The sequence below is a fragment of the Phyllostomus discolor genome, chromosome 13, assembly GCF_004126475.2.
Source record: "Phyllostomus discolor isolate MPI-MPIP mPhyDis1 chromosome 13, mPhyDis1.pri.v3, whole genome shotgun sequence".
Taxonomy (NCBI): Eukaryota; Metazoa; Chordata; class Mammalia; order Chiroptera; family Phyllostomidae; genus Phyllostomus; species Phyllostomus discolor.
The window spans coordinates 49,443,628-49,508,902 of NC_040915.2; the positions used below are offsets into that span (position 1 = coordinate 49,443,628).

At 59.8% G+C, this 65,275-nt stretch overlaps 1 protein-coding gene across 1 annotated transcript; it reads right to left on the reverse strand.

Annotated features, from left to right (window-relative positions):
- Positions 1–221: 221 nt before the first annotated feature.
- Positions 222–44,409, reverse strand: TESC (tescalcin). The gene is made up of 9 exons (XM_036013803.1): positions 44,264–44,409; positions 41,520–41,915; positions 19,803–19,872; positions 9,712–9,792; positions 7,022–7,161; positions 5,360–5,421; positions 5,149–5,256; positions 1,605–1,652; positions 222–495 (listed from the first exon to the last, which is right to left on the reverse strand). Exons 2-9 carry the CDS (start codon positions 41,575–41,577, stop codon positions 418–420), a joined length of 645 nt encoding a protein of 214 aa, XP_035869696.1. The 5' UTR covers positions 41,578–41,915; positions 44,264–44,409; the 3' UTR covers positions 222–417.
- Between the last annotated feature and the right edge of the window lie 20,866 nt (positions 44,410–65,275).

Sequence of the window (65,275 nt, forward strand, 5' to 3'; positions counted from 1 at the left end):
GGGTCGGGTCAGGTTGGGAAGGCAGGAGACTTCATTCCCAGCCCTTCCTCAGGGAGAGCAGACGCTTGACCGAAATAAACCCGAAAAGGAGACCAAAAATCTCCTCTTCCAGGCCGGCCTCCCAACAGCAGTCGGCAGCCGCTTGTCTCTCAGACTGGGCTCGCGCCACCAAGCGGCCAGGCCATGTGTGCGGCCACAAGGGACAGACAGGAGCCACGTTAGTTAAGAAACCCTGTTCCTTTTTTATTGGCGATAAAAACCGTAAAAGCCCACACACCATGCCCTGTACTGGGGAGCGGGAAGCGCGGGGCCCGGGGTTCACTATGTACAAGCCGCAGCCCCAGGCCCCAGCAGCGCTCGCTGCCGGCCCCGCGGGGAGGCGGCTGGGGCCGGGGGCGCGCTCCGCGGGGGCGGCGGTCAGTGGCAGAGGGCCATGGTCTCCATGTTAAGGAAGCGGACGTGCATCTTGGTCTCGATGTCGATCCCCTGCCAGATCTGAAACGGACGGACGGGGCGGCGTGAGAGGGCCTCCCGCCGCCCACCCCAGGCAAGTCCAGAACCGTCTCCCCACCCCCATCTTCTGCCCCCGACAGAGACCGGCCCATCGCGGAACACCCGCCGAGCGAGGCAGGGGACGGTCCACCTGCTGTCCTGCCAGCGGGTGTGGCTCTGACGTCAGGACCCTGAGACTGTCACCCAAGTTTTTTCCAAGCACCGATTCCAAGCTCTGGCACAAAGTCACCCGAGTCCCACCCACCACCACGTCAGGGCCCGTGAGTCTCATGCAAACTCCTCCGCCCCATCACGCCGCCTCCTTTGACAGGTGAAATGCCAGGATATTGGGCGGGGGGGCGGGGGGGGGGTGGTTCAAACAGAGCCGTCCTCAGAAGCATTCTGTAGACTGTTAAGGGCTGTGCAATTGTGAGGTTCCGCGTGCTGGGGCCTGGTGCGGGCGGGGCGGAGGGCCCCGCTGAGCCATCCCTCCACTGCGTGGGGCTTGGGGGCACCAGTGTTGGGGTGCTCGGGGCCAGAAAGCCAGGAAGTGGGTAGGGGACCCCATTTCCCTGTAGCAGGGTATCTGCCTATCAGAGCAAAGAGGGATCCCAATTTCCCAAGCCAGGAGCTCACTAGTGACAGTGAATGCCCACTAGTGGGGGCTAGAGAGCCCGCATGGGGAGGCGGGGCTGGGAGAGTGGGAAGCCTCCGAGAGGGCACCTTGGGAGAAGAGCAAGGGCCGGGACTGCACTCAGTGGGCTTTTGGGTGTGCATCTGAGAAAAGCCGGTGCTCGTCCAGGCATAGAACTTTCCGGAGCCCAGGTTCCAGCTGTGAACCGGGGCTGCTTCTGAGAAGGGGGCCTAGGGACTCTCGCACGGGAGAGATGGTGTTGCCACCGTACACCTTTTGTACCGCTTCGACTGTTCTGACCACATGTGAATATTACTTTTGATAAAAAAGTAAACAAAGTCAGTTTAAACTGTTTTTAAAGGGCACACCCAGGCTCGACCCCGTTCCACCGAGGTGCCAGTCTCCTGACCAGCTGGCCCCCCCTGAGGTCCCCACTGCAGCTGCACCCACGGCATGCCCTCCCTCCCCAGACACCCACCTTCAGGAAGTCGTCGAAGGTGATGCCCTCGTACACCTGATCGGGCTCCTGGGGACAGAGCACAGGGCAGGGTGAGTGGCTTCCACCAGGACACTTAGCCCTGCCCCGCCCCCACACGTGGTTGGCCTGCTTCGGTCCAGGCACAAGAAGGGACGGTTCTGTGGATTGTTCGCCATCAGCTTGAGGCCAGTGCCCCCCAAACTCCCAACTCCAGCGTCCCCTTCACAGGCCAGAGGGTGGGAGGGCGAGGTGGTTTCGGGACACAGGCGCCCCCGAGTCCCCAGGGAGGACCCCCTGGACAAGCGCAGAGAAGGAAGCGGGGTGGGGGCAGAGACACGAGGCTCTCCTTCCCCACACGGCCGCCTCCCTGCCGGGCCCCAGCAGCACAGCTGCCAGCAGACACTTCCTGCGACGCCCCGCCCGCCTCATCACACCAGCGCCAGGGGCGAGAGCCAGTTCCAGGCTCGTGCGCACGCACAGACGCCTGGGGGAAGGGGCGAGGGGACCAAGGGCTGGCCTGTGCGCCCAGGGAGGCTCGGTGGTGATGCCTGGCCCCAGGGCCCTCGCCTGCCCGGAGTCACTGGCAGTGCTGGGCTCCCTCTGGGACCCCTGCTGTGGGCACACAGGGGCCCTTGGGCTGCAGCTCTCAGTTCCAGCCCCCCGCCCACCTCACAGCACCCTCTGTGACGGCCACAGCCTGGCCGGTGCCCCAGGGCCCGTCCACAGAAGCCCGGCTCCACAGGCCCCACGGGTCTGCGGTATCGATCATCAGCACACAGCCATTAAGAAAAGGGCGATCTTAGAGAAGAGGTGCCAAGACACATACGTGGTGGAGAAAAACACAAACAAGGAGCAGAGAGATGTCTGCAGACCCCCCTGCCCAGCGAGCCAGACCCCCACTGTCGGCCACGGGGGTGGGTCAGCACGGAGGACAGGGAAGACCAGGGCAGTCCAGCTCCATTTTGTGGAAATAAAACCCAAAAATACGCAGGTGTGCATGAGCATGCATGCCGGTCTTTTATTTTGTAGTTACCAGGAGAGGAAACGATCAAAGGGAGTTCCCTCATTTAAGGGGGCAGGCCTGGGGTGGAGGGGGAAGGTCAAGGAGAGGCCCTTCCTTCTCTCTCGGTGCCTCCCCGGAAGCTGCTCCCCGTGGCCTTTAAGGAAACAGCGGTGGGTGCACTCTGAGGGCTGGCTGTGTGCCAGGGGCTGTCCCTGGCGCCTTGCAAACGTCACACACGGTAACCTGGACCGGCGCAGACCTCTCAGCAGCCTCCACGGTGGGCTCTGCTCCTGCCCCCAGTTTACAGGGAGGGCCACCAAGGGCCACGGAGGGCTGGGGGTGGGGCTTCCCCCTGCCTGATTGGGCTCTCCACCCTTTGGTTCCTCCATTGTATTTTTTTTTTAAATGCAGGAGACAAATCAATAATTTTTAAATGTTGTAAATGCAGCCAGTTCTCAGACGCCCGGGCCAGCCCCATCCTGAGGGCTCCCTGCCCGTGGGCACAGGGAGAAGTGGCTGTCCTCTCCCTGCGGCGACCCCGGGTCCCCAGGGCGCAAGGAGGGCTAACTGCAGACAAGGCCCCAGGGCTGGAGGGTGGCGCCCTTAGAAGGAAGGAGGGCGGAGGGGCTTGGGGAAACACTCCAGGGGGTGGTGGCCGAGGGCCCAGCCACGTGACACCCCCTCCCAAGCCACTAGAAGCCTCTCTGGAGAGTACTGTGCAAAGAAATCGCCGGCCCAGTCAATAACGGGCGTGGAAGCCCGTGAGAGTGGGTGTGGGGGCTCCTCTGTCTGGGGGGCGGGCAGGGCAGGCGGAGACGTGTGCACCCCCGGAGGCCCACAGCCCACGAGGACGACGCGAGAAGGCGTTTTCAGCGTGCAGAGGGGTCCATGAGTGCAGACGGCCGCTTGGGGTGCTCGGCCAGGAGGCCACCAGGTCACCCGATGTGCCTCCACCTCAGGGGTGGGGAGGCAGCGGCAGGTGCAGTGTTGGTGCCGTCACTGTCGCCACTGCCAGCTGCCCACAAACCCACTCCAGCAAATGAAGAAAACGGCTGCCAGCTGATGCTGCAGCGAGACAGGGAGCAAATCAAAGGTGAGTGTAATTAAGTCGAATGGGCATTTGGCTCCACCAGCCGGTGGGGATCCCCGCTCTCCCCGCCGAGGTCAGCAGCCCTGTCTGCCGCGGTTCACGTGCTGAGTGCGGCCCCCACCCTGGGGCAGGCCTGGGCCTGCGGTGGCCCTGGTGACAGGCGTGGGATGCAGACAGCAGGCTCCAGCAGGAACCCCCGCCCCCGCCCTGACTCAGGCTGTGGTCACCCGCAGCCACAGAGTGGCGAGAGCAGCGGCTACTTTAAATGCACAGGAGCAGTGAGGGAGTGGTTCCCAGCGGGACCACCCGAAGCCCAGGGAACTCAGTCCATCGCGACAGCCCCCTGCCTGCCAACAGGCCCCTGGGGGCTCAGAGCCGCTGACCCGGCCCCACAGGAGTGAGCGCGACAAAGACCACTGTCCCTGAGCCTCGGTTTCCCCACCAGTAAAATCGAGGCTACAAGTCGATTCAATGGTGCCTGTGAGCGCCAGCACAGGGGCTGTCCAGCCTGTGTGGTCGCCCTGCAGGGCAGGGGCCTGTGAGTGCCTGCCGGGCCCGTGGCAGGACCCAAGGGTGTCTCCACACATCTGACCACAGCGCTGGTGGCGACAGCTCCCCCGGTCGAAGTGCCAGTCACCGCTTCACCCATCTTTGCCTCCCGGACCCTCTGCTCCACTGTGCTTCCCCGGAGACGGTTCGACCCCTCCCCCCAGGGACAGCTGGAGACGCTTTTGGGGGTCACAGCCTGGAAGGCGTGGCTGGCGTCCAGTGGGCGGAGGCCAGGCTGCCACTCAGCAGCGCCCACCCAGCGCCCGGGCCGCCCCAGCAGGCAGCGCCCTGAGCAGCACGGTTCTAAGAAAGGACTGGCCATTTCTATAGCAGAGTGACCCTGACAAGCCTCAGGGAGTGTCCAGCCCTGCGCTTCTGCCCTCAGGGTCCTGCCTGCCTTCCCCCCGCACCCCCAGTTGGGCCGGGCCCTGGCCCGAGCAGGGGGGGCGGCCAGGTGACTGCCTCTGCGTCTCTTCCGGGGCAGCGGGGCCCCCACCCTGCACACCCCACAAGCACTGAAGGCTGAGCCCCCTCCTCTGGTTCAGGCACACGACCCCCCACCCCGCCCTAGCTCCTCAGGACCCCAGACCGGGTGGCCCACGAGAGAGCTCCCTGTGGACCCCCGCCTCAAGGCCGCACAGCCCCTCCGAGCCACTCACTGGCAAACACACCCACGGAAGCGAGTCTGTACTCTTCGCTGACCAGCCACGGGGCTGCCCGCCTGCAGGCACCCTCGCCCGGCACTGCCTGCCTGGCCCAGCTCCCCGGGGTTTGGGGGAGCCTCCCTCCGGTGGGCCCCCCCGAGGTCGGAAAAGCCCCATGCGGCTCCGAGAGAGGGGTGAGCAGGACAGCCGCACCCTCCAGGGCTAGACGGGGGCCAGCGGGGGCAGGAGGGCACTCACCATCTGCCCCACGCAGACGCTGGCCGCCTCCATCATGGCCCCGTCGGCGATGGAGCGGGCCGACTCCTTCTCAATGTGCGGGTTTCCTGACAGCAGCTCCTCCACCACCTGCCGGCCGGGCAGAGACGGGGGACCGTGGGCCTCCATCCGGGCTGCGGGGCGGGGGGGCTGGGGCGCCGGGAGCCCTGGCCGGGCGAGGGGCATACTTTACATTTCGATATTCTTCCAGGGTGATGCGGCCGTCACTGTCCGAGTCGTACATGTGGAACAGAACTGGGGGGCGGTGGGGGGAGGGGCTCATTCAGTGGGGCTGGAGGGGAGCCAGCTCCCCCCGCTCCCCGAACCTTCCCGGCTCCTACGTCTACCATAAACGGAGCAAAAGACCACAATAATGAAACCTACATGCCAAAGCCATAGTGGTCAAGGGCACAGGCTAGGGGGCAGACCAGCCACTTCCTGGTGGGTGACCTTGGGCAAGTGACCCCACTTCTCTGAGCCCCGTCTCCCTGGCACAGCACTGCAGAGACCTGGTGAGCGACACTCGGGTCAGCGCCCAGGAAGGCCTGGCGCATCGAGCGTGGGCCACGCGGCTGTGCTGCCGACCTGAAGACGAATCGGGGCGTCGTCCCCGATGGAGCCCAGAGGGCGGCCATCACCTTGGCCCTGGCAGGGCTGAGCTGCCCCCTATGGGCATGGGGGGGGGGTGCGGGGCCTCCTCCTGGTGACACCCGCTCTGTTGCTTGGCTGCCAGGACTCGGCACCCTGCAGCCCACAGGGGCCAGGAGCTAAAGGGCAGGGCACCTCCCGGCCCCCTGGGCTCAGCCTCCAGGAGCCTCAGGCCCACCACGAAGGCCTCTGCGCTGGCAGTTGCCCAGCGCCGACCAGAGGCCCTGGTCAGACACCCGTTCCTCTCGTCCTCACACCAGCCCCGGAGGCCAGGGCTGCCCGAGCCCATTCCTCAGACTGGGCTGCCGAAGCTCATGGGAGTTAAGGTGTCTGCCCAGGACCACCGCGTTAAGGGAGGGGAGACCAGGGGCTTGGGCCTGAGTCCATTTGATTGCATGGCCCCCACGCCCCCAGGCCTGGCTGCACCCCCCGCTTTGTCTGGGGGCCACAGAAGGGCCTCGCAACACCCAATGCAAAGTTCCCACCAGCCCTCACTACCCGACCCCGAGCTAAACCCAGCCCAGCCCCCACATTTCCATTCCCCACTGGCCAGTCTGCCTCAGGGTGGGGCAGAGAGGGGTGTCTGAGTCATGAGAGAGTCCACAAGGGAGGGACATGTGATGCAGGCCACCCAGGTCCCTGCACTCCTGGCCGGCCTGGACTGCAGCCAAGCACACCCCACAGCCGGGGGCCAGTGGAGGCCCCCCCGGGCTGGTCACCTGAGGCCCCGCAGGGGCCCATCCTGTGAGCTGAGCACCACTCTTGGGTAGGGAAGAGACTGGCTCTCAGGGGGCACCTCCTGTGGGCCAAGGACTCTGCCTGTGTCGTCTCATTGAGCCTCTGACCGGCCCGGCTTCACAATAAGATCCCCATGTTCAGGTTCAAGGTCACACAGCTACACAGCTGCCCAGCTGCCCAGCTGCCCAGTGGAAAGGCCGGATTGGAACCCCGGTCCGTTTAAACCTTGCTCTTTTCTCATCACTCACCACCCCTTCTGTTCCCAGGAACCTCCAGCTGCTGAGGGGAGGTGTTCACGAGGCTGCCCCACCGGGCAACTCCGGAGGACAGAGAGACACCCGGCACCCTTCGCAGGTGGGGCGGTTTGGACCGACCTCCCACAGGCTGGCATCCCCTATCTCCCCCCCCGCTGGCCGCAGCCCCCACACTCCCCCACCCCACCCCCCGCAGATCGGGGAGGGACACGCACATCGCAGCTTCTCCTTCCGGCACAGCTGCACCTGCTCCTCGTCCATGGCGATGTCGATGGGCCGGAAGTACGCCATGATGGTCAGAAAGTCCTCGAAGCTGATCTCGTCGGCCAGGCCACTGGGCCCCTTGCGCAGGTTCCTGTGGGAGCAGCGAGGGCGCGTTGGAAATGAGCGAACGGCGGCCGACGGCTCAGAGAACGCGGCTCTTGGGGATGACACTCCCCTGCACCGATGGCTGTCCTGGCCTTGCATTCTGTGTCCCAACAACCTGCTTGTGGGGGGGCCGGGGGTACAGCCGAGCCCTTGTGAGGTCCCCCCAGAGCTCACCGCCCGGGGGCTGGGAGGCAGGGCCGCCTGGCTGCACTGAGGTGCATGCTCCCACATGGGGAAACCGAGGCACAGGGCCAGCCAGTGACTCCCCTGGGTCACCTCCTGACCCTTTCCCTTTAGACCAGGGATCGGCAAACTGCAGCCCACTCGGGCCACCTGTCCTGATGCGTCCCGACAACCAAGAAGGGTTTTCACGTTTTGAAAAATGGCTGAAAGAGTATTTGGGGAAAAAAAAATCCAAAAGAATAGCAGCCTTTCACGACGAGCGAAAATCACATGAAATTCAGATGTCAGTGTCCATAAATAAAGTTTTATTGGCACACGGCCATGCCCGCTCGTTTGCATGTCGTCTGTTCCCCGCTCGTGCTAGGAAGGCTCAGCGGAGCAGCTGTGACGGCGGAGCCCGGAATGTTTGTGCCCCAGCCTTTCACAGAGAGCGCTTGCCCGCTCCCGCTCTCTGGCAGCCGGCCAAAGCCCCGCTGCAGCGAGCAGCCGCCGGCAGCTCCGGGGTGCCTGTTCACCACCTGAGTGCAACGTTCGATCTCAGGTTTTTAAAGTAAATCGGGGCGGGTTGGAGGTTATCCCTGTGGATGTGCTTTTCTCAAGGGTCCAGAAAGGGCTGGCACTCTGGGCGGGGCTCAGGACACACGCAGCGCTGGGTCTGACGCCCAGCGGGTGGGTGCTCTGCAATCCAGCGTGACGGCCCCCAGATGGAGCTGCTCTTGAGACAGCAGCCCTGGAGTCGGCCTCCACCGGACTCGGGCTCCTGGCCCCTCACCACCCACCGACTTCAAGAGCCACAGCCCGATGGCTCCCGGAGGGAGCTGCCGCCCACCAGAAGGGTGGGGCAGGCGTCCCCTACCCTTCCTGACTGTGCGTCCGTGCAAAGGGGCGCTTCTCCGGCTGGCCCAGGACGATGAACAGTTAAGAGGGTTAGTGCTTGAAATGTGGGTGGGATACTTGAACAACAATTAAAATTTTTTAAAAATGTAGAAAATAAAAAAAAATTGTGCATGGGATCCACCGGGTCATGACCATCCCTCGGTTTAAAGGGAAGCATCTGTGGTTCTCTCTCGAGGGCCCATCTGTCCCCTCCCAGACACCGACTGACCCTGCCTGGGGCGCCACCCTGCACAGGCCACGCATCTCGCCGGTCCTGACCGTGCGTGCCAGGAGATTTTCCAGAACGAGGCGGGTCAGGGCCCAGCTGGGAACTCACGAGGTGGGTCGGGAAAACCACAAACGTGACACGAGACGAGGAGGTCTTCCTCCAAACGCAGGGAGCCCCGTCTTAGGGAGTTTTTCTTGGTCTCCCCTGAGGTCTATCGTCTTACAAGGCTTCCCCCTGCTCCTCCACACGGATCCTCAGTAATTTCCAAGTTCCTGCCGTCAGGGGCCCGGACCCAACTCACAGGGTATAAAAAGCCCCTGGAATTACTGGGCTCCCCTGAGGCCCCTCTCACTGTCGCGGCTCACACGACCTTCCCGAGTGGTTTTGGCTGCTGCAGTAGCTGCTACAATTAAGATTAGCTCCCGGGAACGGCAGGCCACGTGTCCTTCTCGGGGAAGGTCAGAGGCAGACTGCTTTGCCATCCTAGTGTCCCTGGGAGGTCCACATGGGCCAGGGTCATGGTCTCCAAAGGCAACGAGAGTGCAGAGGGCAGGGAACCCAGACCCAGCACCTGGAACCAGCCACACCTGCTCTCCACTCCTGTGTCCTAAATGGGGTACCCTCAGCCAGGGCCCTGGAGGAAGGCCTTTGCATCTTCTGGGGCCACCTGAGGATTCCCCACTCCCCTGCATTATGAACAGGTGAGGCTCAGAGAGGCTCAGCATCTTGCTCAGGCCTCACAGCCCCAGCACAACCAGAGCTGAGCTGCTCAGGCTCACATAACTTGTACCGGTCGGGGAAGTCCTCCCCCATCATATGGCCCGTTCCCTTCCTTCCTCTTTCTGCTGGTTCTCCCTGTGTGTCAGCAATCTCTGCAGCCCCAGCTGACCCCTCCCTGAGAACGCAGCTGGTTTGTACCCAGATCCCCGACCCACCAAAACGGTGAGCTGTTAATATGGTTGTAAACTGCTAGGCTTGGGGGTAATTTGTTACGCAGCCATAGCTGACTAATAGGGAGGAGGCCCAGAGGGACCGAGTGAGCTGCCCAAAGTCACCCAGCGAGGAACCCGGAACTGCCTGGCCCAGCCCCGGGCTCGGAGCCCCCACCCAGCGCGGCTGCCCCTCCCTCTCCATGTCAGCACTCGAGCCGGCGCTGAGCGCACGGGGGCTGTGAGATGAGGCACGAGCAAGACGCTCCCCCGAGGACGGCGCCGTCCGCCGGCGGGCAGCTCGGAGAACGAGGCCCACCTGTTGTCGAAGAAGGCACGGACGATTTTGGATCGGATCGGGTTGAGCTCCAGGTCGGGGACATTGTTGAAGTTCTCCTTGCTGGGCCCGGGACGGACAGGCACCGGGAAAAGAGGGAGAAAAGAAAGCAACGTCATACGGCGGCATGTCACCGTGTAGCAGGGCCCGCGGGGACAGGGCGGGGACAGGACTGGAAGGCACCGCACTGGCCTATCTCTTCCTCTAACGTCTGGGCCGGCGGGAGCAGGGGGGAGCTGGGCACCCACAAAATGCTTCGGGGAATCCGATAAACATCCCGGCCATTCACCTCCAGGAAAGCAGAGGGGGGTAAGAACGGCACCCCTTTCCGAGAGATCGGAGGCCACTTGTGGCCCACCGTACCCCCAGGGAGAGAGACCCTCCGTGGGCGAGAGCGGTAGGGGTGCCACCCGACCCAGCGGTTTCGCTCCTTGGCGTGTACCCAAGAGAGGGGGGGGAAGCCCGTGTCCACGTGAAAACACGTGCCCGGGTGCTCGCAGCAGTGGCAGCAGGGTTCCAACAGCCGTAACGACGGGACACCCCAGACGTCTGACGCCCACAGACACCCGGGCAAATAAAACTCGGTCCATCCACACGATGGAAAGTCGTTTGGCCGTGACAAGGAATGAAACGTGGCTCCCTTCTGCAACACCAATGGCACTTGAACATAGGATGCTACGTGAGAAAATCCAGACACAAAAGACCAGGAAGGGTCCGACTCTACAACATGTCCAGGACAGGCGAACCCGTGGACACAGACGGCAGACCGCTGGTCTTTGGGGGCCAGGGGGTTGGGGGCAGTGGGGCGTGGTGGGGCAGGACACGCTTGCTTTGGGGGCTGAGGGGGATGTCTGACCACACAGCTCCGTGGACACACGGGAGCCAGCGGACTGTGCGCTTTCCTGGGTGGCTCGAAGGCTACGGGCACTGTATTTCGGTGAAGCTGGTAGGAGACAAAAAGGATGCTGACTTGGGACCGGAGAGGGTGAGTCAGCCCAACACAGTGGCCCCGTCGGTGGGCACAGGTGTCACAGGCCCCTCAAGCGTCCGATCTGGGGGTGCGGCAGTGGCGGCAGTAAGCCCCTCGCCTCCCTGACCTTCCCACCCCAGGCCGCCCTTTGCTCCTGGAATCTGCCTCCTGTTCGCTCTATTCTTTTCCCTGCTCCGTGGATTTTAATGGGCAGCGGCCTTGGAAGGGACCCAGCGCACGGGCTGGTGCTCCCGGGGAGCGGGGAGGCGCGCCCGGGTGGGGAGGAGGAGGAGGACGGATGTCAGCCACTTAGAACCAGAGTGGCCAGGGGAAGACAAGACTGGAAACCAGAGGGAAGCCCGGCTGGGGAGGAGGAGGGGCCACTCCCACAGAGGGTCACCCACTGCTGTGGTCGAGAGGCCCCCCAAACACGTGCTGCCCCCTCTCTGCAGAGAGGACCCGGCCCCGGGCCCGGAAAACCTCAGCTCTCTGCCCCCTGCACCGCTCCTGTCCCCTCCCCAGTGCTCCCGGCGTGGCCCACGTTCAGCGTTTGGGCAAATTCAGGAGGCGGTGTCAGTGGACACCCCAGCGATTCAGGTTCACGGGCACCCAGTTCTGAAGAAGGGAGACGCAGAGCCTGGAGGGAGGGAATACTACTCAGCCATGAAAAAGGACTCGGCACCGACACGCGCTGCCCTGCAGGGGAACCTCGCACACCCGATGCGGAGTGAGAGAGGCCAGACTCAGAAGGACGCGGCTGCGTGACCCCATTCAGAGGCCACGGCCACGGCCGGGAGACCCGCAGAGAGAGAGAGAGAGAGACAGCAGATCGGGGGCTGCCGGGGGCAGGGGGTGGACGGCGGGTGACGTCATAGGGGCGATGGGCGAGTAACAGATTTGCACGTGAGAGGTGTGAAGCTCACTCATGGTCCCACACACACGGTGAGCTCTTAGTTATTATTTTTAAATAATAATGATAGTAATGATAATAATAACAACAACAATAACAACCATAATGACAGCAGCTAACCTCCTACTCTCTCCCCAAGTGTCAGGGACATTTCCCAGAGCTTCACGTTATTACCTTACAAGGGAGGAACTTCTCTCCATCTCCAAGATGGGGAAACTGAGGCAGAGAGGCACAAGAACTCCCGACTGCTGAGAATGACACCGACCACTGACCCGTGGCCGCCCACAGAAGCCCTGGTGGGTGCAGCCCCCCCAGGAGGTCCGGGCTGGGGGGGCCTGGTCCTCGGGGACCCTCCCCACCCATCCTTTGCCAGCCCCCATTTTTGACAAGTTGGGCGCAGGCCTGGAGCCCAGAACCTGGGGAAGGCTGACAGGAGCCCCACGCCCCGTGAAGGCTGGGTTCCGTCTCATGTCCCTCCCTCCCCACTCGCCCCCGGGTGCCCACGGGGCCGGCTGGACCAGCTTGGCCGAGTCACGAAACAGGCTCCGCTTCACACCTGGGGACAGGCCACGGCTCTCGGCCAGAGCTGGCGTGGTGGCAGGTGGTCCCACGATGCCGCCCCAGTGACCAGCAGGGGCGGCCTGCCCGCGAGGGCACCAGGGGCACAGGGCCTTGCGCCGCCCTCCAGGGGCTGGAGCCAGGGGTTGAACTCCCACCGGCGCCCCGAGAACTTTCGCTGTGTCTGGCCCTGCTACATGCCTCCCCAGTTACAGGCGAGCACACGAGGCCCCAAGGGGCTAGCGGAAAAGCTTCAAATCCGGCTCCAGCCGCCTCGTGCCTTCCCGCACTCGCTACGTCCTTTGGGTCTCACGTTCTACTTTAGGGAGAGAGAACAGCACAAACATTCACAGGGCACCTGCTCCCATCCAGCCCCAGAGGCCCCAGCCGTGGCCCAGAAAGAGGGTCTGGCCCACGAGGGAAGGAAGGACATGCTGAGAAAAACCACCGAGGGCGGGCGGATGCCGCTCAGGCCCCGTGGTGCGCCTCGGTTTCCGGTGGCTCCGGGGCTCAGCTCAACTGCCAAGCTGTCCCTGCGGGTTTGAGGTCTGGGGTGGCCCCGGCCACCCCAGGGCTGGCTGGCTCCCGCACTCCTCTGTGCGTCTGCCGTGGGCGGGAGGCGAGAACAGAAGCGGGGGGCCCGGGGTAGGGAGGTTGCGCCAACACCCAGGGGCCTGAGTGGGACTTCTGGGAGGACGCGGAGCGGCTTGCCTGGGGACACATGGAGGGTGAGATGGGGCGTCCAGTGGATGAGCCATCGCTACCTGAGTCTGGCACCCAGAGGTGCCCCAGCCGAAGGCACAAGCCAGGAATGAGTTGGGTCCTCGCCACGGCCAAGACAACCCTCTGTGACCTGCCCCCAACCCGCCAGTTGTCCCCTCCCTGCTCAGGCTGACAAAGCTCGGCCCTGCCTCCCTGCCTTTGAACTTGAGGTCCCCTCTGCCGAGAGCTCCACCCGCTCCACACCCAGCTCCTTCTCTCCACCCTGCTCCCAGCCCCGAGCTGCACCCACCTCCCAGGCTCCTTCTCGACCACCCCCTCCGCCCCGGGGGTCTCCCTCCTTTATCACGAAGTAGAATGGACTCCCCTCTGCGGGAGTCACTCATGGCTCTGGGCCACCCACAGCCCCGCACCCCTAACAGGAGCCCCCCAGGGGTGGAGGGAGCCCCACTTTCACTTGCCACAGCACCCCCTGGGCTAGGCCAGCCACGGAAGGCCCACAGGGCCTGCTCTGGGGAACCAGACCTGCGTCAGGATGAATCCTGGGAAAAGAACCCCTGTGAAAAAAAACACGTGTATGCACGTTCCTGCTAACAGATCTACGGCCGTTTAGAAAGCGTCTTCCTGCTCGAGGACACCTGGGCGCCCTGTCCCACCGCACTGACTGGTGGCTGTGGTGCATACCACACCTGCCCTCCCGCCAGCCCCGAGCGGCTGTGAGCAACCCGGCCGTCCGCTGCGTCCGTCCCGGGCAGCTTTACAAGGGGCGGTGGGTTTCCTTCTCCAATAAATGGGCGTCGTCCTAGCTGAGGCTTTAGAGGGAGGCCCGGGAACCCTTGGGATACACATTCAGTGCAGGCCGGGAAACAGCCTCGACCCTTTCGCTGCTGTGATTCTGAGAAAACAGTCAATTTCTGGCTGCTTGACAGGTGAACAGCCAAGTGACTCAGTTAAAAAGTGACTTCATCTGGAGAAAAGTGGGGTGATCACATGGATTGGAGCTCCGGTTCTTCTGTCAATCAGCCGGCTCTGCTGGGCGACCTTAGCCTCTTTGTCCTCAGTCCTTCCTTCCTTCTTTCCCTCCCTCCCTCCTTCCCTCCCTCCCTCCTTCCTCCCTTCCTTCCCTCCTCCCTTCCCTCCCTCCCTCCTTCCTCCCTTCCTTCCTTCCTTCCCTCCTCCCTTCCTTCCTTCCTTCCTTCCCTTCCTTCCTTCCTAAGGTTTTATTTACTGACTTTTTAGAGAGAGGAGAGGGGAAGGAGAAAGAAACATCAATTGCCTGCCTCTCATACATGCCCCCAACAGGGGACCTGGCCAGCAACCCAGGCTTGTGCCCTGACCAGGAATCGAACTGGTGACTTTTCAGCGTGTGGGACAACACCCACAAACCCACTGAACCACACTGGTCAGGGCTGGCCTCAGTTTCTTAATCTGGAACATGGGGAGATGACGGGAACTTCGAGGGTTCCCACGCCAGTAGGCATTCGGCCCCGAGCCCGGCACACACACACCTGAGCACTCAGGTAGCAGCAGCCGGGGCTCCCATTCATGGGGTTCGTCCTGGGCGAGCCTCTCGCTCCATAAAGTAAGCTGAGCGGGGCCGAGGGGCGCCACACAGGCCTCAGGCGCAGGGACGACCTCTGCTGGCGCCCTGGCGTGGGCCCCTGGGGGCGCCGCTCTGCACGGGATGCCCTCCTGCCAGAACACCTCCGTGTCCTCGTCCTTCCCCACGCGTCTGGCTGCCTCCGTCCCAGGGAGCACTCCATGTTCGGCGGCTTAGCGAATCTAAAAATACGTTCGGCGCACAGCTCTATCTAATCAGGCCTCTCCTGGCCTCCACCCCTCGGCGGGAGGACTCGGCCGAGCCTATTTCTGGGTGTGGGTGAGCCTGTCAGGGCGCCATCAGGAAGTAAAAAGTTGCTGCTTCAGACTGTGGCCAGTTAAAGGGCCCGAAGAAAAGGAAGAAAAGGCGCAAGAGGCCGTTGCTGCGTGCTCTTCACCGTCTACAGTTCATGTCTATTCGAGGGTTATGCGGGGAAGGTCTTCCTTGCCAGGAAGCAGGCTTTTCAGGACGGGACAGGGGTCTCTGCAGAGCAGGTGCTCAGTGAATGCACCTGATGGCCTTTTCCTACGCAAGCATTCCGCCGAGGGGCCCCAGGAGTCAGTGGCGTGTGGTCAGGGTGCATCCAGATTTGGGGGGCGGGGGGCCCTCTTAAGGAAATTAAGAATGCACCATTCTGAAATTTTTAAAAATTAGGTGCTAGGCTGTGAAAGGAACCCAGAGTGGGACCCCCCAATGCCCTGGCTTTAACAGCCTCAGGGTAACCTGCCCCCTGCCCTCAAAAAATCATGTCCTGCCCTGGCTGGTGTAGCTCAGTGGATTGAGCGCGGGCTGTGAACCAAAGCATCGCATGTTCGATTCCCAGTCAGGGCACATGCCTGGGTTGCAGGCCACGGCCCCCAGCAACCACACATTGATGTTTCTCTCTATCTCCCTCCCTTCCCTCTCTAAAAATAAATAAAATTTTTACAAAATCATGTCCTTACATTATTTTTAGAAAGCTACCCCACCGAACACAGGTAGGAAACAGTAGGTTTGAATGAAAATCAACTTTGGGCAGTTTTACCTCGTTTGACTTCTTTTAAAGCCATATTCAATTTATTAAAATCCCGAATCCCAAAACCCAATTTCTCATTAAGCCTTTAAGTTCGACTTGCAAACCTTACTCGTGTGTGTACGAAGCCTGCAGGTTAGAATGGTCACTTTTAAGGGACCTTTTGCCCCCCAGGTTCTCAGATACCCCCCATGGGAGGGTGCAAGGAACTGCTCCCCACGCGCCTCACAGACGGGGGTGCAGGGGCTCCGCCAGGGGACCACAGTCAGCACCGTTGTCGTGGGGCGGAGTGTCCCAGCCTGGTCGGCTTTCCCCGACGGGTTTCCAAACACTGAAGACAAGTCCTCTGTCCCTGCTCCGACACCCCGGCACAGCCCAGGCCCCCGGATGCGCCCAGGGCTCAGGGAGGCCGAAGGCCCAGCCCGAGGTCCCCTAGGAGACCCTTGGCGAGCAGGGACAGGCTGGCTCATCCCTCTGCCCTGGGGAGACGGACGGGAAAGCCCAGGAAACCGAAAGGCTGCCCCACGTCCCTGCTCCGGGGCAGAGGCGGCCTGGGAGGAGGCCCTTCCTGCAGGCCTGTTTGCATAAGACGCTGTGGTCAGCCCACCCCCTTCCTGCAGGCCGTCGCCGGGGCAACTGACACGCGCCTCCCAGCACAGCCAGCCAGACACGGAGCAGGGGCTGCCACCGTGACAACCACACACCTCTCGCCCCGGGACACTAAGGGCAGAGTGTCCCCGGTGGCAGAGCAGGGAGACCCAGGTCCTCAGAAGTCACTCACCAAGTCACAGCTTCCTCATGACAGCAAGACCTCAGCCCTGGGTTCAAATCCCCACGCTACCAACTTTCGAGCTGTGTGACCCAGGCCTGACATGTGGGCTCTCTGAGCCACCTGTCCCGTGAGGCGAACAGGTCTCCCCACCACTACTTCCTGCGGGGGGTTACAGGGCAGGCATAACAGGCTCCAGCCAGACAGCACGTAAACATGCTCGAATAACCGTAGCTGACACGTGTGAACACGTGTGGGCCTTTGTGCCCAGCCCCAGATCAGCACTTTCACTGGGAGCCGGGCAAACCCTCTGAGGGCAACACCATCGATAAGGGGCCTCGTCCACCCCATGCTGCGTAGATTATGAGGGACTTTCTGTTCCTTACACTCACTCGTCTCTCACTTCTGTGCTCACTCACTCATTCACTCATTCACTCATTCATTCACGCACTCCCTCCTTCAGACAGACGCTCCCCGAGCACCTGCACCCGCAGTGGAGCGCTGGGGCCAGGGAAGAAGACTTAGCTGCTGCCCCCAAAGGGCCGACAGTCTGTTAGGGATGGCAGCCGGCGTTCTGAGCTCAAACGTCGGGATGGGGCACCCCCAGGGGGGTGTGGGGGTGGCTGGGGTATCTGGAGGAGGTGGTGTCCACACTGAGACCTGTGCAGAGCGGAAGCCCGTATCTGGAGTCCCTAGTAGGACACAGCTCAAGAATAGGGACAGGACCTTGGGGGCTCCCCCTGGCAGACACAGTTGGGGCCTGCGCACATTTGGGCCGGTGCAAACGGGCAGATGAGGATGGCGGCCCTTGGGGGTGGGAATGCAGGGGAGGGGCAAACAGGGCCCGGGAGGGGGGGCGGCCTGGCTGCAGGGAGGGGGGAGCGGGAGGTACGATGGGTGCCTCAGTGCCTGAGGGCACACAGCCTCCACCCATCCACGCCTGCGGAGCCCCCTGGGCACGGGCCTTGGTGCCAGGTGAGGCCGACCTGACCAGAGCCCTCTCGCGCTCGTTAGCAGTGCAGAGCCCCAGGTCCCATTCCAGACCGAATCGAAACCTGCTTTTCAACAAGGTCCCCAGGTGACCTGCGAACACATGTGTGCTCGCCGTCCGGCCGGGGAGGCGGCAACACACGTTTACAAACACACGTTTACGGCGCCTGACGCGACAACAGTGCTGGGACTGCTGCAGAGAGAAGGGGCGGGGGGCCGGGGAGCCTGCCCGGGGGCTGATGAGGCCCCGGGGGTTGGGGAGTCAGCACAGACCTTCCTGCTGGGACCTAACGGCAGTGCTCGGTTTATCAGAGACATGGAACGCCGGACAGACAGACAGACAGTCAGACAGCCGGCTGAGGCCGGGCGGCGGGGGAGCGGGTGGCGTTCGGACTGGCTGGCGGGGGACAGAGAGGAAGATGCGTTTGCCCAGCTCTGACCGCGCTCCAGGCACTGAGCTCGCCACCCCAGGCTTCGCGACTCGGCGCAGTGGGGGGCCTGTGGCAGGTGTGCTTGTGGGAAATGCAGAGCCCCGGGCCCCACCCCAGACCTGCTGACGTCACACCTGCATTTCAGCAAGCTCCTGGGCGCTCGGCAGACGCACCCATTGGAACAAACTGGCGCAGAAGGTAAGGGTTCAGCAAGTCTTTGCAAAGGCCCGAGAGGCCGCTGGGCAACGCAGTCAGGACTCGGCCGCTGGACACTGGAAGTGGGAGGGGCCGCCAATGGCGTGGCAGCGTCTGCATTCCCCCCTCCACTCCCACCCCGGCCACGGATGACCGCTGCGTGGGGCTCTCAAGGTGGACCCTCACGGCCTCACAAGCAGGCGGGACAATGACAGCGCCGGCTGCCTGACGCCGGTGCACCCAGGTCAGAGCGGCACCGTCCCTCACGCGTCCGCTCATCCTTGACGCTCAGCCCCGACCCCGGGGAGCGTGCTCGCTGCACAGCCGAGACAGGCGCTGAGGAACAAAGCGACCGATCCACGGTCACAGGGCCCGCGGCACGGCAGAGTCAGACGCACCCCCGCTGGGAGCCCCCCGGGGTCCCCCAGCACAGGCACGGACCGTCTGCACAACAACGTGCCCGTGAACTTCTGAAGGAGCGAAGGAGGCCTTGACACTCCCATGTCCCAACAGGCAGCAGGCGAAAGGGTCGCATCTGCTTAGACCTCAAGGTGACCAGCAGAGGTGTTCCCACCCCGCACCCACCCCTCAGCCCCTGGCCACAGGAGGCCGGCCCTGCCCTGGGTAACCACATCGCAGCTCCCCCTGCTCCCCAATCTCTCCCCACCACCAGCCCTGCCCTTGGCTGAGGACCCAGCCCCGCCCCCTCACAGCTCTGAGAAAAAAAACAATTTGCAATTTTGGCCCAAGCCATGGTGGTTGGCTCAGACTTAGTCATGTGACCCCACCAGAGCCAATGAGAAACAGGTGACCTTTGGCTGGGCTCTGGGCTCCCTTTCACTGGGCTTAGACAGTAAGACGTAGAATTAAAGGTGTAAGTCCTGATTGTCTTTAAATCCGCCTTGGACACAATCAGACTGAGACCACGTGATGCTTGAGACCCCCAGAGTCTCAGCTCTGGGGATGGGGCTTTGCGCTGGATTAACAAAACAAGAGAATTTAGCTATTTATGTATCAATTTCCACAAAGCTTAGTGAAACTTAAGTCCGAGGCCTAAGAAGGAGGAAGCTTTCCTGGATTACTAAAAGGCATGTCCTAAAAGTTCCAACACTGCAACCTTAGAACCCCGAGTGTTTGCTTTAGGAAACGCGGCCTGCTAGAGAGTTTCTGGAAGAACAGCACTCGCAGCACCCTGGAAACTCTGGCGGCTGTGGTTCACCTCAAAGCTTCCTCGCCGACCGGATCCGCTGGTCGACTGGGCCCGACCACTGGCCTCACCCCAAACAGCTCAACCACCTTCGAAGACTAAGCTCCCTGTCTCAGAAGACGACACAGCGCAATGCGTGGGTCCTCCTAAACAACGTAACCTGCAGAGCTCTGAAAAGATGAACGCTAAAATCGCCACGTGGGATGGCGATTTCCCTAGTCAGAGATCAGAGGCTGCCGCCCACCACCTTAACGGAGGTTAGAACTAACCGCCCGGAGGAAGCAGAGGCAAGGGATGGGGCCTCTTGGTGACCCCTGAGCCCCGGCCCTGGGCCACACTCGGCAGGGGGCGGGGTCCTGGCATTTCCCAGGCCCTTGGTGGGTCTGGGAGCCCAAGCATGGGAGTCAGGGGTGGGGCAGGGGCAGGGCACGGGAGGGCAGCTGGCTACTCCTCCACCCTCCTCCCTCCCCTCCCCTCCCCTCATGGTATACTTTTCTGATTCCAAAAGGAACAGGTGTGTCTCTTTCCCTCCCAGTGGAGAGAGCACCTTCTCCAGAAGGGACCAAGCGAATGAAAACAACTGCAGGAAACAGGCATCCCTAGGGCTCTCCCAGAGTCCTCCGGCGCCCCGGGAAACAGAGAAATGGAAAGAGAAATTCCCGGAGAGCCAGGGCCCACGCAATGCGCAAACCCCACTGCAGCCGGCCTTACCGAATGGTGGGCTGGTCCCCGCTCAGCTGCTTAAACCTCCGGTGGAGCTGCTCGATCTGGTCCGACGAGACTGCGAAGGGAGAGAAAAGAAAATGAGAGAGAGACAGTGCTGACCACTGGACGCGTAGCGGCCAGAGGGAGGCTGGGGCCGTTCTTCTGCCTCCTCCCTGCCCTCCTCTTCCATCCGCTCTCAGGCTGCCTCCCCCCAGTGCGAACCCCAGTGGCAGACGAGTGTGTCAGCAGAGGGCTCCCCTCCTGCCCGGCGGTGCCGCCCCGGGGGCACCAGTTCTGGCCCCCTCAGCAGCAATACAGTGACTCCTGATAGCAGCTGCTCCTGGGACAGGACAGTGGTGACCCAGGCCACGTTCTCCTTCTCCGTCTCCTGCGAGGTCCTGACCCCTCCCACCCCTGCAGACGGGCCTCTCCTTGCTGAGAAAGGTGCTTCGTGTAGTCACATACCGAGAGAAATACATCGGCCAAAGACAAATACCACAGGATGTCACTTAGGGGTGGAATCTAAAAAAAAAAAACAAAATCCAACAAACAAAACAGAAACAGACTCGCAGATACAGGGAACAGAGCGATGGTGGCCATACAGGAGGGGATGGGGTGCAGGGGCGGCGGCCAGGTGAAGCAGGTGAAGGGGTGACATACAAACGCCCAGGTATAAACACAGTCACAGGGATGCGAAGCCCAGCCCAGGGAACACAACCAGGACTATCCTAATAACTGTGTGTGGTATCAGGTGGGCACTGGACTTGTCAGGGGGATCGTTTTGTAAGTCAGGCAAATGTCTGACTACCCTGCCGCACACCTGAAACTCATGCAATACTGAACGTCAACTGTCATTGAAAAATTAAAAAAAAATTCTTTTAAAGAGAAGAGCAGGGAGGGGAGGAGTGGTTCGGGCCGGTGCCAGAAGTTGCTGGGGAGGCCCGGGAGAGGCACACACAGGTGCGGGCCAGCACCAGCTGACGTCTGTGCTCCGTGTGGGGCCGCCCGGCGAGTGCTGGAATGCGGTCTCAAGTCGGTCGCCACCTGAGCTGGTTGGTGGTGCTTGGGAGAAGCTAAGCTGTGCATGGAGGCTGGCTGCCACCAGTGCAAGGCTGGGGACCCTTCAGTGGACACCGTGATGTGCACTGAGGCCGGCCACCCTCGTGCCCAGCTGGTGGCCGCTTAGTGGGAGCTGTGCACTGAGCCAGCACCAGCGACAGCTCAGGTCAGGCTTGGGCCACTCATGGAAGTCACAGTGCCAGGTGCGACGAGTCGCCACCTGTGCCAGGCTGGGGGCTTCTTAGCAAGAGGTACAGGGCACGTGGAAGCCAGCCATCGCCTGTTGGGGGTTTGTGGACTTTTGAGAGCTTTTAGGGAAGTCCACGGCATGCACTGAGGGGGGCTGCTGGTGAGGAAAAGCTGCTCGAAGCGGCTGGGGCCAAGGGCTTGCATCGGGTGCAGCAGGGTCTCAGGGAATCAGGGGGGTGGGCGGCGGTGGTTGAAGGCGTTAGCCAGGTCAGTGGAGACTCAGGTACGGCATCTGCCTGAGCCTGCCCTGGGGGGGTGGGGCTGCCCCTGCAGCCCTCACCCTGAGTCGGGTTGATTCAGCCCCGCCCCTGTCCCCCCACCCCGTCCCCCCACCCTACGCCGCATGTTCCTGGTGCTCACACTGCGCCCAGCGCTGGAGCCCAGAGTACGTGTCCGTCAGGGACCCCAGCAGCCCTCTGCACCCAGCCCCTGCTGGTTTTCACGGCCAGGCGCTACAGAGACTCTTCTCCCCTTGGGCCTGGGCTGGGGGGCCAGTGTGGACCCCTCACCCCTCAGTGGGGACCCCCGCAGCTGAGATAGCCCTCCTGGTTCTCCACTGCCACACGGGGGCGTGGGACCAGCCTATTTCACCTCTCTGTGGCCCCCGCTGTGCTCCACGTGGCTCCTCCCGTGTGTCCGCAGGTACAGGACCTCTTCGGCCGGTCTGAGCGGTGCTCAGGGCGGTTGTCCTGTTTGCTGTGGTTCTGATGTAGGTTCTGATGTAGTTCCAATGTGGTTCCAATGTAGTTCCGATGTAGGTTCTGATGCAAATCTGATGTAGGTCTAATGCAGGTCTGATGTAGGTTCTGATGTGTTTCCGACGTGGTTCTGATGTAGGTTCTGATGTAGGTTCTAAGGTAGGTTCTGACATAAGTTCTGATGTGGTTCCGATGTAGGTCTGATGTAGGTTCTGGTGTAGTTCTGATGTAGTTCTGATGCGGGTCTAATATAGGTTCTGATGTAGGTTCTGACATAGGTTCCGATGTAGGTCTGATGTAGTTCTGATGCAGGTCTGATGTAGGTTCTGATGTGGTTCCGATGTAGTTCTCATAGTTCTGATATAGGTTCTGACATAAGTTCTGATGTAGGTTCTGATATAGTTCCGATATGGTTCTGGTGTAGGTTCTGATGCAGGTTCTGATGTAGGTTCTGACATAAGTTCTGATGTAGGTTCTGATGTAGTTCTGATGCAGGTCTGATGTAGGTTCCGATGTGGTTCTGACATAAGTTCTGACGTAGGTTCTAATGTAGGTTCTGACATAAGTTCTGATGTAGTTCCGATGTAGTTCTGATGTGGTTCCAATGTGGTTTCAATGTGGGTCTGATGTAGGTTCTGGTGTAGTTCTGATGTAGTTCTGATGTGGATCTAATGTAGGTTCTGACATAGGTTCTGATGTAGGTCTGATCTAGGTTCTGATGTAGTTCTGATGCGGGTCTAATGTAGGTTCTGATGCAGGTTCTGATGTAGGTTCCAATGTGGTTCCGATGTGGTTCTGACATAAGTTCTGATGTAGGTCCTGATGTAGGTTCTAATGTAGTTCCGATGTAGTTCCAATGTGGTTCTGATGTAGGTCCTCATGTAGGTTCTGACATAGGTTTTGATATAAGTTCTGATGTAGGTTCTGATATAAGTTCTGATGTAGGTTCCAATGTGGTTCCGATGCAGGTTCTGATATAGGTTCTGATGTAGGTTCCAATGTGGTTCCGATGCAGGTTCTGATATAGGTCTGATGTAGTTCTGATGCAAGTTCTGATGTAGGTCTGATGCAGGTTCTGATGCAGGTTCTGATGTAGGTCTGACGTAGTTCCGATATAGGTTCTGATGTAGTTCTGATGTGGTTTTGATGTGGTTCCGATGTAGTTCTGACATAGGCCTGATGCAGGTCTGATGTAGGTCTGATGCAGGTTCTGATGTAGTTCCGATGCAGGTCTGATGTAGGTCTGATGTAGTTCTGATGCAGGTTCTGATGTAGTTCTGATGTAGGTCTGATGTAGTTCTGATGCAGGTTCTGATGCAGGTTCTGATGTGGTCGTGTGAGGCGAGCACAGCGTCCGCCCGCTGTGCCACTTCTGACCGGAAGTAAACCTGCCCCTTTTCCAGGCGGCGTCCTTTATGAAATTGGCAAAGCATACCACAAATTGTTTGAGCAATCTGCGTAGGTTGAGTCCAGTTTTTAAGCTTTTACGATGAGTGCGAAGGTGAACACATTTCTGTGTCCATCTTTTTGTGCCTGTTGCATTGATCTCTTTCAGGATAAACCCCCACTGAGCAGAATTACTGAGCTTTTCAAGCACACTTTTCATTGCGACACAACATGCATGCAGACCAAAGTGCATCCCTCGTACATATCCTGATTCACAGATTTTCTGGGAACACGTTTGGGGCACCTGGACCAAGAACTTGAATGTTCCCAGTACCCAGAAGCCCCCACCATGCATCACTCGAATAGCTACCCACGGTCAAGGGCAACCACTACACTGACACCAGAACCAACCCGCTGGCTTCAGGCCACGCCAGAACGCCACCCCAGCAGCTCCACAAACGACACACGGAAGGCGGACTCGGCTGGGGCCAGAGCCCCAGCAAAGCAGATCCAGCCTTGCAGGGTTGGTCCCCGTACACCAGCTTGTCCTCGGAGGCACAGCCAGGCCTCACAGCCAGCCGGCCTGGGAGTCGGCCCCTCCCACCGACATGCCGACAGCAGCCAGGGCACCACGACAACAGACAGGCCCAGGAAACCCACCCACGAGGGACGAGCCTGGGCGCCGGCTCACGTGAACGGGGAGAGGAACTGCTGGGCCTCATGGGACACAGAAAGAACAAAGAATTTCAGAGACTGAGGATAGCTTAAGGGGCCTCAGGGACAACGTCAAGTGCAACAACGTTCAGGTCATAGGGGCGCCACAAAGAGGAGGGAGAGAGAGGGGAGAGAGATTGAGAGTCTGTGGGAAGGACGACGACGGGAACCCTCCCTGAGGCGGCGACAGTCACGGCTGCTGGAGTGACTCTGTGTGGGGTCGGGCCAGGCGGCCACTTCCTGCGTCACAGCCGACACCAGTGTCCGACGGCCGTGCTGCCCACCCGAGACACACGCGAGGTGACGGGCAGCGCCAGCTGCAATCGGAACGAATTTGATTTATTACAGTTGCACATTCGATGTGGAAACGTGTTCCACGTGTAAGGTCTCCGAGCAGTGTGTCGGGAAACCGTAAACACGAACATACACGAGTGTTGAGAGAAAACCTGGACTCGTCTCCCCAAAGTGGTAACAGCGATGATCTCTTCCTACTGGGATGAAAGGCTTTGTTTTGCTTTAATGCATCCGTTTTTCCAAGTCTTTCTTATGCACAATCTGTATTTATTACACGGCATTACACGGCTATATTATAGTCACGCGATGAGTATGTCAAGCACATAATACGGTCCCATATAGAAGAGCCAACGGAGCTTTAAAATGTTGTTATTGATGAATCATCCGTCCTCTGGCTGCCGGCCACGCCCCAGGCACCCGTGTCCTCATCTGCTCCTTACCAGGACCCTGCGACGGACAGAGCGTCCCCACTTTGCAGGAGAGCAAACTCGGTCTCAGGGCAGATGCATGACCGAGTCTCATGGTCCCTGAACTTGAAAGAGACAGGGCCAGGATTTGGGCTCAATCTGACTGGCACCATGTGTGTGGTTTGGTTTTGTTTATTTTATTTTATCGTATTTTATTTCATTTTATTATTTATTTTATTTTTCTTATTTATTTTTTATTTTATTTTATTTTACTTTATTTTTACTGACACCCGCCCCACACTGCCTCCCTCTTGGTGATCGGATGAGACGGGCTGGTTGAACAGTCCCTGCGTCTAACCTGAGGAACGTGATCAGAAACTACAGCCAAACACGCGCCCCTGAGCGGCCTCTCTCAGAGCTGAATTGCCTTGACAACCTCACGCTGGATGAAAGAGGCCAGTCTCCCAGGCCACGCGCGGCACCGTTCCATTCACACAAACCGCTGCGAGAGGCAACTGGGAGGCGGGAAGTAGACCAGGGTGGGCGGGGGGAGGGGCAGCAGGGTCACTGCTCACAGGCACCGGTTTCTTTCTGAGCGGGGCAGGGGGTGAGATGTTCTAAGATGAGATGGTGGTGCTGGCTGCACTACCCTGTGATTACATTAAAAGGGACCGAGTACACAGTCAGCGGGTGAAATGCGGTGTGTGAGTTACAGGTCAATAAAGCCATCGGGAACATAAAAATTACGACATCCTCATGGCAACCACAACGGGCAACGATCACGAACCATTCACCGGTCCCGGCGCCGCGTCAGCCGAGCCCGCGGTGGGCCTTGACTCACGTGACCCTCCGGTCAGTCCCATCGCGTAGGTGCGGTGAGATCCCCACTCTAGAGACGGGGACCCTGAGACTCACCCCAGGTCATGCAGGTCGGGGGAGCCGTACGAACTAGAAAGCACCAGGGACCGGGTGTCTCTAACGCACAGCTTCCAGCCAACGGCACGCCCAGTGCGTGTGCCCACGCACACTTGCAGCTGACACCCTCCAACCCCCACCCCCCGGAGCTCCCTGCACTCTCAGCTCCGGCTCCCGGGCTGACCCTGGACCCGCACAGGACCTGGGGCATTGAAACCCGATACACAGGTACCCGAGTCACACACCGGGGACCGTGAAAGGCCCCTCCTGTTGTCCCCTCGAGGGTTCCTGGGAAGGGAACTTTCCCAGTGTCCCCGATCCTCACCCAGCCCTTTTTCCAGGTCCCCATGAGGTCACAGTTGCCATGGGGACAAGGGGCAGAGACACTGCGGCTTCAGTGTGCCTCGCCAGCTCCTGATCTGGGTGTTAGATTTCACCCTGAGGGAGATGCCCGCCGTCCAGGAGGCTGGCTGGCGGGGGTTTCCTCGGCCCGGTCTCTGACGTGTGTCTGCGTGTCTGTGGACAGCGGCGACTTATCACTCTGTATCCTGGCGTAAACAAAAGCCATGTGCCTGCACGGCCCTATAGGAAGCCACCAGCCACCTGTGGGCACTGACCCCTAAAAGGCGGCCAGTCCACGCGGCGATGTGCCGGAGTATAACACACACACGGGCTTCCAAAAGCTTGTTACACGCCAGCGTGAACTGTCTTGATAATTCTGATACTGATCATCTACGTTGAAGTACTATCTTAGATGGAATGGATTAAATACATGATTAAAATTAATTTCACTTTTTTAAGGTGGCTCCTAGAAGATGGAGAACGACATCGCTCATACAGCTCCTAGAAAACTGGGAACGGTTCCGCCGCCCGTTACGCTTGTCGTGGAGAGAGCCGATCTCCACGCTCTGCACAGAGACGTGGCTCCTGGTCACGGCTCCCGGGGAGCTGGGACGAGGGCATGAGGAGAAACGGGTAAGAGGAGCCCTCGCCATCCGTGTCCGTCTGCACCGGGAGGGGAGGGAAGAGATGCTGAGCCTTGGGATGCCCGGCCAAGGAACCCTGGCGTCCCCCGAAGACGGAGTACTACGCAGCCTTGAAAAAGGGTTTTCTAACTATTGAAGGACTCGGAACAGTGTTCACGGTCCATCGCTGTGTGGACAATTGATGAGCTACAAGATCTCGCTTATCTGCAAGTTCCTACTGATATACGGGCTCATGTGGATTCCTGACAGAACGGTAAATTGTTTCCAAACGATGCAGTTACAGGGCATTTGTCTCCTCACCCCTTATTTCTGCTTAGCTGCCCTTTCCCTTGCCTACGATGAACAGGGATTACCTGTGTGATCGTATTTAAAGTGATGATGGTCAACCTCGATGAGCACAGGGAAAATGAAACCGGTAAGTGTGTGCGGGTGAGGACGTGGAGAAGCTGGAACCCCGGGACGTTGCTGGTGGGGACGGGAGGCAGGGCAACTCGGGGCAACACGGTGCAGCCGCTGGGGAGAGGGTCCGGGGGCTTCTCAGTGAATTAAACACAGATTCACCGCACGACCCAGTCATTCTCCTCCGAAGCGCATACCCGAGAGAAAGGAAAACTCGCGTCCGTACAGAAACTAACCCACACAGACAAACGTTCACAGCAGCCGAAAGGGGGAACCAGCCCAGGTGCCCATGAGTGGACACGCAAAATGGGGCCCGTCCGTACAATGGGATACTCTGCCCCCAAAAAGGAATCAAGTACTGACACACGCCACAACACGGGGGAGCCCTGAACACACTGCACCAAGGGGAAAAGAAGGCAGCCGCAAAGGCACCAGGACACGCAGATCTACAGATGCAGGAAGCAGACCAGGGCCCTGGCCAGGTGGCTCAGCTGCTTAGAGCATCGTCCCATACACCAAAAGGTGGTGGGTTCAATTCCCGGTCAGGGCATGTACCTAGGTTGTGTGTTCAATGGTCAGTCAGGAATGTATCTTTCTCTCTCTCCCCCCCCCACCCCCTTCCTTGCTCTCCAAAATCAACAAATATACACTCAGATGAAAAATTTTAAAAAATAAAATATTTGTGGTATTAAAAAACAAAGCAGGTTAGCGGTTGCCAGGCGCGGGGGCGGGGAGGACTGAGGAGTGGCTGCTAGGGAGTGTGGGGTTTCCTTCTGGCCTCGGCCGCACCTGTAAGGCTGCGGGGGCAGCCTGCAGCCTTCTATGCCTAGCAAGGGGTCACGGCAGCAGGGGGTGGTTGAAGGAATGGCACAGAACACGGGGTCAGAGGCCACTCTCAGGGAGGTGTGGGAGGGGACTGGGGGTGGAGAAACGGGCCTGAGGTCCCATGGGAGGTCCAGCCTCCACCCCCCACTCTGGGGGCAGGGGGGCACTGGCGTTTGCCTACAGCCAGGATGGGGTGGTCAGGGCTGCTCGAGCCCTAGACCCGGGTGCCCGAGTCTGGTGGTGAGGGCCACCTAAAATGTCCCTTGCTCCTTCCAGAATCCATGCTGGCTCTCGGGGGGTTGGGGGACCTCATGGACTCTGGCACAGCCAACCTGTGGCCACTTGACCCTCACCATTCATTTAGAGACATTAACTGAGCACCCGTGGTTTGCCACACACCTGCTAGATGCCGGTGTGCAGACATGAAGACACACGTCACCTGGCTGGGACCCAGGATAGTAAGTGCAGGGAGTCAGCCTGCCAAGGAGGACCCAGGTGGGAGCGGGGCTTCCAGGCTGTGGGATGGGGCAGGAGGTGATGCCCGCTAGGGGCTGGGCTGGGGGCTGGGCTGGGGAGGTGGGGGCGGGCTGGGGGGTGCGGAACTGGGCAGGGGGCTGGGGGTCTGTCCTGGCAGAGGCAGAGTGGAGAGAGCTCAGGGCACCCCAATTCTTCAGCAGGGGTGGAAGGCAGCCAAGGAACGGGGGAGCAGGGGGGCTGGGCAGGGGCAGTCCCACCATTCCGGCTTTGGCATTTAACCTTCACCCTGAGGTCATGGAGGACGCTAAGGCCAGGAATGAGATCCCATGTGCCTGGTGACAGAATGGAGGGTGGATGCAGACACTGGGGCTGAGAACCCCCGGAGACACGGGCAGGTTTAGCCGTCTGGGTGCAGGGGTGGGGGAAGGGGCAGGGGCAGGGGTGTGGGTGGGAGAAGGGGCAGGGGTGGGTGGGGAGCGCTCAAGACACACTTGGAAGGAGCAAGGGCAGCTGAGAGCAGGCCCCTGCTCTCTCCAGGGCTCCCAGGGGCCCCCCTGCCTCCCCCAGCAGCACTGGCCTAAATGCAGGCCCTGGGACACCAAGTGGCATCACTGGGAAAGTCTCGGTGGCTTTTGGGGCCCCTGACGCTCTCCCCTGACACTCTCCTGCAGCAAGTGTCCCAACCAGCCGGCCAAGACTCCACCCTGGCACCGGGGAAGTCCCAAAGACAGAGGTGAGGCAGGCCAGACTGAGGCGAGCTCACATCGCCACCAAGAGCTGCTGCTGCTGCCGCATCCCAGCTTCCTGTCCTGCACACGGGCCCACCCAGGGCCGCCCGCCGCCCCCCTGTGAGGCAGACATAACAACAGCACCGCCTTCACAGAGCTGCTCGCCTGATGAACACCCACCAAAAGCATGTCGCACGAGGCTCTACCGCGCAACACCCACATGTCCGTCAACTGGTGAACGGTCGTCCACACAATGGACCGATCCCACCACACACACAAGACATGCAGTAATGACACACGCCACGTGGACGGCCCAGGAAAGCATGCGTCTGAGAGAAAGAAGCCAGCCACCGAAGCCCACTGTCACAAGCTCCCGTGTACGTGAGGTGGCCAGGACAAGCCAGTCTGCTGAGACAGAGGGTGGGTTAGCGGTTGCCAGAGGCTGTGGGGAGTGGGGTGACTGCTACTGGGCACGAAGTTTCTTTCTGGGGTGGCAAAGGCGTTCTGGAAATACCGGTGGTGTTTGCACCACGCTGCAGCAGCACTTAATGCCATTGACTTAGATGCTTTAAAATGGCTAAGGTGGTACATTTTACGTTAGGGGAGGTTCGCCCCGATTCAAAAAGAATGCACGCGTACACCTGGCACTGGACCTGGCAAGGGGGGACAGGAGACACTGGGGGTGCCCCCGGAGCGGTGACTCCACCCTAAAGCAACAATCCCCCGGCACCTGAGAGGCTGGCTCCAGGCTTGAGCGGGGAGAGGCAGCTGGTTGTGTGCCGCCTGGGGCTGCAGCCAAAGCAGTGACTCATCCTGGGCCTCGCAGCGGGGAAGGGACCTGCGGGGAAGGGACCCGCCCTCACACAAGATGCCTCCCCGCGCTGGCTGCCCAGCTCCTCTCCTTCACCTGCCTGCCCCCTGGAAGCCGTGTGCCCAGCGGGTACACATCCCAGACCATGCCTGGCTGCCGGGATTCTAAAATGAACCCAAGGTGCACTTGGGTGCACTTGGCCTGGAGAAGGGAGTCATCAAAGCGAATTCTGTTCTCTGAAGCAGAAGCAGCAACCAGGTTCATCGCTGGCGTTGATCCAGCACCTCCAACCCTTTTCCTGCACAAACACCCAGGAATTCCCGGCATGAGTTGCCCCGGGGCCCACACCAGCACGGCGTCGGCATTTATTGGGTTGGCCAAGAGGTCCGTTGAGTTTTTCCCATGAAATGAAAGACATAGTTTTCATTTTCACTGATAACTTCACTGATCTGGATATTTCAAATATGTCAGCTATCTCTGGCTCTCGGCTTCCAGCGGGGAGAGGCCGGGGTGCTGCCGAGCACCTTCCGATGCACAACACGGCCCCCCAGGGGAGGACTAGTCGGACAGAATGCTGACTGTACCAGGAAACGCCACAAACCACTTTTGACACGTCCGATCAGCAACAGCACCTTCGCCATCCACGGCACAGACACTTTTTTGGGGTTTCAGTTGTGTTTTTGCCTTTCTATGAAGCATAAACCGAAAATGTCGCCTATTTTCCTCCATCTTCACTATTGAAATGGCTGCCCAAAAATTCACAAATGTCGATGGTTTTTTTTTTCCATGCACGCTGCCATGACAGCTGTCACAACACAATCTAACAAAATTGTTTCTAATGAAGTTGAAGACGATGCAGCACAGCTAGAGCCATCGTGTGGGGAAAAAAAAAAAAGCTAAGTGGCCTTTTCGGCCGGCCCAGTATTTAATCTCGGGTGTTGTGCGCCTCGGTTTTGTCTGGGATCTCCGCGGGTGTCTTTTCCCTGCACAGACCGAAACCCCCGACTCTCCGGGAGGGAGGGACAGCTGGGACAGAGCAAGGTGACCGACCGAGAGAAGACCCTCCCCCTGAGCAACGAGGCAGCGGGGGCAGCTGTCGGAGTGGTGCGCACAACTCCGCGAACCGCGCCACCTGTGCTTTGCTCACCTTCGCTCGGCTCCCCCGGGGCTGCGTTCTGTTCTCTGCCATTTGCCCCGGGGAGGAACGCCGGCCCCGTGTTAGCCTTTACTCCGGGGCAGGCGCCCAGCCAAGCTCGGCGGACGCGGTCTCACTTAGTCTTCGGAAGAGTGTCTGCCTCTCAGGGTGGGCATCGCACCCCTTTACAGACACACTGTCTCCGAGAGGTTCAGCCACCTGCTGACGTCACACGGCGATGGGTGACACAGCCGGGACTTCAGCCCCGTGTAGGAGACCGTTCTGCATGGCATGGGCCCAGCTCCCAGGGGAGAGCAAGGTCCGATGCACAGGACCCACGCCCACGGATAGGTTCTCCCATGGGGAATCAGGCCTGCATGGTACCCAGACCGCTGTGAGACTTGCTTTTGCTAAAACTCCTCACCCTGAACTGAGACAGCAAGTGCTTACTGTAGCTTCCTAAAATCCATGCTAAACCTTCCAAGGACGGGTGTAACCGGTGCAACCACTTGTACCTTCGCATTTGCAAATATCCCTCTTCTGTGATGTGATTAGCGGCATCATCTCCTGTTTTCTGTAAAAGGTAACCACCTCAAGTGAATGTGTGCATAGTCAATGCGGACCATCACCTAATGGGCCGAGACACCCAATAAAGGCCGGTCACGGTGAGGGCCGCGGCCTTCTCTCCCCTTGAGAGAAAAGCCATGCCATCCCTTTTCCTCCACAGGACTCGGTGGTCCGTGTGAATTTCTCTCGTGTCTCATCCACAATGTGGCGGGCCCCATGAGCCGGGGTCTACTTCAACCCCGGCCTTTGACCCCAGAATCTTTTCTCACAACAGCTCTCTGTGCTGTGTGCCGGGATAGGGACGGGGCTGGGAAGATGAAGACGCATCACGTATGACACTAAAAAGACAAAGTTGTCCCCACTGAAGAGGAGAAAGCAAGGGAAGCAGCGGATAGCCAGCAGAGATGCGGAGAGTGGGCATCCTTCAGAGCCCCGGGGAGCTGGTTGGTGCGTCCACCCAGTGCTCCCAGTCCACCCAGTCCACCCAGAGTGGGCGTCCGCCCAGCGCTCCCTGCAGCTCCAGGCCCAGACTGAGGCCCAACCACGTGGGGATGGGCTCGTGGAAAGTGTGACGCCTCCTGTGCAGGGCACTCAGGGAAGGGGCTCCGGTTCCTGCTAGCGGACTCTCCAATCCGCCACAAACACGTGGAATGCAGGATACAGTGAGAAAAAAATGCAATACTCCACTGAGTGCGGGAGCATGGGAAACCCCTGGGTGTCAGAAGAAAGAAGGGCACTCGGATCCGGCAGGGCGAGAGTGCCAGACACTGCCGGGGGTGCCCGGGGCTGTCATCGGGGTTACAGGCTCCAAGAGCCAAGGGTGGGCTTCTAGCCCCCGATGGACAGAAGTGGCCTTGGGTCAGAGCTCGCTCGCAGTGAGACGCCCATCAAAGGCTGATGCACAAAAGGCTGTGTCTCCACGTGAGACGGACCGGGAAAATGTGCCCCACTGGCCCACAGAGTCAACAAGGACGCTGAGTCTGCCCAGGAGGGGGCAGGGGGCAAGGAGGGGGCTGGGCCCCCATGATGAACCAAAACTCAGCAGCCTGTGCCACACATGGGCTGAGAAATCCAAACATCTGTGGTGCAGGGAAGCCGAGTGGAGAAACCAGGTAAAGAGTGTTTCCAGGCCAGTGAAAGCCCCAAGGTCCCGAGAACAGTGATCGCAAAGCACTGCGTCAGGCACTGCCACAGCCCAGGGCACGTGGGACCCTCATGGTGTGTGTGTGGGGGGTACTTTCAGTATGCTCTCCTCCACAGTCTGGGCCTCAGCATAAATCGGGAGCTGAAGATAGTGCTGGAAGGGTGTGCAAGCCAGAGGGAGGCGGCCCGGTCGAAGACGAGCATGTAACAAAAAACCAACCGCACAAGCAAATGAGCCAACACACGGTTCTGAAAAGTGTATCATCGAAAGGGTTCGTGCCCGCCAGCCACCTTGGAACACTTAGCAGCAGACACAACTCACACAGAGATCGGCCTCCCGAGGAGGCGAAGCAGAAGAGGTGTGCAGGAAGCTCTAAGTTATTACAAAAAAGAAGAAAGAAAGAAAGAGCTGAAGTGTGCTCACCGACCGGCAGTGAACACGGAGTGCTGCGGACGGCTCGTCGAAACACGAGAAGGACATACACAGAGACAAGCAGTTTCCGTGGGGAAGTAAAAACGAACGGCCACCCTCTCCAGAGGGGAGAACGCCCCGTCTCCATTCCCAAGCAGATTTTTATTCTTGAATACCAGTACCCTCTGCAAATTACAAGTCGTTAGCTTTGAGAGGCGCTGGCGGATCTCCCGCTGGGAACCTAAGCCAGAGTTTTTTGGGGTTTTGCCATTTAAAAAGACTACAGGACTTAAAAACTTAGTTTCGTTTCTTCCCTGTGCCTTCATATTTTAATTAAAGAGCATCCTCCAGCAAGCAGATCTCACAGGGTCTTTCATGTTCTATGTCTCAGGCCTGATTACCCGGGGGTCTGCCCGTTTCTGGTCTGGGCAGCACTGCCCCTGCTATTTCCGCAGGCCTGAGTTAACAGAGAAGACAAAGGCAGCCAGGAGACTTGGATTTCTCACAAGGACTCAGGCTTTGACAAAGCCGAGGGGGCAGGGGTTGATGCCATCACCCCTTCTTATCCATAGCCCTGAGTCTCTTCCCTTAGGGCATTCCCACGTGATCGCGTCTGTCTGAGATTCATTCTCTTTCCTAGAGAATTGTTACCCATCATTGACTGCCGATCATGCAGTAGGGAAGCCAGGCATTAGAACAGGCAGCACTCACGCCAGGAAATAAGTTTTGTCTCCTTAGTGGCTCCTGGTCTGGAGGTCTTTCACTCAGCCTAAGTCACGGGGGGTTACAGCTTCCTGAGACCTGGGTGGGGTGGTCCCCATCTAGAGCAGTATTCTACCACCAAAGTAGAGAATTTGAAAAACATATAGGACATATACAAGTGCTTTCAAAAAGTCACTGCAATCAGAAAACTCAGCAGTCAGGTTCCGGCAGCAGGGTTATAATAGCTGGAGAGAGAGTCAGTGAACTGGAAGGCAGAGATAAGGAAATGACCCAGAATGCACCACAGGGCCACACAAGGGAAAAATGAAATAAAGGTAAAGAGGCATTTAGCACAGAATGACCATGATCTTGCATATGTCTTACAAGAATTATGGAAGAACAACAGCAAGAGAAAGAGAGAAATACTGTTTTCATGATGGAAGGCATGCATTGTCTTGAGAATGAAACAACGTAAAGCACTCCCGGGCAGAATATACAAAACAAATCCACACCAGACACAGTGTGGTACACAAACAACGAAACCTTAAAACCAAAGGGACACAGATTTCTACAAAGAAACCTCCATCAGACAACAGAGCTGGCCACTCAACAAGAGAACAAAGTGCTAAAAGAAAACATGCAACAACCTTGAATTTTATACCCAGCCAAACAATCATTTGTATATGTGGGCCCCCCCAAAAGGCATTTTCAGACAAAACTGACAATGCACAGACTCATCGAAAAGTCTATGAAGCCCTGGCTGGTGTGGCTCAGTGATCTGAGCACCTGCCTGCAAACCAAAGGGTCGCTGGTTCAATTCCCAGTCAGGGCACCTGCCTGGGTTCCAGGCCAGGTCCCCAGTAGGGGGCGCACAAGAGGCAACCACACATTGCTGTTTCTCTACTTCTCTTTCTCCCTCCCTTTCCCCTCTATCTAAAAATAAATAAATAAAATCTTTAAAAGAATAAATAGAAAAATCTATGGAAAGAGATTACCTAAGAAAAAAACTAAATCTATATGATGGAAGAGTGGCAATAATTAACAAGGTCTGCACAAGACAATAAAACCAATACACGCATTTTAGAAATAAAGAAAATACACTGGAGAGCGATACACATGAAAACACATCAAGGTCCCTGATTATCGGTACAAGGGCAAGACAATGATTGATTTCAGCCACGTCAAAGATGGCAGACAGGTCAAAAATGGAATAAATTACTGAAGAAAGTTAGAGAAGGCCCTTAAAAAGGGGAAATGTAGCCAGCTTCTGAAAAGTTTATCATCGAAATGGTTCGTGCCTGCCAGCCACCTTGGAACATTTGCCAGGTGTCAAGAGCATTACTCATGCCATTCTAACAACAGCCCTGTGACACATGCCCATTTTACAGACGAGGAAACTGAGACTTGGAGGCAAAAGTTACTAGCCTAGACGTCAGGGAAGAGCAACACCGTGAATCCAACCCCCATCTATCTGCTGGTCAAAGCCAAGGTGGTAGGAGGAGAATGTGTGCCCGTGCGGGACTCCAGCTGAGGTCTCAGGGCTGCACGTGAGGACCAAAGAACTCCTTAGAACTACTGGGCAGGCGAGGCCTGTGAGGCGCTGGGCACTCGCTCAGGGTCCTTTGATCGTTAGGACCCTGGCATGGGTGTCAGAGGAGGGACGAGACACCCTTCCCACCTCAGTGCGCAGGGAAGTCACTTGTGGCAGCCGCCCTGTCTTCCCATCGGCGCCTAAGACCAGCTACAGTGCTGGGTCTCCCGCCCGGCCGCCGGCCCTCTCTCAAGGTGCTTCGGCCTTGAGACCGGACTGCTCCCTCTCCTTTCCCCAGGGATCTGTGCCCAGAACGGAAGACCCACGGCTGACAACCGGCCAGTCCCCAAAGGTCACCGTGCTGGGACAAGAAAGGCCCTTTTGTCCTAGTGCTCACGGTGGCTGCCACCAGCAGGAGTCGACCTTCCGGCTTTATGAATTAATAATAAAGGTAGAGCAGGGGACGGGCTGGCTGGCAAGACCAGGGTGCCAGGCCCCTCCCTGTCACCTTGCGCAGGGCCACCAGCATGGGCGGAAGGAGGCCTCGCCTCATCTTCCCGCGGTGGCAGAGGGCACTTCTGAGCGGGGATGCCTCACTCCCTCGGCATCAGGTGGCAGGCCCTGAAGTGCTTTGCAGAAGTCAAAAGCACCGTTTGAACACCCGGGGTGCTCTGTCTGTGTCTGAGCGTTGATTAAATTTGTGCGGCGTTCTGGGGACCATTAACTCACGAAATATCCTGCCAGCATGGGGGCGGGAAAGGCAAGAAAGGAGGATGCATCAGGGACCTAATGACTACTAATCTGTGGATCTGGGAAGCCTTGGAGTGGATGGCCGACCGCTCCCACGCTGAGAAAACACATTCTTCTGCAGCACGTGGGGTTTATGTCATGTGGGAGAGGCGGCTGGGGTTCACGCCATGTGGGAGAGGCAGTTTCTCTTGAATTTGAAGAGGAGGCCACCCCGGAGAGGCCCCGTTTTGAATCCGAGTTCCGCACTCAGCATCGAAGCGACCTCGAGCAGTCGCTTCGAGTGCCTGCGCCTCAGTTTCCTCACCTGTAAACTGGCAACAACACTAGTCCCGCCCTCCTCGGGCTCCTGAGGATGAAACATCCCCAGAAAAACAGCAGTCATCTAGTTCAGAGCTGGCTGGGGGGGACCACAGACCCCCTGACCCACGCGGTGCCTCCAACAGGCTGGAAACGGCGGTTCAGAGGGGGCTGCTGCCTGCCCGGAGCCAGGCGTCTCAGGGAGGCCACACAGGGCAAACGCCAGGACCCTCGGCCCGGCCCGCAGCAGGGGCCCCACGGCCATTGCCAAGGTGGGGGTGAGGTCCAGGGCCCAGCTGCACAGATCACAAAGGGTCAGCAGGGATCCGAGCAGGAGCTGCTTTTGGGAGCCCAGGAACTGAATTCGCTCGCTACCCAGTCCTTGCAAAAGCTTCCAAAGCCAGCCTGCACACTCCCCCTCTCGGGAAGGTGGGCTGGGAGGTCCGGACACCCGCACCTTACCAACGCAGACAGGGCCTCCCTCCTGAGGTCTGGACCACTGTCCCCAGAACGCCAGACCTTTGCCCTCCTCCCTGCCCCCCAGCTGCCCCAAGAGCTCAGCCTGGGGGGAGTGGTCTTCCTCGGGCCTCACAGACATGACTGTCCCTCCCTGCAGGGAGCTATGGTTTCTCATTTTTATGGAAAAAAAAATAGGAGTTGTGTGGCTCCCATGCCCCCCGAGCCACACAACTCACTCCTGCAGCCTTTCTCATGGGGTTCAGAGACTCCCCAAGAATCCCCAGTTAAAAGCCACTGTCCAGAAGAAATGGAAAGGGAGCCGGGTGGGTTTTTTAGCCTCTTAGCTTCTCGTGCCTCAGCAACAGCAGGGACAGCACAGTGGCCCGGTCAGCCCGTCCCCCCCCCCCCGACCCCCCCGCCGAGCCCTGAGCATCTGGAGGGCTGGGGAGGCACCCAATCCCCCAGGGTGTCCAGTGCCCGGAGCACAGCGGGAACACGGCCCATGGTGAGCGGGGCGAGGCCACGGTTCGGGGCCACAGGGAGACTTTCTAACTCAGGAGCATTGCCCAGCGGCGAGAATCCAGCGGAAATAGTGAGCCCCCATCTCTGGTCCCTCCTCCAATGTCAGGGTCTGGGGTTTAGACCAGGAATGGAAGCCTGACTCTACTCAGGAGCCTGTGGCAAGTCACAGCATCTCCTGAGCCTCGATTTCCCCATCTATAAAATGGGTGCGCCGGTGTTCTGGAAGGCTCCATGGCTGAGCAGGGATAAAAAGCTCCACGGCTCCGCCCAGCGCTTGGCAGACCACTATCACTGGGTAAACATTAGCTGTTACCAGCACGAGGTCTGCACTTGAGATCTGGGAGATTGTTTATTCTTTTCCTTCCTTCTGGCAGCTTCTGCAGAGACAGGCCTGTGGAGCTGTTTTGGAGCCGAAGGAAAAAACAGACCCTTCACCTTTCCCAGAATCCTCCTCTATTATTTCCTTTCCAAGTTCAGGAGCAGGCACAGAGGTGGGGGACAGGAAGCAGGGCTACCTCCAGGCCAGCTCAAGGTGGCAAAGGGGCACAGTCCCGGGTGGGTGATTCCTAAGGGGGCCTTTCTTCCTGTCCAGGGGCCGTTTGGCACCTCGGGGTGCACGCTGGGCTGGATCAGATCGGCCGGCGCCGGGGTTTCCAATGCGTTTCAGAAACCCAAGTCATCAGCTGTCTTGGCTTGGCAGCGAGGGTGGGGAGTGCCTGTTTACGTTTTCAGCCAATCCGTGAGACGCTCCCCGGCACGGGGAGTGGGCGTGCAGCCCCGGCGATGCCCCGTGGGGGCGAGCTAGTGCTTGGCACTATATTTGGTGGAGCTCGTTCAGCGCCGAAGCCAACGGGATGCATGGCAAGGAGGGAACCAGAAACGCTGGGGTGGGGGGCTGGGGAGGGCCCAGCAAGGCCAAGGCCAGTTGGTGGGGGGGGCGGGGGACTAGGTTTTCTCCTGGACAGGGGCCCCTGGGCAATACTCCTGGGTTCACCAAGTCTCCGGGGTCATCACCCCTTTAATGTGAACCCCCCGTGTTCTCAGCAAGGATCACGTGTTGTGTTACAAAGGTGAGAAGACACAGTCATCCCCATCTTAGCGAGCTCCATGTTGCAAGGGGGCGACAGGGGACAAACTGTACCAGGCTGTCATATGGGCTGGTACGGGAGAGAATGCAGGGGCTGCGGGACCCTGAGGATGGGCGTGTGCCCCACAAATGTCAGCTGGAGAGTAAGCGGCTGGGGTGGCTTTCTGGGAGGGAGCAACAGCCTCCTGAGCCCAAATGATGTCGACAGAGCGTGAGCTCTGCGAAGAGGTGGAGGGGAGGGGAGATGCCTGCAACCTCCCCCTGGGGAGGGGGCTCCCCACTGCAAACACCAAATCCTGCAGAGTGCCGTCTCACTGTGGCAGAGGGCAGAGGGGACAGCTCGTGCAAAGGCCCGGAGGTGAGAAAAATGTGCAAACAGGCGTTTCCTGCCCCTTCTGGGTTCCTAGAAGTCACAGCAAAAACAGAGTGGTGGCAGGACAGGGGCTTGGGGATCCTGCCACCCTCCTCCTCCACTCCTCCGCTCAGGAGCTGTGGGACCGCGGGCAGGTTGCTGTACCCCCTGGGCCTCGGTTTCCTTATCTCTGAAACAGCATACCGCCCCCCTCCCTGGAAGGTTATCAGGAAGACCCCACCAGCGTGCACGCCAAGTGTGCAGCACAGAACCACACGCCCGGGGACTCCGCCAGCATCCCACGCTCGCCCTTCTCTCAGTGTCCAGGTGGGGTCCTCAGGGAGGGCCGGGCCCATCCTTCCTTCGGGAGAGCCCAGGGCCCAGAGGCAGAGTGGCTGGCTGATGGTCACGCCACTGGGGAGCAGTGAGACCAAGGTTTGATTTCAGCCGTGGCTCAGAGTGACCGGGCCGTCCCCACGTGCTCGCAGCACGGCCAGCACCACCGGACATTGGCCCAAAGCCACACACCAGCCCCTGACTGTGGCCGTGCTCTCAGCTCATTCCTGCCACCGGACCTTTGCCGCTGCGGTGCCCTCTGCCCGGCACGCGCCTTCCACTGACCGAAGGGCCGGCCCCTCCTCATGCGGGTTTGTGTTCCGTTACCACCTCCTCAGAGAGGACCTCGGGTCCACCTTAAAGCACGTGTCCCTGCCCCTCCCCCCGCCCCACGCCACCCCCATGTTGTCTCCTTCACGGAGCTGATTGGATGACACTGAGTGTCTCCCCTCAGGAACACCCGCCTCCCCCTGGTCCATACCTACCCGCCCAACAGGCAGAAGAGCCCAGACTGTGCCAGGCCCCACTCAGAGGCCAAGGGAGACCTTTCTCTCTCCTCCCAGTTCAGGAAACCGAAGGCGTGCATGCTCCCCTCAGCCCCCTCCGGCCCCCTTCCTCCCTTGGGGTGTGAAACCTGCGTCCTGGCCAACAAGAAGCGATGTCATACCTGTCACACCGGCCACATCCAGGAAAGCTACAGAGCAGGAGCACTCAGCGTCTGCCGCCCCTCCCCCCACGGACAGGGGACCCAGGAAACTGACAAGCTTCCCAGCATGCTCTGCAGCTCCATCACCTGTCAAACCCACAACCAGCCGGAACTTCCCCCAGCTACAGAGCACCCCCACCTCCAGCAGTCCAGATACAAGACCCTGAGTGACGGGGAAAAGGCACTCAAGACATGAGGAAGACAGGGGAAACCCGAGGAGTCCGGGAGAGGGGAACCCTACCTCCTCCATCCGCCTGGGGGGGGTGACCTGGACTTGACATTTTGAACTAGTAAAAGAGGCGCATGTGGTTCGAAATGAAAATATGACAAAGTTTACAGTGAAAAGCTCACTCCCCCTTCACCCTGCCCACACAACCCCCCCCCCATGAATATTCATTATTATTACTGCCTGCGGGGCCTTCCAGAGTCCTTGGTGCAGATAAAGCAATTACAAATACATACTCGGCCTCCCTCCCTTTTTCGAAAGAGTCGCATATTCTGTATTACCGCACACCCTTTTCCCTCTGGCTGCTGATAGTTCTATATTCGTACACAGGAAGACACATAGACAAGTGTGGGCGTGCGTGTATGCATGCCTGCACACACAGCCCAGCTGTTAGGGGGTTTCTGTGATTTCCATCCAATTACCCCGGACAGAGGTGCTCCGATTAGGGGTCGCGGAGTCGCCTCTCGGCCCACGCGCACACGCGGCTGGTTTCCTCCGCGGACTGACTAGGATGCCGGCTGGCTGCCGGCACTAACTCAGAGCAGGTGCGGGCGCCGGCTCCTCCTTAGACATTACATCTGCAGCTGCCGCTGCCCGAGCGCCGACCAGGTGCGAGCGGAAATCCCATTCCAAAGAGAAGGAAACCAAGCCTCCGAGACGTAAAAACGACTCGTCCCAGGTCACACGGCTAGGAAGGAAGGGCGCACACTCAGTCTGCCCACCCCCAAAGCCGACGGGCCCGCTCCCCCGCCCGGCTGGTCTACAGTCCACACTCCTCTTCACGGTCGGTGGCTGCACCCCGCCCCCCGAGGTCAGGGCCCACGGTCAAGTTTCCAGCCCGGCTGGACCTGGGCGAGCAGACAGACAGGCGCTTCCACCCGGCAGGTCCCTGGGGTCACCTCGGCCCGCGGTCCCGCCTCCCGGTGCGCCTCGCCTCTGCGCGTCCCGGGAGTCCCGGCGGGCTCGAGGAAGGTCGCCGGGCTTCGGCCAAGTGCTGTGCGGGCGCTGCCTCGCTTCAGCTTCCCAGCTTCCCCGGGGAGCTGCGCCCACCTGAGCCCATTTTACAGACGGGAGGACGGCGTCAGAGCCCGGCTCCCACCCAGCTGCCGCCACTTGAAAACTTTCCGCCCCCTGCGCATCAGGAATCCAAACGACTTTCAGGTGCAGGGCGCGCACCGGCCGGGCGCTCGCTCTCCCCGCCTGGGCGCCCGCCCTGAGTTGCTGGGGGGTGGGGACCGGACCCCGCGCGCCCCTGGGTCCGCAGTCCTCAGGCCCCGAGGTTACCCGCTAACTTCGAGGGCACCCAGGCAGGGTCAGTGGCCGCGGCACTTACTCAGCATCGCCGCGGAGCTCCTCGCCGCAGCCTGCAAAGTGGCCGGCGGGAGCCCACTGGAACGTGGGGGAGACTGAGGCGGAGAGGGCCGGCCAGCCCAAGGTCACACAGCAGGCGGCGCGAAGCCGGGAGGGCGGCCGTGGGCTGGGATTCCCCGTGCGAACCTTCTGACGGTCCCGGCCGGTGTCCCCGCGCCCGTCCCCCGCGAGATACTCACAGCCGGTCTTGCCCACGAGCTCCCGCACCTCCTCGGACGCGGAGTGGGCAGCTCCCATGGTGCCCGCTGCGAGGGCCCCCTGGCGCGCGTCCCTCGGTTGGCGTCGACTGCGCAGCGGCCGGGCCGGCCTCGGGTTCAACTCGAGTCAGGACGCCGGGACCGGTCTGAGCCGCGGGTTCCGCGTGGGGCGGCAGCGCGGCCTCTTATAGCGGCGGACGGCGGCGCGCCGCGGTCCTAGCGCGCGCCGACTTCGCGCACTGCGGGGTGTGGGGAGCGCCCCGCCCAGGGCCGGAATGGCCGGGAGCAAGGACCAAGGAGCCCACCTCCGAGGTTCCTCAGGCGCGACGGCGGCGGCCTTGCGGGTCGTGTCTCTCCCCTTCTGCACCTCCGCAGGCTCTGGAAGAGGCAGGTGGGAGCAGAGTTGGGGCGTGAACAGAGGAGAGGCGGATCACCGGAGGTTTCCTTGCCTACCCCCCACCCCCACCCCGGTTCCACCACACGTCCTCCCAGATCGCAAGAGGGAAACTCCCCTGGGGCAGCGAAGGAGGACGGCGAGCATTAATTAGCTCCGTGGAGAACAGCAATAAAGGATACAATAGTGATCCACCTTGAATGCACACCAGGTGCTTTGCTCGGCTTATTCCACGAAAGCCCCTCCCCCTCCCAGCACCCAATGAAGTGGACACACCCGCGTGCCAACCAAGCGGCCCAGCCTAGCCAGCCACACAGCACAGGAGTGGCGTGGGGAAGGGGGGGGTCCCAAACTTTAGGAGCAGGAGCTCTGCACTCCCCGCCCCCCATTCTGACTCAGGCAGGGCCCAGAGGGCTGCGTTTCAAACCGCCAGAGATGCGATGCTGGTGGCCCCTGGGTGAATGGGAGAAGCTCTGCGTTAAGATGGCTTAAAGGGACCGGGTCCTGTAACCAGGCTGGGGCAGGGGCGGGGCTGGGGGTCGGAGGGGAGTGGGGTGAAGCTGGGGGTGGGAGGCTGGTCCTGCCAGGTGTCTGGCCAGGATTCCTTCTTCTCCTGAAAATGGGGATAATGTAGTGAATGAGAGGTCCCATCAGAAGGGCCTGGCATGGGGCACAGCTCCAGGTGGTATCGGTGGAGGCACGCCCCCTTTGCAGGTGAGAAGCCGGTTCTCCGAGAGGTCACACAGGAGAGCTGAAAACCAGTCACACTTCCTGGTTCCCAGGCTCAGGGAGCCAGGGTGCTGGGGAGGCTGAAGGGGTCATCAGTGATGGGCCTGTTAGCGTCCTGGCGCCAGGCTCTGCCATAGTGCTGAGGTGGGAGCAAGGGACTCTGGGTATTCACGGAAGCTTAGGGGGGCCCGCCGACATGAGCCTCACAGGTGCTGGGAGGGCCTGCCGGTCGCTGGCCACAGGCCCAAGGCAAGGCTCACCACTCTTTCCAGGGGCAGAGGTGCCTCTCAGAGCCACCAGGGGGCGCCTCACACTGGCCAGAGAAGCAGAGTCAGCTGCATCTCATTTGGAAATCCAGCTGCCCATAGGCCTCAGGAGGGCTGTGGAAGGTGCCGTTCAAAAGCACCCTCGGGTGGTGCTGAAACCTAGCCGAGGGGGCACATGTTGGGTTTTGGGCCCCTGCTGATCTGAACCAGCTGGACGGCTGACCCGGAGACTGCATTTCCATCAGAAGGAATCCAGAAACCCAGATGGGCCCTGGGGTCAGAAATGGGGATCCCAGGGCCCCTCGGGAATTACCCACAACTGCTGGGAACAACTTTATTCTGACTTAAAATATCAGTTCCTGGAATGTTATTATGTTAAATTATTCAAGAACTCAGTGATGGCGCTCTCTGCTGGGGACAGAGACAAAGGCCTCTCCTCTCCTGGGCGGGGTGGCTCCCGGAGGTAAACAGTGTGTGGGGGGCGGGGAGGTGGGTGGATGGGGGCCCAGGGGTGGTGCTCAGGGACAGTGGGGGGTCGCATGGCTCCGCCCTGCCCTCCAGGCGACCACAGAGAGGCCCCCCAGGGTGTGGGGTCCAGGGGGCCGGTCTTCATCCCGCCAGCTGTCTGGAGCGGCAGTCCGCTCCCAGACAAGCACTCACACTTCTTGTTCCTCCTGCCTCCCCCTCCCTCCTCCCGTGGCCGGGGCTTCCTCTCAGGATCCTGGGGTGATCGCTTCCCCCAGACGCACTCCCAGGGTCCCCACGTGCTCTCCTGGGTCTGAGGCCGAACCTAGCCACCTTAGCCCAGAGAAGGCTGGAGGGGGTGACCGAGGGGGATTTTCTCCTGACGGAGGGGCGAGGAAAATACTCAGGAGCTCCCTGTGGCAGCAGGAAGGTGCCCAGGCCAAGGCACAACCTGTGAGTTCCTGCCTTCCTTCCCTCCTCCCTTTATTCCCTGCACACTGATGGAGCACCTGCTGTGTTCGGGGCTCAGGCTGGGTCCAGGAGCCATGCTTCCGCTCCTAAGGAAGAGACACTGGGGACACTGACACGGGGGGAGGTGACCATGGAGGGGGGTACACATGGGCCTTTGGAGACTCTGTTATCCCCTAAGCTGAGCTTTGGGGAGTCGGTGATTGTCCCCAACTGTGGTCCCAAAGGGTCAGACCACAGGCAAATCCTGGGTGGACGGACATATGCGGGAGTTTGGGGGGCTCCGCCCTCCACCGGGGCTTTGTCCCCTTCCCTGGTGGTGATGCACACACCCCGCGGGGGCTCCCGGCACACAAAGCCCGCCTGCGTTCTTCCGGGGCGTCACAGCTCTAATTCAATCTCACCCAGGGCTCCGCTGGCGTCACCAAGGATGTCTGGAGCTTCGCGGGGGGCCTGGCTCGGCTGATTGGATGTGTTGTCTGCAGCCCTGGCTGAGGGGCGCCCGCGTGGCGATCTCCATCCTCCTGCACGCACGCAGCGTGACCTTCCGAGGGCCGGGAAACACTTCAGTCACCAGGCAACTGCGTCTCTTCTCCTGGAGAAGCTGATTAAAAACCGCGGCCGTGATGAGAGTGGCGGGTGCCTGTGAGGCCTTCACGGGCCGCCGAGCCCAGGTTCTCCCCCACCTGCCCCTCCGGGATGGCTACTAACCACACTTGGGCAAGTGACGTCACCTCCCTGGGCCTCAGTTTCCCCATCTGTACAAAGGCAACGGCAGTGGTGGCCGTGAGAGCTTACCTGACGGGGTAAGAGCTCACTGTGGTGCTCTGGTCAACAGGCTGTGGAAAAGGGGAGGGGAGCCCGATTGGAAGCATTTGTTGGTTTATTTTCTGGTATACATACGCCCACTGTGGTCAGTTTCACGCTCTCCATAATTAAACAATTTGGGCTTGTAACTTCCTGAATCTTTAATGCATTGCTCTTACAAGCAGTCTGAGAGAACTGCAGTAAGGAGACTCTCGCCTTCACTCGTAAGTTCATTCATTCATTCATTCGCTCGCTCGCTTGCTCGCTCACACCTTAGTGCCAGGCACTCAGGCGCTGCAGTGAAGGAGTCAGCCCCTGAGCGCAGGGATCCCAGGTCCCAGAGGCTGGAAGGAAAGACGTGAGCCCACATCACCCAGGGCACAGTGGTGGGGCCCAGCTGCTGCGGGAGCCCCGAGGGGCTGTTCCATGGGTGGGAAACCCAGGTGTTTACACGGAAGGGGCCGTGAGCCCAAATCAGAGTGCAGGTGTGTGCCGGAGTAAACGGCTGTTGCTAGTCTTCTCCGGGCCCCCTCCCCTGTCCCTCTGATCTCTGAGCTTGGGGGTGTTTCCAGGGCTGGGCAGCATTCTGGGAGCAACAAGACGCTTTTAATCTTCAGGCCACGGACTCGGAGAAATTTACAGGGACTCGAAGTGCTATCCCGCTTAGCCGGTGATTGAGAGAGGACCGCACCCAAACCACTTCAAACAATAGGGATCAGTGAGAGATGCTCATTAAACAGGCCCAGGGAGGGGTACGAAGGGGAGGGAGGGGAACAAAGGGGAGGCGTGGCCCCTGCCCGCCTCTGGGCTCTGACTAGGTCTGTCCCTGAGCTCCTTCAGGCCCTCACACTCTCCCACAGTTCCCCGTCTCTTGGTTGTAACGCGAATGCAGTCCGAGAAGAATCACCCCCAATTTGTGTTTTGAATTAACATGATCTCCTACAGAACACTTTCTCACCCAAGGCACCTGGTCTTTTAAGCTAACCTTGGGTGACAGTGTGTTGCAGGAGACAGATTCAGATCTGGGTTGGACGGGCTCTGCCCTTGGGTTGGCCACTTGGCTGCTCCAAACCTTGACGTCCTCATCTGTATAATGGGCCCACGCTCCCTTTTTTCTAAAGAGGACTCAGCAAGGGCAGAGTGGCTGGCAGAGGGAGAAGGTCCAGGACTGAATAGTCAGCCTGTCTCTCCTGTCCCCTTTCCCACGATGTCCCCGGTGAGACAGACAGACAGAATGTGCCCTTGAACCTGTGTCGAGCCCCCGCTTCTGAGGAAACCACTCTCAGTCTTGGGGGAGTGTTTCTGCGAGGGGATTTTAGAACGGTCCCTCCTCCCACCACAGCCACCAGCATCCCTGTCTCAACCCAGACCACGGAGGGAGGGACCCAGGCCCCCAGGAGGTAGGGCTGACTGCCTAAAAATAGGAGACCGGGGCTCCTTGGGGAGGGCAGCTTGAGTATGTTTTTCTATTATTTATACGATTATAAATAGGGGCCTGTGACTGGAACTGGCGGGGGGCAGAGGGGAGCTCACCCTTGGATGGGCTTCAAACTCGGCATCACGGTCCCAGAAACGAACTCACCGGAGCAGCGGCAGCAGGAGGCGGGGACCCAGGCTCCGTTCGGACTTCGCCATCACTCATCGGGCGGTCGGGCAGGTTTGGGGTGAGGTGCGGGCCGGGGAAGGAAACAGCAGGCATCAGTGTTTGGAGGGGCTCCAGGGTGGCGGGGGGGGGGGGGGGTTACTGTTATCTGCTCACTGCCTGTGTGCGGTGGGGGGAGGGGCATCCTACACCATAAAGCAGCGGGACTGTACGGAAGGCGCCCCCGTCCTAACCCCCAGGACTTGTGACGGTGTTGCGTTGCCCGGAAGAAAGAGTTAATGAAAAGCAGCCGACCTTGAGATGGGGGGCGGGGAGGCACCCTGGATGATCTGGTGGGTCCATGTCACCCCAAGGGTCCTTATTTGTGAGAGAGGAAGGCAGGAGGGGCAGAGTCAAGAGTGATGTGACAGATGTGGCCAAGTATCTATAGGCCAGGGAGGGCTTTGAATTGGAGGAAGGGGCCACAAGCCAAGAATGTGTGGTGGCTTCTAGAAGCAAGAAAGCACAAGGGAGTGGATGGTCCCCTGGGGCCTCCAGAAGGGACGTGGCCCTGAGGACACCTTGGCATTAGACCAGGAAGATGCACTTCAGACTGCTGACTCCCCAAAATGTGAGTTAACCTATTGGTGTTGTTTTAAGCCACCACGCCTGTGGTCACGTGTCACGGCAGCCACAGAAGACTCACGCAGGCTGGGTTTGCACTTGGAAAGCCCCAGTGCCCAGGAGAAGGTGCTGGCCAGGCTGTCTTTCGAGAGGGCTAGTCCTTGCAGCTCTGTGTGTGTGTGTGTGTGTGTGTGTGTGTGTGTGTAAGTCTCCTGGGCTCCTGATTAAACCCAGGTGCCCGGGGCCCCTCCCCGTTCTCACTCAGGGGGCTCATGAGAACTCCAGGTGCAGACGGTTTTTTTGCACGGAAGTGTATAGGGATGTAATTCACATAGCATGCACCTCCCCCATTTACAATGTGCAACTCGGCGGTTTTCAGTGTCTTCACAGAGTTGTGCAACCCTCACGACAGTCAGTTTTAGAGCATTGTCATCATCACTGAAGAAGCCCTATGCCCTTTACCTGTTTCCCCCCAAACCCCTTTCTCTCCGGCCCCTGATACCGCTCTTCTGCTTCCTGTCTCTGTGGACGTGCCTGTTCTGGGCATGTCACATCAGTGGAATCAGACACACGGGACCTCTTGTGACTGGCGTCTTTCCCTTCATGTGCTGTTGTCAAGGTGCAGCCATGGGGTTGTGGGAATCCATATTTCACCGCTTTGCAAGGCTGAACAGTAGTCCTTTGCCTGGAGAGGCCACACGTTGTTTCTCCATCCGCCTGTCTGCAGACCCTCGGGCAGTCTCTGTGCTTCGGCTCTCATGACTAGTGCCGCTACGGACACTGGTGTGCCGGGACGTGCTGGTGTCCCTGGGAAGGCCACGCTTTGAGACAGGAGGACGCAGTGGCCTGCCTGCCCTTCTCCCTTCTTTACCTTTCGCCTCTAAAGCAGGGGCTGGGGCAGCCAGCAGAGGAGACTCCCAGAGAGGGGGGCTGTCTATGTAACCCCGTGGCTTTCCTTACAGTGTGTCGTTGAGCCATCGAGGCCACGTGGTAGTGACTGGGCAGTTCAGCCTTCCTGTTTGAGAGATGCGGACCCTGGAGCTCAGAGGGGCACCCGTCATGTGCTTGAGTCCACACAGTTCGTGGGCGGCCGAGCCCTGACCCACAAACCAGTGCTACCTCTTGCTGGTGTCTGCCGCCCTTGGAAGTTCCAGGGCTGGCACACAAAGGAAGAAGGAAGAAAATGGAAAATCCGCCTCTTGCACCTGCTGCAGTAGTCTGCCGTGATTTTGCTCCGCTGCCAGGTAATGACCCAGGCACAGCCCTTGGCTCCGCGCTGAGCACGGTCCGTGTTACATTCCCTCGTTGGGTCCCAGGACCACGCTGGGGGTGCGCACGCCTCGCACCCCTTTAGAAGAACAAGGAACTGAGGGCTCATGGAGGAGATACCAAGGTCATGGCTCTTGGCTGCCACTCGGGTGATTCTCAAATGGTTTTGTGTACATGGGGGCCGGGGGGCAGGAATATGCTCTTGTAATGGGGATCCCAGTGGTTTGTGCTGCAGGTCATCTGAGGACCACACACGAAGACACCTGCACCCCCGTGAGTCTGGGGCAGAGGACTGGGGCTGGGTGTGCTCACACAACACCCCTTCAGCAGCGCCCTAAAACCCTTTAGTAAGGGGTGTGGCAGGCTGGCATCTAGGACTGTGCAGCAGGTGTTAGAGGTCCTCTGTACTGGCCCCCTGACCTCTCGTGGCCCCGCTGCCCCAGGCACCTGTGGGAACGGAGTCCACAGTCGGGTGCAGGGAGGGAGACCCTTTTCCCACGGGCCACCTGTGTGGCCCTAAATGGGCACAGAACTAGAAACTCAGGTTCTGCCACCTTCTCTGCCACTACTGACTGCAGCAGGCGGCAGCTCTGGGATTGGACGGCGAGCCAGCCACCTGGGGGACAAGTGGGCGGTCACCAGCAGGGCAGTGCTGCTGGCCCTCGAAACACAGCAGTGTCTTCCCTCCGCCCTTCACTCCTGGGGTGGCGGCAGCCACGGGCACCCCGAGGTGGGGCTCCTGGGGGCAGGATGATAACTATACGCTGGGGTTCAGAGATGGTGCAGTGGGTAATTTGGGGCTTACCAAGGAGAGGAGGCAGCAGACACCTACTATTTGGGTGAGCTTGGGCAGACAGTGGGGGTGGGTGGCTGGGGGCCTGGGTTCAGGGGAGTAGGGATGCAGACGGGCCTGGGGGCAAAGGGGCAACAGGCCGGCAGAGCAGGTGGCACTGGAGGTGGCAGGCAGGCAGGCCCGGGGGCAGTGGACCACAGGCAGGTAGGGCTGGGGCCAGTGCAGGGAGGAGGTGGGCAGGCCCGGGAGGGAATGGAAACAATGGGCAGGCAGGACTGGGTGCAGCAGAGGTAGGACCGGCCAGATCTAGGGCCAGTGGGCATGATAGGAAGGTGGGACCGGGGCGCTAGAGATAAGAGACCTGGGGACTTGAGGACAGAGGCGGTAGTGGGCAGGTAGGCTTGGAGATAATTGGAGCTAATATGGGGGAACTCTGGAGACAGTGGACAGCCTTGGTGGACAATGGATTCAGGAAGAAGGTAGCTCTGGGGGCAGGGGAGGTAATAGGTGCTCATGCCTGGGGGGCTGGGGTGGTCATGGGTGGGCAGGAGGCCTGGGGAGGTCATAGGCGGGCAGGCCTGGGGGGCAGGGGAGGTAAGGGGTGCACAGGCCTGGGGGGCTGGGGTGGTCATGGGTAGGCAGGCCTGGGGGGCTGGGGTAGTCATGGGTGGGCAGGCCTGGGGGTCAGGGGAGGTAATAGGTGGGCAGGAGGCCTGGGGGGGGTCATAGGTGGGCAGGCCTGGGGGGCAGGGGAGGTAATAGGTACATAGGCCTGGGGGGTCAAGGGAGGTAATGGGTGGGCAGGAGGCCTGGGGGGCAGGGGAGGTAATAGTTGTGCAGGCCTGGGGTCAGGGGAGGTAATGGGCAGGCCTGGGGGGCTGGGGTGGTCATGGGTGGGCAGGCCTGGGGAGGTCATAGGTGGGCAGGCCTGGGGGGCTGGGGTGGTCATGGGTGGGCAGGCCTGGGGGCTGGGGAGGTCATAGGTGGGCAGGCCTGGGGGGCTGGGGAGGTCATAGGTGGGCAGGCCTGGGTGGGGGTCAGGGGAGGTAATGGGTGGGCGGGCCTGGGGGGCAGGGGAGGTCATGGGTGGCCAGGCCTGGGGGGCTGGGGAGGTCATGGGTGGGCAGGCCCTGGGGGCTGGGGAGGTCATGGGTGGCCAGGCCCTGGGGGCTGGGGAGGTCATGGGTGGGCAGGCCCGGGGGGCTGGGGAGGTCATGGGTGGCCAGGCCCTGGGGGGCAGGGGAGGTCATGGGTTGCCAGGCCCTGGGGGGCAGGGGAGGTCATGGGTGGCCAGGCCCTGGGGGCTGGGGAGGTCATGGGTGGCCAGGCCCTGGGGGCTGGGGAGGTCATGGGTGGGCAGGCCTGGATGGGGGTCAGGGGAGGTAATGGGTGGGCAGGCCTGGAGGGCAGGGGAGGTCATAGGTGGGCAGGCCTGGGTGGGGTTCAGGGGAGGTAATGGGTGGGCAGGCCTGGGGGTCAGGGCACAGGTAATGGGTGGGCAGGCCTGGGGGTCAGGGCACAGGTAATGGGTGGGCAGGCCTGGGGGGCTGAGGAGGTAATAGGTGGGCAGGGCTCGAGGCAGGGTTGTAATAGGTGGGCAGGCCCGTTGGGCAGGGAATTTAATAGCCTGCTGGCCTGGGGGCAGGGAACTAACGGGGGTGTGGCCAGGGGGCCTGAGTGGCGCAGGCATTAGCGGCCGTGGATTTAGGAGGTGGGCACCAGGGGCTGTGGCAGTAATTGGCCGGCCGGATTGGGTAGTAGTGGAGGTAGGATCTGGCCATGCCTTTGAGGGCAGAAGAGGTAGGACGGGGGAGCTCTGGGCGGCAGGGAGGCAAGAGACAGTCCGGCCCAGGGCTGTGGAGTTGGGAGCTGGGAGCCCGGCCTGGCCGTGCTGACTCAGCAGAGCTCAGCCCTCCTCCTGCTGACGCTGCACTTGGCTAAGTCCACCCCGGGCTGCTCCGAGGGACTGCCTGGGCCGGCTCGGAAGGCAGGGGAAGGAAGTGTCCCTTCACGAAGAAAGGAGCGGGTGTGAAGGTGAAGGCAGGAGGCCGTTCACTAGGGTGGTGGGGGATCGCTTTGGGGGCTCCTGGGTCCCTGACCTCGTGTAGAGGCAGGTGAAGATCAGGACGGAGTTCATTGTGGGAGCTGGGGGAGGGGCCTGCCGGGGAGAAACCCGGAGGGGAGACGCTCTCCTTCTCCAAACTGTGTCGGGTGTGAGTCACGCCCGAGTGGGGGCTCCAGGCAGGCTGAAGAGCCCCTCAGAATCGGCTAGCTCCAACTTCCCATTTTCACCTGGGCTCACAGGGGCAAGGTCATGCAGTCAGGACAAGGCTTGCTGGACCAGGCTAGAGTCTCAGAGCGGGAGGGCACTGGGGAGGGGGTGTGGAGGGACAGGGGCCCTCCATGGCTGGGTCCCGGCCGTTTACGTGAGGGCCCCTTGCAGCCCTGTAGGACAATGCAAGCCGCTGGGGCGCATGGACTCAGTCCTCGCTGTAGAGGGTGGGGGAGAGTGACTTTCCCCCTCGAATCCTTGGGCTCCAACTGTAAAGTGGGTACTGGAGACTTTGCATGAAGTGCTTACACGGTGGAGGCCCAGGGAGGGTAGGCACTCTGTCACCAGCGGCTCAGGCCCTGGTCACCTGACTGGGTGGGCACAGCTGCCGGGTGGGGCACCAGCGGAAGTGCCTGGGGCTCAGTCTCAGAGGGAAGCTGCGCTCCACTTGGGATTCGGGGACTATCTGGTGCCTGTCAAGTACCCACAGACCCAAAGGGGCCATGCTTCACAGTTTCCGTGCAACCTGGCCTCCAGCCCAGCCGCCAGTGGTCACAGGGTAGAGAGGGCCTGCCACTTCAGGGGAGAGGAGGGCAGTGCAGACAGCAGTGAGCTCAGCACAAAGGGCCCCTGTGGGCTTGGGGGTCAGGGCGTGCAGGAGAGTGCATGCTGGGGAGGGTCCTGGGAGCCGGACGTCTGGCCGGAGGCATCCCTCCCAGGGGACCTCAGTCACCAGGGTGGCCAGGGCACTGGGGCCATCCTGAAATGTCTCAGGGGACTTGGTGGGCTCAGATCCTGCAGTGCGCATGTGAGGGCTGATTGGCCGGGACCCTCCAAGACCAGTGATGAGGCCCGGGGGTTGGATGACAGACACTTACAGTCCCTTGACCCTGGCCTACAAAGTGTGGCAGAAGGGGCTGAATTTTTATCTCCTGGCCGGGAAGGTGCGGACAGAAGACCTGGCCGGGACTGGCTTCTTGACATTCGGAAGTCAAGAACAGGATGTTCTCTGGAGGTGCCTGTACGGAGTTAGCAGCAGCACCACGGGCTAAAGTGTCTCTGGAGAGGACTCGGGAAGTGCGGGCGGCCCTGTCTCTGGGGGAAGAGGAGGAAAGGGGGAGAGGGGGGAAGAGAGGAAGCGGTGCTGGGGGAGGGGGTTCGGCCCAGGCCACTCAATCCACCTGGGAGCCTGTAGCACTCCTGAAGCTCAGGCCACGCCCCGGGCCCAGCGAATGGCGGGGGCAGGTGTCAGCGTGATTTCCCCCAGGTGGCTCCAATGCAGCCTCACGTGTGAGAGCCACCGCCTCCGCCCCAGCTGCGAGGGGGCCCGCGGGGAGCCCGGGAGCGGAGCGTACCTGCGAGGCCTGTCTGTCCCGGGCCTTCGGAGGCAGAACCCCTGGGCGCGGAGGCCCGGGCGTCCGTGTTTGCGAGAAGGTGCCCCCTGGGCGGAGAACCACGGGCCGTGCCTGGCGGTGGGACTCCTGGCCACCTGCTCTCACCGTGCGGGGGTGTGGCCTTGAGCTGAGCCCTTGAGCTGAGCCCAGCTCCTGCAGCGGCACCAGAAGTCCCAGCTCATTACCCCAGTACCCACCCCCGCCCCGCCCCCAGACGAGGCGCATCGGTCCGGAGGGCGGCGAAGCCGGAGTGATGGCTCATGGGTGGCACCGCCGAGCTGCTTCTCCTCGGCCTCTTCGGCCTCACAGAGCGTTCGTTCCGGGCCGCTCTGTGCCGGGACAGTCCGGGCAAAGGGAACGTTAGGGTCTGGGGAGAACGTCAGCCTGACCTTGGGCACGTTGCTTCTCTCCTCTGGCCTCCGCCCTTCCCTGAAGGCAAAGTGCTCGGGTGAACGCAAGTCGGCCGTGATCAGTTTCCAACAGGTGGCTTGTCGGGCTCCACCAGGTGTCAGGAGGCAAAACCACGCTGTAGAAAGGGGGCGACGGCGGCCGAGGGGGCTGTTTCGTGGAGCCAGGGTGCAAGGTCAAAATCATATGCAGTCACGGTTACCCTCCACACGCCCTCGGTGACAGCTGAGTAGGGCCCCCCAGCGTTATGCACACGGCCCTGTGTAGCAAGCGTGAACGACACATACACATACATGCAACCACCCAGGAACACGCCAAGTACGCAGCGAGCTTGAGCGCCTGCAACCGGCACGACGCAGTTTACAGCAGAGCTTTAAATTAACCCGTTTAAACCGTCCCCTCTCCCTCCTCTCGCCCCTCCCCCAGCCCTTCCAGCATCTCCTCTGAGAGCTCCCAGCTGCAGGCAGGAACCGCAGTTCAACTTCCTTTGACTTCGTCTTTCTATTCCATCCCCAGCACTGCTTTTTCACTTCAGAGAGAGTCCGTGGCAGCCTGCTGGGGCTTTGGGCAAGTTCCACTGGAGTTCTCCTTCCCTTAGATCTGGGAGTTCCAAGACTGGGGTGCGTTCGAGAGTCCCCCAGTGGGCGGGGGTGCAGTGGGTGCAGTGAGGGCCGGTCCACACTTGTTGGAGACCCCCCTGGGGAACAATGAGGCAGGGGCGGCCAGGACAGAGGCACCTATGCTTCCTCCCTGTGGGCGGGGGGGGGTGGGGGTGGGATGTAAGTCCCAGGGCCGGCCTGGCACCTGCCCCGCCCTCCACGGCTGACCTCTGCTCTTTGTCCCGGTCCTACTGGTCGGGCCGGATGGCCAGCATTCAGGAAACAGCGTGACAGCAGGGAAGGGAGGAGACGGATGAGAAACCTCCAGACTGAACATGCAGCCTGCTAGCCTTGGGGGTCACGCGGGCCCCTCCCTGCACCTTCTCCAAGGCGCCGGCTCGGTGCCGCCTTCCAGGAGGAAGGGGCGAGCCTGCTGCCCACCGCTGCTGAGCTGGAGAAAACCCACGTCCCCCCAGGCTGTGGCCACCGCCGCTGGCTGGGAAGGAGGGGCTGCCGCTCTGATGCCGCCAGAAAGCGGCTCCTGTCAGGCCTCGGAAGCTATTCTTAGTCTGGGCAACATACCTCGCTCGGCCTGCTAGAAGTCTCTAGACTTCGGCAGGCTTTTTATAAATCACTGAGAAACTTGTCACGTGCGGCAGCTGGTCGAGTACTTGTTTCTTTTAGGCAAGATGTTCGAAGAGTCTCGGTGGGGGGCACTCCCTCCCTCCCTGGTGAACCTTGTAAATATTCTTGTAATAACAGGAACAGTCACGTCCACCATCTGGACCGACCTCCGCCCTGAAGTGAGGTCCCTTCCACAAGGACAGCTAACGGTGGAGCGTAGTCCGTGTCTCGCTGTCACTGAATCCCGAGCCCTTTCGCGGGCAGTTCCCACGTAGCTGAAGGACCTGGGTTCAAATCCTGCCTCTGCCGCGTTCTAGTCATGTGACCTTGGGGCAGTCCCATTGCTTCTCTTTGTCTCTCCGTGGCCTCTCTGGAGCCGGGACGAGGGAAAGAACTGAACCGCACCGAACGCTTGGAGCAGCACCGGCGAGCCCCCGAGGGTCTGCGTTGCCCACGGTGGAGTGAGAGGCCCTCTCTGGGGAGGTGTCCGTCTCCCCATTCACCCACAACACACGGAGACTCCACTTCCAGGTTAAATGACTTGCTCAGGCGCAGTTGGAGAAGCCCTATTTGAACCTGTGTCTGTTCCATGTGAGGCGCTGCTGCCCCCTAGGGCACGGGGCGGGAATCACACACATGCTTCTTCCCACCTGGGAACCTGTGACCACCAGGGAAACCAGCTCCACACCAACTCATGGGCCGGGGTTGGGGGGAGGGGGGCGTCCTCCACTACTTTTTTTTTTTTTTTGCCTTGAGACCTGAGGCGACTCAGCATTCCCTGGCTGGCCTCAGTTCCTTCATCTATGAAATGGGTTGGCAGTAACAGCATGCACTGTGCCGAGAAGCGTGAGGTTGAAATGGCCTAGTGTTTTCAAGGGCACTGGCCCACCATCGGGGTGGGTGCCACCTTCACCCACCCCCCCAACAAGGCAGCCTCTGCGGCCCTTCCCAGGGCCACACACCCCCTGGGAACTGCCAAGGCCGGAACATCCCCGTCTCCCTCCAGACCTCCCTCCAGAGCTCCCTCCAGAGCTCCCCTTCGGCACAGGTCCCGGACCTGCCTGGCTTGTTTGAGTGTAAACCTCCCTCTGCGTGGACGCTGAGGCTCAGCTGCTGTCCTCACCGGGAGCAGCTCCCCGGGAAATCGGAGACGCTGCCCCCCCACCCCCACCCCTAGGCCTTAGGGAGAACCTCACTGCGCGGTGACACACCTGCTGGTGATTTATCCGGGTGTTTCCCACGTGTCTGCACGTCTGTGCTGGAACACCACACCCGGCTGAGTGCACAGCGGGGCCGCGGCCTCTGCGAGCTCCAGGAGGGAGGGGGACGAGCCCTAGGGTGCAGCCTCTCCCTGGCCCCCTCCAGGCTGGTGACTCTCAGTTATCAAGGGGCTGCTCACCCAGTTTCTGGCCCCACCACCCCTCCCTGGGCCCCCACCGGGAGATGGAAGAGAAGGAGCCCAAATGGGATTCGCTCAGTGGGGGCGGGAGGGGGTGGAGGGGACACAGCGCCCACCTAGTATTACGACTACAGGGAGTTTCCCTTCTCCTGCTGGCTCACCCTCCAAAGGCCAGTTTTAAATTCTCCTTTCTGGGAGACCCTTCCCAGTTTCCTGGACTCCCACTAACCTCCTCTTCTTCACCATGCTGGTAGCAGCAGCAGGGGCGCAGGCCCGCGGGGCGCACTGACAGTTCTGTGTATGAGCATGACCTTGGCAGTGGGCAGAGCTCAGTACGGGAGTGGGGGGATTCGGGGAGCAGTACAGGCAGCTAACACAGGTGATGCTGCTCAGACGAAAAGGGGCTGGAGGTTCCAGCTGGGGGCCTGTTAGGATATCTGTCACTGGACCCAGAAAACCCGGGCTTTGAGGTCACCACCCCATGGGCAGGGTGAAGGGGACCTGGGATCTTCCGTCAGCACGGAGACTAGAGGTAGGGTTCAGCCGAGGCCCCTGGGTCAATCAGTGCCACCTTCCCGGCCACGGGGCACTTGGGCGGGGAGTGCCGGCCTACTCCGGATGGCAAGTGCGTTTCCTAGCTGTCTCTTTGATCCCCAGAGAACCGGTGTTCAGCACCAAGTCGGCGCCGTTTGTTTGTTTTGGTATTGTATCATGTGGGGACGTGATCCATGTACATTTCGTATTTTAAGTGTCTGAAACGCTGAAGAGAGCTTGGCATCATCTGTGATGATGTCACAGGAAGGCTGTGCCATTCCGATTCTAAGTGAACCGAGTGACCCGTCGCAGCCGCGCCCTTTCCCGACTGCGGTGAAACGCACACGGCGTAAGACTGGGCGTCTCAGTCGCTTCTAAGCACACGGTTCGGTAACGTTCAGTATGTTCGCACCGTTGTGCTGGGCAGGTTCCCAACTTGAGGGTTATCAGAGAGTTTTTACTACATTTGCGAACAGTACACTGCTGCCTAAGAGAATTTGAGACTTGCTATACTTGAAAGTCCCGTGTAGCATGTGTGTAAGAACCCAGGAAGTACTTGGGAAGGCCGTGAAAAGTGCTTAAGAAGAAACCAAACACACTAAATTCATTCAGTGCACTTAAAATATTTAAGGGGATTGAATGAAGTAGTTTCTAAAAAAACCCTTTCAAGTGTCTGTAAAATAGGGTCCATTTATAAGCAAATTTGGGGGATTTTTAATTCAATACAAGATCTCGGGGAAGAACTGGGTTTTGAATTTATGTGTGCAAGAAATCAAATCTTAGTTGAAAAGAACTAACAAGGAGGGTCCCTGAATGACCTCTGGCAAGAGGCTGTGAGGACACCCAGCCCCCACGCTAACAAGTAAGTGAATTACGGCCCTTGTTTCGGCGGTTCGTGCACAGCATGGCCCTGGTCAGTGGTCCTGGGACTGGACTGTGCATCGGACGCCCTGGGGGGCTTCTCCAAATACGGATGCTGGGCTCCGGGTCAGAGTTCTTAGTTCACAGGCCTGGGGCCCGCGACTGTGTATTCCTAAGTCCCCGGGTGTTGCCGATGCAGCTGGTCGGGAGAGCAGGCTCTGAGACCCACCGCATGAGCCTCATGCAGCACCCACACAGGCCGGATGTCACCGTCACCAGCTCTGTGGCCTTCGCTAGTTACTGCCATCCTCGGGGCCTTAATGGCCCTGGGCCTGGTGCGAGAATGGCACATGGCACCCGCCCGGCAGGGCCGCAGTGAGGGCCGGAGAGGTGTGTGTGCAGGGCGGGCTCACAGTGTGTGGCCGAGAGGATGGCGTTAGACTGGAGCCCGGCACGGCTCGTAGCCCGGGCGCCTTTTGTCCTCCGGGCACATAGCAGCTGCTCAAGAAATACTGAGGCTGACGATGTTTGAGGCGCCTTGCCCATGTCCTGTGAGTTATCGAGGGCTGGCAATGAGCAGCAGCACTCAGGTGTCACTGTAAGCGGCCCCACTAAAGGCACCGGGGTCTCTCTCAGGGTTTGCGTGCTCTGCGCAGGTGGAAAACGGGGGACGGCCACCGGCAGAGGCAACCCTTCAGGGGGACGGCTAGTTTCCTCGCCTAAAACTACGTCTTCTTCCTGATGCCGGCTTCTTTACAACAGTATCGGGATCCCACCTCTGGGACTGTATCCTAAGAACCCCGAAACCCCAGCGTGAAAGAGCACCTGCACCCCAATGTTCGCAGCAGCGCTGTTGACAGTCGCTGCGATCTGGACGCGGCCCAGGTGCCCGTGGGTGGATGAAAACGCTGTGGTTCACGCACATGACGGAATAGGACGCGGCGACAAGAACAAAGGAACTCTTACCTTTCTGGGACAGCACGGATGGACCTGGAGAACCTTACGGGAAGTGCAATAAGGCAGCCAGAGAAAGACAAACACCACATGACCGCACTCACACGCGGAATCTAGTGAACGGAACGAACTGGCGGACAAAGCAAAAGCCTGAGGCGCGGACGCGTGAAACAGATGGTCGGATCTCAGGGGGCGGCTGGTGGCGGAGGGGCCTGGAGGAAATTAGCCAAACAGCTACGCCCGTACATGCGTATGGACACAGACACGACGTGGTGAAGGCTGGTGGGGGGATGGGCATGGGGACTGGGTGGAGGGGGGCAGAGGGGGAAGAACATGGGGGGCATCTGTAATAGTACCGGTAATAAAAATAAATAAATTAAAACTGCACGTGGATTTTTAAAAACTCATCAGGGCGTTCTCCGTTCAGTTAGCAAAGGCCAGGCGGCACGCTAGGTGCGGAAATACATGTAAGGCCGACCCAGCCCCTGTAAGGAGCACACCGCGTTTTCAGGCGTGCATGTGGGACATGAACATTCAGAGTGGCAAGTGCTCTGATAGGGTCAGGGATAGGACACCAAGAGGGTGCAGAAATGTGCCCCCAGCCGGCAGCGGGGTGGGCTAAAGTGGAGAGGAGCCGGGCAGGAGAGAATGAGGTTCAAACTGCACAGCGGCCGGGGCTGAGTGGAGAGCTGGGGGAGGGGGTCTGGGGCTGGGTGGTGGGGATGGAGGAGGGGTGTTCCCGGCGGAGGGAACAGCCTGTGCAATGGCCCAGAGAGAGGTGCATGCAGGGAAGTCGGGGGCCTGCGACTCCCGGCTGACACAGACTGTGTGCTGGAGGGTGGGCGGCCAGCGGCCTGCCCCAGAGTTCAGACTTTATCCGCAGGTAACTGCAAAGCCAGCACGCAAGGGAGTGGCTCGAGGACACACACACACACATTTTAGAAAGATCAGAGGGAGGCCACTGAACTTCCAAGACGGGAGACCATGGTGTCCTGGACCAGGGCAGTGGGGATGGACCCAGGTGCGCATGGTCCCCGAGGCAGGACCTGGAGATAGGCGGGCTCTGAGCAGTGAGGGGAGGGGTGGTGAGCCCTTCCTTCCCTGCCACGGAGACTGAGGACTCGCATCTGCCATCCTCAGTGCAGAGGGGACTCAGCAGACCCCTCTGGACAGGGAGGGTCCTGGGCCCCCAAGTGGCACTCTCCAAATGCAGGGCTCAAGGCTGCATAACTGGCTGCCCGCCTGGGAGCCCACCTCCTGCACGTGTCCGGAAGGGCCGCTGGGTGTGGGGGCGGGGGGGAAGGCAAGGCATTCCCAATCCTCGGTCAGTTCCGGCCGCAGTGAGAAACAGCCAGCCCTGCTCATGGGCGGGGGTGGGGGGTAGGGTGGAGAGGACCTGTGTCCTTTTACTCAGAGTCACTTATTGGGACCGAGAAAGTCCAGGTTTGATATGCAAACGATACCCCAAAGACGGTACCCTGGAAGGCGCGGCCTCGCCCGTGGGCTTTCCTGGCCTGCTGTGTCCCTGTGGGTTTGTGGCACGTGCCACAAGGCAGCAATGTGGCCCCAAAACCTCCGGTCCGAGCCTCCTGAACCCCACTCACCACCGGGCCACCAAGGGGCAGTGACTTTTTCATTTAAAATGAAATAACAGCGGGGGACAGTATCCCCGAGGCTTCGTGGGCACACAGGAAGCAGGCGGTGGGGAGGAGGCAGGAGCGGGCGCGGGCTCGGGGGCAGAAAACATCTCCCAGCCTTTGCTCTGGGCGGCTCAGCCGGAGAAACGACAGAAGTCACAGAACAGACTGGGAACAGATTTTTGCTTTCTCCTGAGTCACCCGGGAAAGGAGGATGGAAAATTCCCACTCTCCCTCTCTCCCGTTCCCAAACGGGAACACGGGTTCCCCGGAGGGAACAGCGCAGCCTGGGTGTGCGGCCAGCTGGCAGGACACCTGGGCCATCCCAGCCGGCTGGTGGCTTGGTCCCTCCTGGCTCTGGTGCTCCCTGCTCAGCAGAGCCCCCTCTGGGTGTGAGAAGCCTAATGAGCTTTTTACAGGGTTAGTGGTGTGCTGTGCACGGGCCCACTGTGCGATCAGACAGCCGGGTGATCATCCTGGACGTACCTTGCCTGTGACTTACCAGAGTCTGTCTCCTCCAGAGAAAGCCACAAAACGTTCCCCTCAGACCCGTCTCTGGGACCATCTGCCTGTGTCCCTGCCTCCCTCCCGCACGGCTCACTTTGCACGTGTGACAACCCCGCGCCTCTCGGACCCAGACCAGGCTCAGCACCAGCATGCGTGCACCCCCAGCCCCCAGCAGGGGGCGAACCAGACTACAGTGACCAACAAACTGATTGTGCTGAGAGGCTTCGGGGTAGAAGTCCGAGCACACACAGAGGGAAAAGCTTTGCTGTGGATAAGTAACATACTCACATCAATAAATGACTGAGAAACCAAAAAGTCAACAGAAGCATTCAGCCTACATCCTGGGAGCATCTTGGCCCGGCAGCCCCGAGCCCTGGAAAGGCAAAATGACCCTGACGACGACGTGCACACCAGTGAGCCGTGCCTGAGGGCACAGAGCGTGGGTGTGCCCTGAGCCCACCCTTGCTGGTCTCACTGGCTCGGCCGAACCGCACCCGCTGCGCTCGGCCACCAGCAAGGCCCCTGACGACCGGAGACCCCTTCCGAAGGGAGGGCTGCCTTACCCGCCCGTTTTCAGGAGCAGCAGTAGTTCCCTTGGTCTGTTCAGGCTGCTGAAGCACAGACAGCATCCACTGGGTGGATGGGACGTGGGTTACTCACCGTTCTGGAGCTTGGGAAGCCCAAGGCCCAGGCCCCGGCAGCTGCTGGTGAGGTCCCGTGCAGGAGTCCTAACGGCAGGCAGGCGGGCGGGCGGCGTAAGGGGTGAGGGCGCTCTCTCAGGTCCCTTTTATAAGAACACTAACCCCACGAAACGGAGAGAGGGCTCCGCCCTCATGACCTCATCCCCTCCCTGAGGCCCCACCTCCAAACACCACCACCTCCGGGGCCAGCTTGCAGTACGCACCTTGCAGGAGGGCACGCACGTTCCATCAGTGGGTGGCGTTGTCCCGAGCAGCTTGGGTCTCGCAGTCAGGCCGAGCTGGATGGGATCTGGCCCCTGTGACTCAGTAGCTGTGTCAGTTTGGGCAAGTGCCTCAACTTCCCTGAGCTTCAGCTTCCTCGTGTGTCCATTGGGGTCATTCTCTGTGCCAGCCCCAAGTGTGCCCGGGGCTGGCACGGAGCAAAGGCTCGGGAGAGCCTGGGCTCCGACACGGCGTGAAGCGTCTGTGCGGTGGTGGGGCAGCGGGCTCGGATCACGGGAAGGTCAGTGACTTCATCTACCTTTCTGGAAGCGTTCACCTGCCCCGTGTCGGCCGCGGTGGGCACAGCTGTGCGTGTGAATGCTGACTGCAGAGGCCCCCCCTCTGCCTCCCACTCGGGCCCACGGGGCGGACGGGCAGGAGAGTCTGCTTCATCGGAGGCGAACACGCCAGCCAGCCCGGGGCGGAGGAGCCACTGCCCCCCAGCCTGGCGGGCTCCGAACAGCCACAGCGTGACACCTGTGGCCACCTCAAGTCTAAACCCCCTGCCCCCTGCCCCCGCCCCCCACACACACACTTGATCCGGGCCGGACTACTTCTCTGCTAACCCTGTTTCCCACATCCTGAGGTTCGGGTCCTGACAGCGGAGGATGAACAGGCTTGCTGCAGGGGAGGACCCTGGTCCTGGGCCCAGCGACCCACGCCGAGCGCTGGCAGGCCACTGGCCCGTGAGCAAAGCTGATGTTTTCGGGGACAGTATCAGCTAAGGCCAAGGGACCTGGCGGAGCCCCAGTGCGCAGTTTCTCTGGTCCGTACACAGGACTGCCGGCCGGGCCTCTCAAGATGAACGCTTTGAGGTCTCTAACCACTGAGAGCCCTTTGGGGAGAGGGAAAGGTGCGTGAGAACGTTTCTATGCTCCGGTGCTCAGAGAACAAAAGCCCGTGAGCCCAGACGGACGTGGAGGGCTCTGTTACACAGCAGCACAGCACAGACGGGACATTGGGAGTGAGAACTGGCTGGCTCATAAGAAACGTAAGCAGGTTGGTATGGCCATACCACTGGCTCTGCAACCTGACCGGCCCCTGGAAGGTCAAAGTGTAAAGCACAAGAGGGGTAAAGGGCTGAGGGCACGACAATTTCCATGCATCGGGATGTCAGTAGCTCATTCACACGATGAGGCATCCTCAGAAGCAGACAGACCCAAACAGAATTGCTGAAGTAAACACTGCCCCAGACCGACCTGAGGTCAAATCAGTGTTCTCGGCCAATGCCGTAGATTGAGTTAGGGCTCTTAAAATTTTGTTCAGAGCCCTGGTTGATGTGGTTCAGTGGACTGAGCACCAGCCTGCAAACCAAAGAGACACCAGTTCGATTCCCAGTCAGAGCACATGCCTGGGTTGAGGGCCAGGTCCCCAGTAGGGGGCGTGCAAGAGGCAACCACACATTGATGTTTCTCTGCCTCTCTCCCTCCCTTCCCTTCTCTAAATATAAATAACATCTTTAAAAAATTTTTGTTAAGAGGGCAGACTTGTCTTAAGTTATGTTCTAACCACAAGACAAAACAACCCCCTCCCCAAACGAAAAACCCCAAAGGGACACGGGGAAACTTTGGGAGGTGATGGCTAAGTTTTACCCCTGGATCGAGGTGAGGGTGACACATTCGAACATGTGTGTCCATGTGCAGATTTTGTAGAATTACACCTCAAGAAAACCAGGGGCGAAGAGCAACCTCCCTGCAGGTTTTGCACAGGGAGTCTCCAAATTTCGAGGGCCGAGACCACTGAGATAGTGAGGGAAACACTCCCTTCCCCTCAACAGAGCAGACACAAGCAAGAACAAGGGAGTGGGTGAGGGTGGCCAGGAGGCGGCAATGGCGCAGCCGGTGAGGAAGGCGTAACAAGGATTCTGGACCCCAATAATAGAGGATGATAATGTTAGCAAGGCATTTTGTGTAAGGCAAGAAAACCCTACAGAAGAAGCAATGTGGGGGCAGCTGAGACACCGCCCCGGTCAAGTCCAAAGGCCCAGGCCTGGGTCCCTGCCCTGAGTCACCTGCCAGTTCAAGTCCCGTAACTCGCTGTTTCCATGTGTTAAGTGTCAGAACAAATGACCAAAGGCCCTTTCCTTTCCAGATTCTCTCATCTCGTGGAAGCAATTTAGGAAATAGTTTCGTACGAGGGTAGCCATTACCCAAAAAGTCTTATAACTGCCTTATCTTATATGCCTCTTTTATAAGAGGCAATAACTCAAACTAACCAGGGTGTGTGTGTGTGTGTGTGTGTGTGTGTCTTTGGTTGGATTTTTTTTTTTTTAAGGAACATTTAGGAGATTCTGGAATCAAGTCATTGTAACACTAAGCAAAGAAGAGTACATGACGCATATGCCAAAAGGCCTTCAGAACAGACACTTCAGCACTTCTCTGTGGCGGGAGTGACCTCCAGGCACAGACTGGGGCACGTTAAAAGGTACTCAGAGCAAGAAAGCCCTGGCCAACCAGGGGAATGACACAGACGGCAACTCTTCCCAGTGCCACCTCCCAGGTGGGACTCGATTTCTCACTGGGGCAGTATCGCCCCCAGAGGGAAAATCTGGTTTGGGGGGAGAGAGAAACTATTACTCTTTTAACGTGTGATGCACAGATACACACGCAATACCTAGGTGGGTAGTAGTTATCTGTGGTATTAAAGTCTCACAGGGCTTCACAGCAACTCTATCGCCGACAGCCAAGAGATGGGAATAGCTTGAATGTCCTTTAACAACTGAATGGATAAAGTGCAGCCTGTGTACACAATGGAGTATTATGCAGCCATGGAAAGGGATGAAGGATATCAATCAATCAATATACACTATGACGTGGCTGGACTTGGAAAACATGATGCTTGGTGATAGAAGCCAGACACACAAAGGACACATACTACATGGTCCCTTGTACACGCAATGTCTAAAATAGGGACACCCCTGAAAACAGATGGGACACTGGGGCCAAGGGAGGGAGGAATGGGGCATTTCTGCTCCGTGGGCATGGCTTGCCTCTGGGGTGAGAACGTGTTTTATCTCTCCGCGGTGGGGGGAGGTCATGTAACCCTCGGGTGTATGAAATGCCACTGGTCTGTACACTTTAAAATGATTCATTTTACATTACACGAATTTCACCTCAATTGAACAAAAGGTCAAGCAATTTCCTGGGGGAAGAGGATCAAGAAAACAGTTGTCTAAAATAATGGTCCCGGGGTGGGGGCGAGGGGCGCTCCTGGAAGAAAGGCTGGGAGGCTGGGAAAGCCGGGGTGGGGCGTGGCGCTGTGGGGAAAGCCGCACCGCCTGGATGGAGAACGCCACCAGGTAGTCCCGGGAGAGGACCAGAGAGCTCTGAGACCTTGCGACGAGAGGGGCTGGAGACAGGAAGGTCAGGAACCCATTCAAGGTGACCTCTGACTTCCCCCAAATTCAACCACCTAAAGAAGAAAGTCCATGAGGAATCCTGCCATTTTGGGAGAAGAAGAGACGTCTAACCAGGCGAGGATTCTGTAATGCAGACTGTCCCGCTGGTCCCCCCCAAACCTCCTTCCTTTACTCTGAGCTTTAAAAAAGATATTTTTTACTTATTTTCAGAGAGAGAAGAGAGGGAGAGAAACATCAATGTGTGCTTGCCTCTCAGGTGCCCCCTGCTGGGGACTTGGCCCATAACCCAGGCGTGTGCCCTGACTGGGACTTGAACCGGCGACCCTTTAGCTCGCGGGCCGACACTCAATCCATGAGCCACACCAGCCAGGTCCCGGTGGACCTCTTTTTCTAAGTTCACTAAACAACTTGCTTTAGCCCTTTCCATTCCCCAGCCAAGGTGACATCATCATGCTCAGATATTTTTGCACAGCCAAACAGGAAGTGGAACTTCCTATGGAAACTTGAACTTTGAAACAACAAAATGCCCTGCAAAGGAGAAGCTCTGGGACGCAACCTAGACTCCACGGTGTGTCCGCTGAGCTGCCGGGAGGCCAGGCGACACCCGTGGCAGGCCGGGGGGCTGGAGAGCCTGTTTGTGGGCTGGACCTGGTAACACTGTCACGTGCATGTGCAAGGTGAACCCCTGTACTGCAGCTGGTCTTGGGAAGCAGTGGAGAAGGGGAAGAACGGGGCGTGAGGGCTGCTCTTTGCTGCTGATGGTCAGGTGGGACGCGAGAGATGAACTAGGCAAAAATGAACTGAAACGAAGAGAAGCCAGACACCCCAGCTC

Bases quoted from the DNA above. Each gene is read 5' to 3' on its own strand.
- TESC (XM_036013803.1), bottom strand. From the start codon at position 41,577: ATGGGAGCTGCCCACTCCGCGTCCGAGGAGGTGCGGGAGCTCGTGGGC. The intron at 7,162-9,711 runs GTGGGCCTCGTT...CTGCTCCCACAG, and splicing joins CGTGCCTTCTTCGACAACAG to GAACCTGCGCAAGGGGCCCA. The intron at 5,257-5,359 runs GTAAAGTATGCC...CCCGGCCGGCAG, and splicing joins CCCTGGAAGAATATCGAAAT to GTGGTGGAGGAGCTGCTGTC.